General features: G+C 40.0%; 1 protein-coding gene and 3 pseudogenes across 1 annotated transcript; 2 read left to right on the top strand and 2 right to left on the bottom strand.

Moving 5' to 3' along the window:
* Positions 1421–2318, top strand: Vom1r-ps16 (vomeronasal 1 receptor pseudogene 16; annotated as a pseudogene).
* On the top strand, positions 9967–29236 carry Ppp2r1a (protein phosphatase 2 scaffold subunit A alpha). The gene is given in 15 exon segments (NM_057140.1): positions 9967–10045; positions 15605–15695; positions 17285–17385; positions 18372–18604; positions 19306–19453; positions 19560–19715; positions 21325–21439; positions 21545–21615; positions 22034–22168; positions 23577–23750; positions 24054–24114; positions 24685–24839; positions 25687–25829; positions 28553–28644; positions 28783–29236. Coding segments are annotated over 15 exon segments (1770 nt in total). The 5' UTR covers position 9967; the 3' UTR covers positions 28800–29236.
* Vom1r-ps17 (vomeronasal 1 receptor pseudogene 17) lies at positions 33822–34349 on the bottom strand (annotated as a pseudogene).
* Vom1r-ps18 (vomeronasal 1 receptor pseudogene 18) lies at positions 70473–71453 on the bottom strand (annotated as a pseudogene).

The following is a 72089-nucleotide window of genomic DNA, read 5'->3' on the forward strand; positions in this document are numbered from 1 at the left end:
TATGTCCTTTAATACACTTCAAAATTTGTGCTTTATTTAAGCTAATAATTTTGTTAAGGCATTTATGAATACATAACACCCTGCATGAAAACTGGTAATAATTTTTATCTATTTTGTAAATATGTCTTCATGTTGCAGTTTTGAAGACCTGTGGCATTGAACTTAAAAAGTGTGTGTGTGTGTGTGTGTGTGTGTGTGTGTGTGTGTGTGTGTGTGAATACATCCCACCATGTGCATTTTGGGGACTAAACTCAACTCACCAGGCTTGGCAGTATTTTGATCCTCTCAGCCATCTATCGAGTACTATCATTGTAGTTTTTCTGCAATAAATGTCACTGTTTTTCTCTTGCCCTTGTTATCTGCCTTGTTATGGGCATGTGCCTATACTAGTTTGTGTGAAAATTTAACCATCAATAGTTAAACCTGATCCTGAATATTTGTGCAAACTGATACTAACTCATCAGAAGTTTCATGAATTAATGGAATCTTAGCTACAAAGCTCTAAAACAAAATAGTTGCAAAAAAACTCAAGTAGAAAGTTGTAAAGTCAGGACTCAGTTCAGACCTGGGCTGTTATTTTAAAGAATAAGCCCCCACTTTTTGGCATTGAAGTGTGTCTGAGCTATAGCACATGGTCACCTACTGCTGAAAATAGCTATGAATGGTACCAACAAAGAATCAAAAACTTGACTAAAACATGATTTATTGCAGTGTGTGTGTGTGTGTGTGTGTGTGTGTGTGTGTGTGTGTGTGTGTGCAGGTAGCTAGCCCTATGCATAGATTAGTGTGGATATTAATATGAGTGCACAAGCCAGAGGACAGTTCTGGTTCTTATGAACTTTTAGGGGCTTGTTTTGTTGTAATTTAATACTGTGTTTGTTAATTGTGGATATGTGCCACTTCATATCTATGTTTGCGTTAACTTTGAGCATTTGGTTCTCACCTTGAACTTTGTGGAGGGTAGTCTCTTGCTTTGCTCTGGAGCTTCAGCCTAATGTCTTTATCTTTCTTTCCCATTTTGTCTTAAAGATGGTTGGGGTAACAAGTACATTTCATTATATCTAACTTGTATGGATTCTAGAATCCAACTCAGTTTGTCATGTTTGTGTGGCTATTCTGTTTACTACCTGAGGTATCTCCCTGACCCTGCAGTTTTTCTTCGGAGATAGGATCTATCATTGGCCTGAATTTCACTGAAGAAAAGTAACCTGGCTTGCTAGAAAGTCCCATGGATCCACATGTTCCTCCAGTGCTGGAATCAGGATTAGATGTATGTTCCCCATACCTGTGCTTTTTGTTTTTGTTTGTACTTTTTTTGTTGTTGTTTTTGTAAGTAGTTTCTGGGGATTGAATTCAGGTCTTCTTGTTTACAACATGTGATTTGCCAACCAAACATTTGACATAGCCTTTTGTGTTTGTTTTTTATAATTGTAGTGAGGACTTTGAGGACAGCAGATCTGGTCATTTATCAACTGCTTGTAGCCAAGTCTCGTTTTCTAAAGAAATCACTCATACAAAGGCACTGCTTGGATGGAACCTTGTGTTCAAGGATTTTGTATGCATCTTCTCTTTATATTTTCACAACACGGGGAGGGATGTGTCCATCAACATCTCCTGTCTCTTGACTGTCATCCAGCCTGCCATGATCAACCCTTCGGATTCCAGCTGGGCAGAGATAAAAGGAACACTCCTAGATTCTTAGACATGTTTTCTCTTGTGTTGGATCTACAAATGATATTTAGTGTCATTTTTCTTACCTATTATTTGGGTAACTGAACAACAAAATATCACAAATGTCAAAGATTTTGGATACTGCTCTGGTGTTCTTCATGATTAACCATGGGCATACTGCATACACTGATACTTATACTGTCAGGTGCTACCTCTGTGGGGATTATGCTGTGGGCCATTAGCTCCAGGACCATTAGCTACTTACTTTACAAACAAAACAGAGCATGCAAAGCATGCACAGGACCAAGGTGTCCTCCAGATTCTCCCTTGAATCTAGAGTTAAGAAAACCATCTTTCGCCTTTCAGCACATTTGTTTGCTTTGTCACACTCTCCTGTATCGTTCAAGTTCATACGTCTCTTGCTTATAATTACAGCTACTTTCTGGAGAACATATCTACAACTGACTCTAAGTTTCTGAACCACTAGGCTTTTTGTGCTAATGAGTCCAGACTTCTGTGCATTCATTTTCAGCTTTGCCTGGACAAAGAATAGAACACTCCCCCAATCATCTGAGAAACTTGTAAGTCATATGTTTTTTAAACAACTTTGTGTGTTTGATTCATTTATTCACAGCAGTCATACATAGTAGTCACAATGCAACACAGTAGTGGCTCTTATGTGCCTACATAGATGATAATACTATAATATTATTCATGTACATTTATAGAGGAAGAAAACTATTCTTATATCAAGATCAGGATCATTATCAATCAGTAATTCTGGGAAATTGTTTCAAAATATTTAATTAAGGAAAACCTTTTACTTACTTTAATAATCTTTACCTTGTATTATTTCACTCTTTTCATTTAGCTTATAAAGAATTATTTTCATTAATCTAATTGTAATATTTTATCTTACATACATCTGATGAAAAGCCCAAATGAATATAGTAAAGCATTATTGGACTTTATAAATTTTTAATGATTAGGGGTGATGGATGGATCAGGGGTCAAGAGCACTGGCTGTTCTTACAGGAGACCCAGATTCAGTTCTAAGCACCTACATGGTGCTCACAACTGTTTTTACCTACAGTTCCAGATGATCTGTAATCCCTTCTCTTGGCCTCCTCAGACACTGTATATATACGTTGCACACAGATACTTGAAGGCAAAACACTTACATACATAAAATAAAAATAAATATTTTAAAATGTTAATGTAATTAAGTATTAAGTGTTAATATAATTAATGTGTTAAGTGGACAGGTATGCACTTACTGTCCTACTCTGTAGTTTTTCTAAGCTGTACTTACTTTGTTTTCTCAACTATTTTGACTTGTTTAAAACATCCTGGTTTTGTAGTTATGTTTCATACACTTTGTATTTATAAATGAGAAACTGTCTTCCAAACTTAATCATATGTAAAAGTACGAAATGGTCTTTTTCTTTATTTTTCATTCATTAATTATTTACTTTACTTTCTGACTGCAGCCCCTCCCCTCCTCTCCTACCTGTCCCATGCCTATAAATCTCTCTGTTCAGAAAAGATGGAAGAGACTTGGTGAGTCATCATGAGGATGTTTTTTCTCGAGTTTTCTTTTTAAGTTCTGTGGATTCACATCTCAGTGTTATCTTGTTCTTCTGGCTTTGTGAATTTTCAACATATTCCATGCCCTGCCGCATGTTTCTACATGCAAATCCTTTTTCCTCTCAGAGAATTATCTTGAGTCTGGTAGGTTTTATAAAGTCAGATTTTGCTAGTTTTCACTAACCTTGCATTAGTTTTTATTGATTCATGATTACTGTGCATTCTAATATACACAGGACAATAATTCTTTAATATCTCCTCTCTAGCTGCAGTCATCCAAAGGTATAATTTCAAATGAATAAAGTTAATTCTCCCTCCCTTCCTATTTATCTACGTGGATAAGAGGGGCATGAGCTGGGAAGGATGATTCAGAAACAATGGAGAGGTATGAGAATGTATCATGAGTCGTTACTATTCTGTGTAAGCAGGTTGCAAGATTTGATTTTTATATTATGTAGTACGCACTTGCTCATGTGTACCTACATATGTTTGAAAATGAATGTGTGTTCATGTGTGAAGGCCAGAGTTAATTATATGTCTTCCTCACTGACTCTCCAACTTATTTTTTGAAACAAGGTTTCTAACTGAACTTGGAGCTTGCAAATTCACCTAGCCAAGCCCCAAGGATTCTTCCATTTCTGCTTCCCTGATGCTAAAGTTGACACCAGATGCCACCACACTTGGCCTTGTTTATACATGGATTCGGGGAATTTGCAGTGAGGTCCCAAGCATATGCAATGAGACATCTCCCCAGCTCAAGATTTTAGCTTCTTAAAATGACATAAAAGTTAGTATATATTGCAAGGAGCACATTTAATACCATGCAATAATTCCCTTAAGTATTGTGAAGTCTTTAGTACCTCAATAACATAAATTCATAATAGAATGACAGATGTAAAAATGAACAAAGTTTCAGGAAGCAAAGAAGTTGAATGTTTCTCTAAACAGTGATACTACCTTCTTGGTAATCAAGCTTTCAGGAACACATTGAAAGATACAAGAGCCCATTTGTAGTGTAACTGGAGCATGGACATCATCTAAGCATCTCTATATCTTCCAAAGACCCACTACAAATGTATCTTTCAAAATGCATCTGAAATCTTGAATTCTAAGCTCAAGCACTCGCAAAAATAGCAGAGATAGCTCCTGGGATGACTCATGAGACTCTCTCCATAATTCTCATATGGGTAGTCCAGGGTTCTCATACTCCTGAAGGTCACACAGAAGACATCAAGTGTAGTGGGTACTGCGGTGGAACTGCCAGATCCACCCTCCTCCAGAACCAATGTGTACACCTTCCTTTGATTCTAAATCTTTTCGGGGATTTATCTTAAATTAATTCTAATGACAATGGTATAAGTTTCTTCTCTCTAAATCCACTTTCTTAATTCCATCTCAGCAAGGACCATAGGTTTTCCAGTTGAACCTCTACATGCAAACCTCAGCCTTGGTATTTGCTCTGAGGTGTGGCACTCCAAACCAACTCTTGATATCATACCTTATTTCTTACAAGTGTTCTACGTACCTCTTCCTACACCATACCTGCCTATTCCCCTATGCATCTGGGGAATAGAACATTTCAATGGGACATGCATATCTCAGGAGGATACTACATACCTATACACATCTTCTCACCTAGGATAGGGAAACTATACAAATTAATGATTCTATCAAAGTTGAACATGGGTGAATCAATGAGTTTTTATTGGAGTTGCCTAAAGGAGCATGTGTGTGTCTGTGTGTGTGTGTGTGTGTGTGTGTGTGTGTGTGTGTGTGTACAGCAAGGGTATTTTCAAGAGTAGGAATGAATAAAATATACCTGTATCACCAAAAATGCCACCCCAACATAAGTCTCATCTTATTAAAGCTGCAACCATGGATTTTCTGCATGGCTTGTAGGTGCCCACAGCTCACAATGTCTGACCTGAGTTGGTCTATTCAGAGTTAATTTCCCCAGCAATTGTTTAATGTTTCTCTAACCCTGAGGAGGGTCAGTAGTCAATCTTACTAAGTTTGTTCACTCTCTGAGTCTTAGGAGCTTCAAAGAGCAGGGCCTTCAAAGAGCAAATGTTTCAACTCAGAAGAAATTGCTACACATTCTCTGAAATGCACTATGACTCACTGTTCCTAAATTGTACTACACAGTATCCTATGACACTTACATAGTATTTGTATCTGTGTAAGGCAGGACACATGGCACAGCAATAGACCATGGTCTAGGGAATTAATATTATGTGCCCATCAATACATACATGGAACCAATAATATTCTTCCTCCTTTTCCTGCCACCTGCTGAGACATACTATAGCTGTTATCGCTTTTACATGTAAATGAAAATATTCACAGTAGACTTATTAATTCTTTGGTAACAGATGGCACCACTTCCTCCCTCAACACAAACCAAACAAAACCCCAAAAAAACAGAAAAAAATTAGATAGAACATGCCAACCCAAGCCAAAATAGCATGGAATCTATTTTGTTTTTGTCAACTATTCCCAGGAAGTATCAATTGGAAACAGCTTTTTAGCTTGGGGGTGGGACTTTGTGTCACATTTTCTTCTCAGTACTGGGACTTTGAGCCTGTGCAGGCTTTGTGCATGCTGTCTCAGTTTCTATGAGTTCATATGTTCATCAGCCCTGTTGTATCTGGAAGATACCTGTTTCCTTGGAGTTATTCATTACCTGTGGCTCTTACAATCTGTGTTTTCTGGTTCTTTTTCCATATAAATCCTTGAGCTTTGAGGGGAGGAGTTTGACAGAGACATCCCATTTAGAACTGCGTGTTCCATAGTCTCTCACTTTCTGCATATTGTCCAGTTATAGATCTCTGTGTTAACTGCCGTCTACTGAAGGAAGAATTTTTTCTGATGAAGATTAAAAAATGCACTGAGTCCCAGCCAGGTACTGGCAGAGACATATTAAGAACAGCTGTTTAAGAAAAAATGACATACTCACACATTGTGGATATGGGTGGCACAGAAGAAACAAAACAAAACAAACACCTAGGAAGTCATCCATGCAGAGTTCATGCTGAACAGGCAGGATGATCTCTACCTACCCCTCTCCACTTACAGGGCTCTCATGTTAGCCAGGTTGCCTTTTGAATATATACCCAAAGATAACCTTTAACTTCTGATCCTATGTCTGTCTATCCAATTTTGGGATTACTGGTGTTTACACTCAATTTTCCATGGTGCTAAGGTGTCACAGCTAGTTTTTGTGAACTTGACAAAAATCTAGATATATCTGGGAGGGACTCAATCCTTTTCTTCTTCTCTATGCCTCTAAGTTTCCATCTCTATCCTTTCACCATATCAAATACACATATCTGAGACTCTTTTTCATATGGAACTGCTTAGCACTGTCTGGAGAATGATCTATGATAGCTGTGCTTTTGATTTGAATGAGCAAGTTTACTATGAATATAGTAAGGGAAGTAAAAGAATCAATAGTGGGGAATGGGAGAAGCTCCAAAGACTCAATGTGACTGACCTTAGCCAAAATGCCCAGCAGTGGGGATATGGAACCTGAAGAGACCATCTGCAGTAATTGGACTGGGCCCTGAGTTGAGGAATAAGGACACAAACCCACCTACAAAACTCTCAACCCCAAATTGTCCCTATCTAACAGAAATGCAGGGATGAAAATAGAGCAGAGGCTAAAGGAAAGGTCATCCAGTGACTGGTCCAACTTGGGATCTATCCCATGGGCAGGCACCAAATCCTGACACTATTACTGATACCATACTGTGCTTATATACAGGAATCTAACATGGCTGTCTCTGAGAGGCTCTGCCAGTAGCTGACTGATACAGATACAGATACTCATAGCCAAGCATTGGACTGAGGAAGGGGACCCATATGGAAAAGTTATGGGAAGGGTTGAAGGAGCTGAAGGGGTTGGCAACCCCATAGGAAGAATAAATGTTAACTTATCAGGACATCTGGGAAGCTCCCAGAGATTGAGCCACCAACCAGAGCATTCAGGACCGATCCAACCCCCTCCTCCCAACATATGTAGCAGAGGACTGCCTTGTCTGATTTCAGTGGGAAGGGATGAGCCTAATCCTGTAGAGACTTGATGCCCCAGGGTAGGGGGATACCTAGGGGTTGTGGAGGCACCCTCTCAAAGGCAAAGGGGAGTAGGGATGGAAGAAAGAACTCTGTGACAGGTGAACAAAGGGGGTTGACATTCAGGATATAAATAATTTTACAAAAGCAAAACAAAACAGAGACACATTGAGCAAGAACTGGTAGGATGACTAATAACTCTAACCATTGAAACTACTTACTAATAATATGTTTTTTACCTAATTTCCTAATATACAGAACCTGCGATTATGTAACATGCATTTCTATTATATTGTATATAATTGTACTTGGTCCAGATGGTCTGTAGTTCCTTTCTCAAGCAACCCTGACCCAGATGTGGTTTCCTGATTGAAAAACTGGAAGCAAGAGATAAAATCTAGGAGGAATGTCTTCTGGGGTAAAAGAAGCCAACAAGGGCAGTGAAATATAAAAGACAGAATTAGATAATGGAACCAACTCTACTTGAAATTTCCAGGTATAAGCTAAACAATATGTAAACAAAAATGGGAAAAATAAGAATTATTCATTCTTAAAGAGAACCTAGAGCCTTGTGTCTCTGTCTCCCATTACTTTCCTTGCTAGTCCCTGTTGATGCCTAGCTGTGCTGGTCATGGCATAACTGCTTAACATTTAATATTTTTAAAGACCCTAAAATGTAATCATTAATCATATATATGATTATGTCAATGTCACTAAACATTTAGTGTTCTTCAGCATAAGAGATAAAGAATATAAACTTAAAATAATAAAAGTAAATGAAAACCTTATTTTTTGTTGTCATAATTCACATAAATTGATTAGAAATGTCAATGCTAACTCACCTAGCCCTTGAAAAATCCAGTACCAATTACAGCCTTATATTAACTAATTAAACTTACCCTCATCTTGTACTTGTTAAGAAATCCAGTGCTGGAGTTGGGGATTTAGCTCAGAGGTAGAGCACTTGCCTAGCAAGCACAAGGCCCTGGGTTTGGTCCCAGGGGGTTTGGGGGAAGAATGTAAAAGAAATTCAGTGCTTCCTACAATCTAGGGCAGTTCAAAATGAGACTAAAAATCTTTATTATGTCTGAAAGGAGAGGAGACAGGCAAGAGAGCATTTTTTTTCCCATAAAGATCTGTCAAATCAAAAACAAAACAAAACAAAAAAGTGTCTAGGAAGGCACTGTTTGGAGTTCCTCTCCATAGCCTCCCCTGAGCTCCCCAGTTCCTGTATTTACTGTTGATTGATTTCAGATGAAACACATAAAGTACAGTAATAGAAGAAAATGAAGAATGGACAGAGAGATTACAAAGAAAGTACACTCACAAAGAATGAACAATGGTACCACTGTGCCAAACCCATATTGAGGTAGAGTATAAACTGAAGTTTCGAGAACAGACAGACCATTTGGATTAACTCTAATGGGATGGGGCAATGGTATGGCTCTCTTCTGAGGGTTACACCATATAGCTCTGACTGGCCTGGGTATAACTATGTAGAACAAGTTTTTGCTTCCTGAGTTTCAGAATTGAAAGCATGTGCACTTTCACACATGGTTAAGCCTTTTGTTCTTTATCACAAGACCATGTGTTTGCCATTCAGGGCCAGGGATACATGATACTCAAATATGTATCACTGATTACGAATGCCCACTCTCTGTGACAGTGGGTGTTTTTTTCTTTGTTTCCACTCTCTGTGAGGGTGTTTCCTTCTTAATTTTCTCTCTGATTGGAGAGGAAGAGGAAGTAAGGGAGGAATGCAGGTAAGGGGAAGGAGGAAGATGAAGGGAGATCGAAAAAGAAGAAAACAAAAATCAAGAATAAAAGCAGTCACGCTTTAACAACCCTGCTACGTTTTCGTATTTTCATTCTTAAGGAAAAAGGATTGTGATACTTTTATATTAGCCATATAAGAGGTTTGGCGTCCAAGCTCATTATGCGGCAGGGGTCCATCCTCAAATACTTTCGACCTGGCTCATTTCTTACTAGCTACCTAGAAACTCCCCAGCAGGATAAAGTAAGAGGTCGCCTTGGCTGCTCTATTTCTTCAGGGTAAGAGGGGACTTTAACAAAGCCTTTAACACCACCAGCCCTTGAACGCCACCAGCCCCAGGGCCGCGTTCTAGAAACTGAGCAAGGCAAATCTCCCTACTTAGGAGTTCCTTCTTTAGAGACCGATATAACAGCCGCAGAAGCACAACCAGACCAGCCTGTTCTTCATTACGTCACGCACAGTTCCCAAGGCTCGGGTTTGAGTCTTCGAGTCTCCCCAAGAGATCATCATCGCCACCTCCCATTCTCGACTCTCATTGGCAGCTAGACCTGCTTGTTCCCGTGGTTGCCAGCAGCGACGCAGGCGGGCACAATTCTGGTCACTAAGATACTTAACTTCCGCTTCCGCTCGTCCTTCGGAAAAACATCTGATTCATCCGGCCAATGGTGAATGAGAAGTAGGCGGGACTTGGTTGGTTCAGACCAAACAGACGCGAGCTTGTGCGGCAATGGCGGCGGGACAGCCCCTGTAGCGCGGCTCGGGCGCCCCCACGTCCGCTTTGCGTCCTTTCCCCGCACCGCCCCTCCCGAGCCCGGATTCCGCCCGGAGCTCGCTGCTGCCTGATAGAAACGCCAGGGAGTCAAGATGGCAGCTGCCGACGGCGACGATTCGCTCTACCCCATTGCGGTGCTCATAGATGAACTGCGCAATGAGGACGTTCAGGTGCGGGGATCCTTCCGTTAGAGTGTGTGGGGGAGATCGGGGACGGGGATCTTCGCGGAATGTGGGAGCGATGGCTCAGGGTTCTCCGGGAGTGGCGGAAAGCAGCGGCGGCCAATCAGAATTCAGGTCTCATCTTTCTTGATGGCAAGGTTCGATGAGATGGCAGCCTTCATTGGGTGCCCAGCCAAGCGGAGGGCAAGCCTCGAGGGTCCCACCTGAGTGCGCGCGGCAGCCCCGGATCTGGGCCTGGGCGGCCCGAGATTGGGTGGCGGTCTTGCTGCCGCCTTCCAGTCGGTGATTGGCGGCCGACACAGAATGGCTCTCTGTAGGGAATCGGCGGGGGCGCGTGACCTGCTGAGTAGGGGAAGCCCTCAGGGGTCCTGGCGACCTGGGTGGAGTTACCATCGCTTTTAGTGTTTTTGTTTATTTTAACTGGAACGAGTGGGGATTGATAACTGGGACTTCTATCCGTTCTTCACGGACCTCCGCCTTGCATTTTGTGGTATCTCTCCTGAAGGAGGAAGGAGACTGTGAAAGTATGCTCTCCAGAGATTTAACCTAGCCTTATCTGGGATAGGTCACGTGTACACACCCACCTGTTCTCCAACTTTGTCCCAGGCCTGTCTGCCAAGCGAGTTGATAGTTCTGGTTCACGGGAAAAAAATGAGCCAGGACCCCTGAGTTTGCTTTGGTTTTGAAAAAGAGGTCAGACCTCAAGGCCGCATCCTTTCACCTGAGGATGACCTTGTGTGCACATTATTTCATCCCCCCTGGCTTCTGTTTTCTACAAATACCAGCTAATAATAGCCCTGGCTTCCCTGGGTGGCTGAGGAAAAGTAGTAAAATAAAACTGGCTGTTTGTAAAGGCTCTATAAATGTTAGCTATTATTTTGGGGGTGTGGCTATTGTGGCACTACGGCCTTCTACTTTTCCTTTTATATAGAATTGTTCATGCTGCACTTGGTCAATTTCCTGAGCCTGGCCTATCTAAGTTTTATGTATTTATGTCTGACTCTGGTTCCATTATCAGCCAGGCTGGATTTGTACTCCTGGGTCTTGCACTTTTTGCTAATTGATTCAGGCAGTCTGTATTTCTCTTCTATTAAGTGAGAATAATCTGGTTTTGAGCATACTGTATGAATTTATGTGTGTGTGCTCTGTAAACACATGCAAAGGATGAGGGATGTTGTTGGGGTCATAAAGGAGACCAGAACCTGGTATAGTGGTGCATGCTAGCAATCACAGCACTCTGGAGGCAAAAGCAGTGTCAAGGCTAGCCTAGTCTACATAGTGACACTGTATCAACAAAGAAAAAGGCTGGTTGCTATACAAAGGCTAGGTGTGAAACAGGCAAACAGAACTAAATCTGCATATTACCACATGTAAGAAACCAGATCTGTCAATGTTGAAATAGTGAATCAGCAAATGTTTGTTGGACATCAGAGTGTCTCTAGATGTTGACAGCTGGGAGCAAAAGGACAAAACTTGCCTTAAGGGATTTTAGTGAGTAGTGACAGATAAATAGGTATTATGTTGACTATGGAAAATATTAAGAAGAAAATAAGAAATATAGGGTACAATATTAAAGTAAGCATGGGAAAGTCTTGTAGAAATTTGAAATAGTACCTGCTTTTGGAAGGAGCCATTAGGTTCTGGGTAGAGTGTGTATACTAGACAGATGAGTAAGGAATTAAGCCAGTCAAGGGAAGCTCCTTTCAGGATGGAAAGTTTAAAAATTTGGAGAAGATAATTCCAGAAGGAGGGTATGTCTCTCTCTCTCTCTCTCTCTCTCTGTGTGTGTGTGTGTGTGTGTGTGTGTGTGTGTGTGTGTGTGTGTGTGTGTGTATGTATGCAATGGCTATAGTTATAGTTTTTTGCCTCCAAGGATGTTTAGTAATGTCTAGGGGATGGTTTGGTTGTCACAGCTGGAGATTGTTACTGCTTTTAGTAGGTTGAAGTCATGAATGCTGTTAAACATGATTGCAGTATATAAGACATCCTTCATAGGAAACAAAAAAAGTCCCTCTTTTAAAAAAAAAAATTTTTTTTAGTGCTAAGGTTGAAGGAAGCTGTTGGATGAAATGTTCACCCAGAGACAATAAGGAACTTGTTTAGCTAGGTCAGCTGGCCAGTTTTGTCAGAATTCTGTAACAAGTCACTATAAAGTAAATATAAAACAACATAAAGTTTTATTATGTGTTTCCAGAGATCAGAAGTCTGTCAGAGATCTTGCTGGGTGAAGGTGACCTCATGACAGCATAGCCTTGAAATAGGCAATAGGGCTACGCAGCTTTCTGCCACTTTACTCAAACATTCAGAGTGCCATCTTCCTGAAGAAAACAATGCACGTTGTGAACAAAATCAAAACTAGAGTGAGAGAACTGTCCACAAATGGACAGTTTTCCAGCAGCATCCTCACCTGTTAATATTGTTTTTCTAGAAGACCTCAGAGCCTTGTGGGAATAACCAACCCGAGCATACGGGGAACAATCTGTAGATGATACATGCTACTATGACTGGCATGAAGATTATGAATGGGATGGTAGTTTCTCCCTGATACCATCTACTGTCCTTAGGGCTGCTGCTTACTACTCACCAGTTGTCACCCTGGCCCATTATTTCCCACAGTGCAGCTAGGAGAGGAGCACAAGCATGTTAAAAAAAAAAAAAAAATTGAGGCAAGGATGTTGAAAAACTAGTTTACAAGTCATCAAAATATAGCCGTAGTACCATATCCATCTACAGCCAGCTTTTGCAAGTAAGGTTTTGCTGGAGTAAAAACCATGCCAGTAGCTTTACTAAATAAAACTTTGCAGGAATAAAAGCCATGTTAGTTTGTTTGCATAATGGTTCCTTCCCATTGAAACTGTTGTGCTGTGAGCACAACTTGAATGATTCAGAAACTGGCCTGTGATGCTAGGAACATTTACCAACAATTTAAAGAACTCAACAGTGCACTGAGCACCTGCAGGCTAACAACCAGCATCTAAGGATTGTTAGTATTTGGTATTTGCTATTTTTTTTCCTAACCTTTCTATAAATTTCTACACATTTTGTAGTTTTGAGTGAAAATAAGGTTTTTTTTTTTTTTTTTTTTTTTTTTTTTTTTTTTTTGGTGGTGGGGGGTTGTTTATAGTACTTAATGTTGAGATCTTTTTACTACCAAGATGAGAATTGGTGCCTCTTTGGTCCTTCCACTGCTCCAAAAGACAGGATGACATGGAATGAAAACTGTGTTATATACATGTTTGTTTTGAGTTAAGATATTGTTTGTAGCCCTGGCTGACCTGGAACACCTAATGCTCCTGCAATAGCCTCCCAGGCTTGTGCAGCTGTGCTTAGGTAGTTTTCATCGTAGCATTTTGTCAGATTCTCAGCATTGTCTGTGAGCCCATAGACCCCGTAAATCCCCTGATGTAAGAGCCATACTTTTCCAAGACAAAGTTCTCTTGTAGATGTCTTTCTAATTGTCTGGGACCTGAAAAGAAAACTTTAAAGAGAGAGTCCATTTCTCTTCCTACCTCTCCCTCAGCCTTCTCTCTTCTCTTTTTTTCTTCCACTAAGAGGGTTCCCCTGTGGGATAATCTGATCTCATTACATTCTTGACACAGTTATGGAACTAGCTACAATAAAAAAGCACCCTGTGGAGAGAAAGAGAAGACAGGGACATTGTCACAGTCATCTGTCAGTGCTATTCTAGCTAAGTGTCTCTTTTCTGAGCCTCGGTTTTGTGTAAGAGAGAGGCATGGTCACACATACATTGCTAGGGTAGAGACAATCAAGTGAGAACCTGGCATGCAAATACTTAAAGACAGACCAGTTGTCTGTGTTACCAAGACAGTGTTTGTATACAGCTGCTGTATTAAATCACCACAAATAGGGTGGGTTAAAACAGTCAATGCATCCTCTCAATGTAAACACCAAAAATCTGAAGTCAATTGGGTCCTCTGAGGTTCCAAGGGAGGTCTGCCCCACATTTCTCTCTTAACTTCAGGTAGCTGTTGGCAATTCTTTATGTTCTTTGCCTTGTGGATATGCCTCCCCTATCTCTACCTTCATTTTCACATGACCATGTGACTTCTGCAAATAGCCTTCTCCATTTCTGTTCCTATTAAAGATGCTCATAAGTCAACTCTGACTTGAGGATGGTTTTTCATCCTCGCCCTCACTACCAGCAAAGAGTAAGGATTGGTGTGTCCCCCACATGCAGTGGTTGAAAGAACAGACTACTTGTTTTTTCCTCTGTTCTCACATCACAATCAAGAAAGCTCCATGATCCTAAAATGTGTCCCTACTAACAAACAAGCATCTTCCACCAGCCAATGTTCTGTAACATGGAGAATGTGAGATCCCAGAGTTGATCCGTATGAATGTTCTGCAACCTTCAGATTCTAGTTGCAAGCCCTGGGTCTTGTGCTTCTTTACCAAGAATAAAATCAAGGTTTTATTCTTGACCACTGCAGCATGCATTCCCCTAAGGGTATACAACAGAAGTCATTCTGAAATGGTATTTATAGCTTACAATCAGGATACATCATTTATGACTACTATAGGAAAGCAAGGTATGGAGAAGATGGGGCTTTCTATGTGTGGGTTTTGGCAAGAGACATTCTGGCTGTTACTGTATATGTGAGGGGGAAGCTATAAGCCAGAAACAGTAAGCAAAAACATTACGTGGAAACTGAGTATATACCTTTATCGTGTAGGTCCACCCACTGAACTGGGGGAATTAGAACTGTTAATGCTAGTCTCGATTTTTGTTTTTAATGGCATATATTAATTATACATAATAGGGACTTCATTATGAAATTCTTCTGCATCTATGTGGTACATTTTGATCATGATCCTCTCTGTCACTGGTCACTCCTACTGATCCCTTTCTTCACACAGTCTTCCTTCTACTTACAGTCACCTTAATTCATGTTGCATATAGGAGCAGCAGTACGATGTAGGGGTTTGCTGTGATCATGCTATGTACTTCAAGTAGTTCTCAAACTCAAGGTTTTTTCTGTCCCAAACTTCTGAGTGCTCAGAGGACTGACCAGTGTACCACCAGTCAGAGCTGTTTTGTTCTTAAGGCAGTGTTAGATTGTTAGTTCTTGTTGTTACTGTAAACCACCAGTCCTGGATTGTTAGTTTGTTTCTTGAGACAGTTTCTCTTGTAGCTGACGCTGGCCTGTAACTTTGTATGGAATCAAGGATGACCTTGAATTTAGGATCTTTCTGCTCTCTTGCCACCACCTACCTCCAGTGTTCTCTGTAGTAATGGGACAATGGAGCAAAAAGGAAGGGTTAGGGGAACAAAGTTCAGTTTTAGTCTAAATTTGGAAAGACCCAGGAGAAGTTCTGTCTTCCAGTGCTAACATTGCTAATGTTAAATATTTCTTCTAGGAACACAGAATTGCTTAGTTGAATTTTACTATCTATTGTTGATCACTGAGCATCTTTATACACAGCAGCCAGTTTTCCAGGGTTGGTCCTAATGGTTTCAGGGCCATGGAACTCCTTTGTTTGCAAAATCCCTAACTTTCTCTCTCTCTTTGTTTGTTCTTTCATTAGCTTCGTCTCAATAGTATCAAGAAGCTCTCCACCATTGCCTTGGCCCTTGGGGTTGAACGGACCAGAAGTGAGCTCCTGCCCTTTCTTACAGGTAAGCATTGCTGGGGCCTAGATGCAGGGAGGACAGTTGGGTATTTCTTGCTAGTGAGCAAGATTCCTCACTGTAGGTAAATACTTTATAAGTATTTCCTATACATGGAGCAATACTCTACAGGAGCCTAAGTGTAATCCTCTAAGGGAATGATCTGGGATGACAGAGCAATAGAACCTAGCTTGAATCACAGCTTCCATTGTTAGTGTTGACCTTAGATAAATTTAGTAAATTATTTTGTTTATCTAGAATGAAGATAATCTTCTCCACTCTTTGTTGTTGATTTTAGGCATTAAAGAGCAATAATCATTAACTTTTATTACATAGTTGTTACATGCCAACTGTCCACTGGACTCCAGTTTTGTGCTACTGAGTTAGCTTGTAGAGTAGAATGGTGCCTATACTCTTAAACGTCCATCTCCAGTGCCATTCATCTCAGTCTCACAGCAACACCTACAAGCTGATCTGTACGTGAGGAAACTGAGGCATAGAAAGATGCAGTGATTAATTTCCATTGGATTTTTCTGTTTGGACATAACCAAGGGAGATTTTATATTCAGGGTCCATAGTCAGCAGGTTAGTTAATCATGTAGAATTGGGGTATGATTTCACATTTTTCCCCTCCTAATTTCCTGTGGTATGACTTTGGGCAAGATATTTCACATCTACCTGCTTCTGGGGGCTCATGGGTAAGACAAGCATGATTCTGTAACTTAAATGAAGATTAAGGCTCCTGTGGAGGTCGAGTAACAGAACCTCTGGAAGAACAGTCAGTGCTCTTAAACTCTGAGCCATCTTTCCAGCCCCTCAGCTAGTTTCTTGAGGGAAAGTCAACAAACTTAGTTTTCTAGAGACAAAAGCCCCAGACTGGACATGTTCAACAGCTGTGTTGTTGCTGTTCTTGAATCTGGAAGTGTGAAGTCGGGGTATCAATAGCCTTGGTCCTGGTTTCTTCTGAGGCTGCTCTTTTTGGCGCTATTATGGCAAGTCCAAGGTAGAGAATGCTAGAATGCTTTACATTCCACTGGAGGTCAGTGTTTCCTTCAGCAAAGGCAGGGAGGGGGTTGGGGGAAACACACACACACACACACACACACACACACACACACACCTACCTTTGAGTTTGGGCAGTATGCTTTGTTTCCCTGACATTTCATTCATTCACATTCCATTCTGGCTCTGGCAGGAGCTGGAGCACACCAAATCTAGTCTTGGGCACAGGTGATCAAAGGTAGAAAAGAATTTCCTGGTTGAAGACATAACTCCTGAAAGTGAGTTCCTGCATATTTAAAGTTTTACTGAACATCCTGTGTTGCATTTATCTATGTGGTCTTTGTCCCTGTTGAGAGGAACCCAAAATTGAGGTTACAGCAGTTGTGCTACTCAGTTACCATCCCACACCTAGCATGGGCCAGAAAAGGCAGATATGGTGTTTGGACTTATTCTGCTCACCAGGTAGATGATGATTAGGAATGGCAGGTTGGGAGATAGGGGTGCTGACAGTGAGGAAGCTGAGTGGTTTTGCTTATTGGAAGCTTGGGTTACTGGTTCGGCTTGAGTTTTTAATGGGCTTGGTCTTTGACCCACAGATACCATCTATGATGAAGATGAGGTCCTCTTGGCTTTGGCTGAACAGCTGGGAACCTTCACCACTTTGGTGGGAGGACCCGAGTATGTGCACTGTCTGCTGGTGAGTGAAAGCTGCGAAGTTTCTTAATCCTCTTTTCTGCCTTGGGGTTAGAATGGTGGTCCAAGAAGCAGAGGATTTAGGAAGGCTGGATGTGACCTCAGAATGGATTACCTTTGGATGTAACTTTCACTCAAGTCAGTAGTGTCATTTAATCTATAGTCGCCATCCATTCTGCAAACTTAACCACACTAGGACCCTGTGGCATTCCACCCATAGGATTTTGAGTTTGGGTCGGGCCAGGTTCTATTATTTACTGGTATGACTTTAAGAGTACTATAGTAAGTATTCACAATTAGATTTTGTGGTTGTCATGGTTGTGTAAGATATGTTATCTACCAGTTTGGGTTGCAAGGTTCACTTGATGGCTGAACCACCTAGAGTACCAGTAGGTTAAGCCATCTCTCATCAGGGACTCTTAGCTAGTAATCATGCATTGTCAAGATTGTTTGCTTGATTGCACCAGGCTATACCATACCTTGCCGTACTGCACCGTACCATACCATACTATACCAAACCATCTGTGTATCTCTGTTGAGTGACAGCTAGAAACACCAACAGAATCCGATCCTGACAGGACCTGCTAGGTACGGAAGGATAACCAAGTGATCTTTTAGATCTTGGCTGTTAGCAGCTTAGGCAAATTGCATAACCTATATACTTCCAATTCCTGCTCTTTGATTAATGAGGATAGTATCAAAACTGTTTTACAAGACTCACATAGAAGGAGTTTTGATCAAAAAAAGGTGAGCAATACAGTATCTGAAACCTAGGTCATGGGTATTAGAGCCGCATCATTAGTGTTTATTGTATATTGAGAGCCACACACACACATGGGCCTCTTAAGAGATCCTTGTAGGAAGCTTGTTATCACAAGCATGGGGCTGGGGAGATAAGAGGAGTCTCCCTCCAGTCAGGCCATGAGGTAGGGTTCCACAACTGAAACAGTAAGAAAAACACTGGTCTCTAACCTTCTGTTCTCATCACAGCCACCTCTTGAGTCACTGGCCACAGTGGAAGAGACAGTAGTGCGAGACAAGGCGGTAGAATCCTTGCGGGCCATCTCTCATGAGCACTCACCTTCCGATCTAGAGGCTCACTTTGTGCCTCTGGTGAAGCGGCTGGCGGGTGGAGACTGGTTCACCTCCCGTACCTCAGCCTGTGGTCTCTTCTCAGTTTGCTACCCCCGAGTATCCAGTGCCGTGAAGGCAGAACTTCGACAGTGAGTTCTCATTCCCATCACTTTACCTAAACCCTCCTCTAAGCCTAATGTCCTTGATGTCTCCCTACTCCCTCCCTGCTCCTAGCTCTCTTCAAAGAGGCTTGTCCTTCACAGTGATCATTGGACACCATACCTCAGCATCGAATTTTCCTTTTCTTCCTTCATGGAAATTTATTCCTACCATTAGTTATACCTGTGGGCTTGGAGCAGAATACAATACAACAAATAGTATCTAGTGTTATCTCCAGCCTGCCCCAGGTTTAGACCCCTCATTTGATAACTGCCTTGTTGTTCAGACCTAATAAGCCAAAGTTTCTGAGTTGTCACTTCATACAACTGGGTTAAAGCCACATATATATATATATATGCACGTGCTGTATGTCTCCATTAGTTCTTAGGAGGCAATTGCTCCTGAAATGGTAGACGAGTCATTTGCATTTTAAACAGTTGTTAGTACTGTGTTGTACTCTTTGACTGAGACCTCAAGTCAGCTTTGTGGGGACTTGCTACTGCCATTGGTCAATTTATAGAGCTGAGAAGACAAAGAGGTCATGAATTGTACAAAGTCACCATTGTCAGCACCAGAATTTACTGCAGACCCAGCAGTGCTCTGTGCTGTGCTGTTCTGTGCTGTGCTATACTGTGACACCAGCTGGTAGGGCTTTCCAGGATTCCAACTCTGGGCCTCCATCCAATTCCAGGTACTTCCGGAACCTGTGCTCAGATGATACCCCCATGGTGCGGCGGGCCGCTGCCTCCAAGCTGGGGGAGTTTGCCAAGGTACTGGAGCTGGACAATGTCAAGAGTGAGATCATTCCCATGTTCTCTAACCTGGCCTCTGACGAGCAGGTAAGCCAGTCACCAACTCTCACCATGCCCTTGCTAGCTGAGGAAGGAATGCACCCTTAAGGCTCAGTGGGCCTCTGCTTCCCTGCCCCTCCCTGTGTTTTCCCAGGACTCGGTGCGGCTGCTGGCAGTAGAGGCATGCGTGAATATCGCCCAGCTTCTGCCCCAGGAGGACCTGGAGGCCTTAGTGATGCCCACCTTGCGACAGGCTGCTGAGGACAAGTCTTGGCGTGTCCGCTACATGGTGGCAGACAAATTCACAGAGGTAAGTTGGCATAGTTCCACAGATGGGAACACTGAAGCTTTCTGAGGGGAGGAGGGAGCAACATATAGGAGATGACATGCTTTATTTTTTAGGACAGCAGTCCGTCCTGAGTCTTAATGGGCAACCGAATCATCTCCCAGAGCCAGTCCTTGTGGGTGATTTGAATCAAAGTGCTGTAATGAGAATGATTTTGAAGCCAAGTTTCAATTCCATGAAAGCATTTTTCCTGAACTCACAACTTCCCTAAGAAAGACACAGCCCCAGTAATAGTTGTCATCAACCACATGTTAGTCAGATCAGGGACAAGTGCTCTTTGTGCCAAGATCCAAATTTTCTTAGCCAAGAGCATGTTGGTTTGTTGTTGTTTTTCCCCTTGTTAATACTGAGAGTTGAACCCAGTTCTTAACCCATGTTAGGCAAGTGCTCTACTGTTGTTGCAATATTCGCAGGTCCATAGTTATGTCCTTTTGTTTGTTTGTTTGTTTGTTATTAGCACTACCTTTGGTAGAGGTTCTGGAGTCAGTTATGTGTACACATTCCTGGCCTTGAAGGAGCAGGCTAAAAGTCAGCCTCACTAGAAAGTGCTGATGGGAGCTAGAGAGATGGCTTAGCGGTTAAGAGCACTGACTGCTCTTCCAGAGGTCCTGAGTTCATTCTCAGCAATGGTGGCTCACAACCTACTGTAATGCAGTCACATGCCCTCTTCTTAAATAAATCTTTTAAAAAATATTAGTTCTAATGGAGTATGTTATGTCTTGTTCTGTGTGCTTGATGGCATTGCAATTGAGTGGCAGTTAGATAAGAAATATGTCAGAACAAAAAGACAAGCCCGTGCAGAGTATGTAGGAGATAAGAGACAGAGTAAAGCAGGAGCATTCATGGCCTGATGCTGAGATTAAGTGAGCAAAGGGGCAGGAATGATGGACAAGAGCTCCTCATTGTGATGGTTAGTTTTCTGGGGTCTGCTAGAAGACTCATCCCTAAGGATTGTATTCCTGGGTCTAGTAAAGTAGTTTGAGACCTGGCCATGTAGAAGTATGTGTACCTGGGAGGCGTAGTACCAAGTAAAGGCAAGTCAGGCTTCTGATCTGCAAGGGAAGCAGGCTTAATTCTTTGAGTAGTAGAGAGTCATCCTGCTCCCAACTGTTCTTCCAGCAACCTAGTTGAAGCTGTCTGTTCTAGATCCTTTTCCTACATCCTTGTTACTGGCATGTGTTTCCTTCTTCACTGTTTTTAATCATTTTAATCATTTTACTTTTGAAAATTATACCAACCAGTTTAGTAAACTGTTAAGTATGTTTACATATTTTCATGTTAGTGAAAGCAGGAACCACTTAACAGTGTTTAGGGAATGGGAAATTCAACCTCAAAGAACCTGAACAATAAATGTAAAACATACTGTGGAGGATGTCCTGTAACCATCGTTCTATTTCTGAAGATGTCATCAGAGAGGTGACAACTTCACTGATTGGTCATGTCTTTATGCTGGGACTATGTCCCTTGTGCTGTGTCCTAACCTCATTCTAGTGCTTTCTTCTCCATTTTTGCCTCTTTAGCCCTGAGTGGCTGCCACACTCTTCAGTTCTGCTCCTCTTCTCTTTGTGTACAGCTCCAGAAAGCAGTTGGGCCTGAGATCACTAAGACAGATCTGGTGCCTGCCTTCCAGAACCTGATGAAAGACTGTGAGGCCGAGGTGAGGGCCGCAGCCTCCCACAAGGTCAAAGGTTGGTGCTGGCAACCAGAACACAACTAGTTGGGTGGCTTTCTAAGAGGCACAAATGGGCTCAGAGCATCAAGTCTCACCAGCACCTTCCTGTCCCTGCCCACAGAGTTCTGTGAAAATCTCTCAGCTGACTGCCGGGAGAATGTGATCATGACCCAGATCTTGCCCTGCATCAAGGTAATAGAGTAGTGTTTGATGGTAGGATTTGAGACTGCTAGAGATGGGTGAAGACTTTGTTTTAGGTACAGTCTGATCCAAGCCAGGTTTTCAGTCCTTTTGGGATGTAGTAACTGAGCTGTAGACAAAATCTGAGGGTTGCTGCTGACCCTAAGGTCTAAGGGATGTATTTGCTGCTCCAAGACCAGAGTCCCCTTATGAACAGAGTTTTTGGAGAATGAGGCAGTGACCCTGGGTTGGGGTTCACATAACAAACAATCCCTGTTGAGAATAAATCCAGTGCAGCCCTGTGATGCCCCACATATGTGAAAAGCAGAAGACTGTGGTCTTCTTGGGCCATCGGGGCTACTATCTATGTGACCAGTTGCAATTAAAGGGGATTTCTGACCTTTGTTACCTCCTTCATTCTTTTCTGAAGGAACTCGTGTCTGATGCCAACCAACATGTCAAGTCAGCACTGGCTTCAGTCATCATGGGCCTCTCTCCCATTCTGGGCAAAGACAATACCATCGAACACCTCTTGCCCCTGTTCTTGGCTCAGCTGAAGGATGAGGTAAGAGTGGCAGAAAGGTTTGCAGAATCAATCAATTATCCAAGAGTATAAAATTTTGGCATCACACTCCACACTCCCTGCTTTGCTGAGTAGATGACAGGCATTCATGTCTGCTTGTTCATTCATTCTTCTCAGACATTGCTTCAAGTTCCCTTAATTTTGCACTCATCTGTCTCCTGAGTATTTAGGACATGAACAAAGACCAAGACAGTGGTGATCTTTAAGGACTTACAAATGTGCCAGTAGAGAGGAACAGAGAGATAAAGTGTTCCATAATTCCACTCAGAAATTGTAGGTACTGGGAGAGGTGGGCCACGGTTTAAAGCTTTAGGTGACATAGAGACTAGAATACAGTAACATCTAGTCAGTTATGATTATTCCTCTCACATCATTCCAGCTGGCCCTATTGTGACAGATTAGCCTTGCTGGCCTGGCTTTCTTGGTCTGATGCCACAGCTGTAATTTGTCTCCTGGCCCACTGAAGGTCCCATTGAAATAGCTCTAGCTTGTGTCTTCTACATGCTCTGTTGGCCATAGCCAGTCTGGTCACCATACTTGCTTGTGCAAGTGGCTTTAGACTATGGAGAATGAAAGAAGTCACTGGTAAGAGTTTAGAGAATTGGATTTGAACCTGTAGGCAAGTGCTGCAGCTGCAAGAGATCTTTCTGTTAGGAAAGTATAGCCAGTGGTAGGGAGAGAGAAGAGAGATGGCCAGAGGTCCTGGGAAGCCAGACTAGTGTGATGCTGTCCACTGACAGTCTTTAATGGAGCTTGTTGGTAGATTACACAGTGGCTAATTCTGTGATGGTGAATGCAGATTTGTCCCCTTTCCCAGACTGGGTCAAAGATGCTTCATAGGCTGTTTGTACTCAAGAAGTCTTTCTTAAAAATGGTGTGTGAAGTCAGTTGAAAGGTTTTAACATTGATAGCTCTGGATTTAGTTTCTAGCACCACAAGAAAAAAATAAGGCTCTTGGGTCTGCATTTTCAGTTTTCCGGAGAAGTTTCTCTTCATAGCCAATGTGCGGCTGCTCCACATGTCTGTTCCCATAGATGTCCCTGCCCTATGGAATGAGTGTGAATGGATACATTGGAGTTCATAATACCTCTAGTCAGAGATTTGTCACATGCATCTCAAGGTACAGAGTTCCATGTCAGTGGGAAGAAATGAGTGATAGAGAATAAACACAGCATATTCATTCCTTTGTGTTCCAGAAACTGGATACTTCTTTCAGTTTATCCAGTGGTTCCCATTTCCCCTTGCATAGCCTCCGCTACCCTGAGTGAGACTAGGTGGATATTTTGTGTTAAGGGACAATAGCCAGAAAGGAGCTCTTGGCTGTTCCTCTCACCCTTCTTAGGTCGCTGTATATAGTATCTTCTCTCAACCTTCCTGTTTTCTTTCCAAGTGTCCTGAGGTGCGGCTGAACATCATTTCCAACCTGGATTGTGTGAATGAAGTGATTGGCATCCGGCAGCTCTCGCAGTCCTTGCTTCCTGCCATCGTGGAACTCGCTGAAGATGCCAAGTGGCGAGTGCGGCTGGCCATCATTGAATACATGCCTCTGCTGGCTGGACAGCTCGTGAGTGAGGACCCAGGTTTTGCTGTCCCTGAAGTGATAAGAGAGCAGGGTCCAGTCATAACCCCAGTACCGGGCACTGTTGCTGTAACAAGGGACTTGGAGCTGCCCTTTGTAGGCAGTGACAGCTGCCCATGGAGGAAGGACTCTACTCTGGAACTAGGTTCTTAGCAGATAAATGGGGTTCAGTCAGAGCAAGAACACGACTAGCATCTCAAATGGGGTTGAGAATTGCATGATTATTTGGGACCCCACCCTCTTTTCCATCCTTCCTCTCAAGCCCTTACCAATCATTTTTCCCTGCAGGGTGTGGAATTTTTTGATGAGAAACTTAACTCTTTGTGTATGGCCTGGCTAGTGGATCATGGTAAGTTTCCCCACCAACACAGCAGGTTAGGTTAGCCCCAGAGACAGACAGATGAGCTAGGACATTCTCCTGCTGTCAGTGCTTGCATATTGTTGTTAAGAAACCATAGAGGAGTGTAGGTTGGGGTTGTGGGTAGATGCAGAAGACCTGAGTTTGAATCCTTTACTTTGTCTGCTGAACCATACCAAGTCTCTTCCCATCTTTTAGCTTTATACTCATTCCAAAACATGAAGATTTCTTGCCATGGCCTCTCAGCCCTTGTGAAACATGTTTCTTGTTTTTTATTACGTGGTTAAAAAGTTTAAAAAGTTACTGATTTTTATCTACAAGGCAGTTTTAATTAGTATGCATTAAATAGCTTGGCATGTGATCAGTCATTCTGAATAAGGAGCCAAATGGTGCCTGCCTCTGTGGGTAGCCAGAAGGGGTATATGAGAAAGAGAAACTGAGTAAAACACAGCAAGTGCTATTTTCTGGTTTTGCTTAATTTGCTGATTGTGTGTAACTGTTAACGCCTTCCTGGTCAGTCCTTCACATTGAATCACCTCCCTTGCTCTGTCCCCATTGCAGTCTATGCTATCCGTGAGGCTGCCACCAGCAACCTTAAGAAGCTAGTGGAGAAGTTCGGGAAGGAGTGGGCCCATGCCACTATCATCCCCAAGGTCTTAGCCATGTCTGGAGACCCTAACTACCTGCACCGAATGACTACACTCTTCTGCATCAATGTGAGCACCCCAATCGCCTGTAGGTCCTGGGGGATAGGAGTGCTACTGATACGAAGATGGAGGAAGGCCCTTGTCTATCCAGGTGTTTGGCTTGGGAGTAGAAACATGACTTGGTGTTAGGGATGAGTCTCTGAGGGCTGTAGGCCAACACTTGAATCAGCACTATTTGATCAGGCCTCTACAGGGCCAAGATTACCTGGTGAGAGATCCAAAATTGGGAGGGTTTTGTGTGAGAGGAGCAGCTGCATTTTCTGTGCACCTCTGCTGGTTGGAAAGAAGAACACACGTGTTTATGTCACACATCACAGAACCTAACCAGTTAGTACTTTGGTTTTCTCATCTTTTGAGATTTATGTCAGTGCTCAAGAGGCTGTGAAGAATAATGTAATAATCGAGGGCATAAAACAGTTCTGATTCTGTGTCAGAATATACTTACTACTTATTTTTAGTAGCATTTTACTTCCTTGTTAATACTGTTTAGTGACATGTAAATCCTACCCATGCTAGAAGCTAAAGGATGGATTAGAAACAATTTTAAGTAAAGATTTTTCTCATTTCCTCACCTACAATTTTGAGACTCCTACATGAAGGAGGCGTTTCAGGGGTTAGGAATCCATGCCTTTCAAATGGTGAGGATGATAGCAGTTCAGATATAAAGTCTGAAAGATCCCTAGTGAAGACTATGTTAGGAATTGAACTTTAACAAGGTTAACTCCCAGAATGATGCTTCTAGACCCAGGTCCTTCCATGCAGCTCCTGGGTCCAGGTAGCCTATTCAGAAGAAGATGCATGTGGACTTAACAGTGAGCCTTTCATAATCATACTTCTGCCATTCACTGGTCTTCAGGTGTTGTCTGAGGTCTGTGGGCAGGATATTACCACGAAGCACATGCTGCCCACAGTTCTTCGTATGGCTGGGGACCCAGTCGCCAATGTCCGCTTCAATGTGGCCAAGTCACTACAGAAGATAGGACCCATTCTTGATAACAGGTAAGGTCTGGGGGTTGTTCTAAACATCTTAGATTTTGAAGATGGAGCCCGGGGTATGATTTCTTCAGATTTTGTAACCCTTACTGGTTCTTTCCTCTCCGCAAAGTCTGTCTTCTCTGTTTTAGAATAAGAATCCATTTCCCTAGAGTAGAGTGAAAAAAAGAAGATGGTGATAGATAAGAAAGAAATTACTAGAAAATGAAATTAGCCAATTTTTATATAGTGTTTTTTATCTATGTAGAGAAAGCTGTACGTATGTTGAAAATTCATAACAAAATATACATGTAATGTAATATACTTAACAATTATAATGAAACTATTAAACACTGCCCCAGAAAGTTTTGGGAAACATGTACAGTCTTCAGGCCCTGAACGTATATTTAATATGAGACCATTATATATCAGCAGAGCTTTAGTAGGAACTAGCCTGGGAATGCAGAGTGCTTGGCTATCCCATGCATTCTAAAGAACAGAGCTGTGCAGCTCAAGTTTCCCTGACACATAATTAAGAAACAGCATGGTGGGGTTGGGGATTTAACTCAGTGGTAGAGCGCTTGCCTAATAAGCACAAGGCCCTGAGTTCACTCCTTGGCTCCAGAACAGAAAAGGAAAAAAAAAAAAGGAAAGAAACAGCATGGTGCTGGGACAGGATATTCATGTCTCTCTTGAACATTTTCTAGAGCACACAAAGCACTCTGCTGTATGGAACTGTAGGTACCATTGTAGTTTGATGGACAAGTGTTTGTCTTCTAAAAATGACTGGATCAGTTGGATGCCCACATAAACCCAAACAGAATTTCTGTCTCTGCATAAAGAAATTAAGTTTTTGAGCTAGAACCAGGATGAATAAATTGAAACACATAGAAAAATGTAGAAGAATGTCTTCGTGTCTTGGGTTGGGCATAGACCTGCTAAGATGTGAAAGGAAGATTGATATGATGGCTTTCATGTAAATGGAAAGCTGTAGGAGAAGGCTAACCTCAGCAGTATGGAGATGTTTCTGTGTAAAGAACTCCTCTAGTATCGTATATATAGGTAGATAAAGAATTTCCTGATGCACATGGGAAGAAGACATAGAAGAAAGTACAGCATGTGACATTCAGTGGGGAGTATGGGAAGCTGAGAAATGCAAGTAGGGGAAAGAGAGGGGAGGGAGGTAGTCAAAATAGTGTATGTGAAAATATGAGAATGAGGTAACCTGCACTCTTGTTAATTTAAAAGTAGTCTCTTCACGTATTTGTGAGCATGTGGTAAGGTGCATCTGACTAGGTGCTCAGTAGTATAAGCTGATAGGACAGCACAGGTTATAGCTAAAATACTCTGCTGAGCATCATGCTAGTGGGAACTTTGGTAAAGTTCATTAGCCTGAACTGCTAATGGCTTAGAAGGCTGAACAGTTTAACTGGAAGGATGCAGTTAGCTAGATGTAGACTCTTGAGCCAGTCCTTAGACAGACGAGTACTCAGTATTGCTCCTTCCTTCACCCCCTGAAAATGTGATTGCCTTATGTATAATAGTCATAACAGAATCCGCCAAATCTGGTAGAGTACGTTGTGGCTTATTTGGAGGATAGAACACTCAGTAATAGATGAGATGCCTGTTTTAAACACTAGCATTGATATTTTTGATGATGTCTTGGTACCATATTGAGGGAGAAGCTAGGCCCAGGAAAATGAGCCTTTTAGTAGTTTAAATGAGTTTAAAGTAGTTAATATGGGGCTGGAGAGATAATGGTTCAGTGTTCAAGAGTACTAGCTACTCTTGAGAGGACCTGGACTCACCTCACAGCATGTGTACTTAAGATCACACGTGCCATTAATTCTAGTTTCAGGGCAACTATAACTGGCCTCTGAAGACATACACATGGTGCCCATGAGTTCAGATGTGTGTGCATACATATACACAGTGGGGGATGGAGGGAGAGAAGGAGCGGGAAGGGGGAGAGAGAAAGAAAAAAATGAATGAATGAATGAGAATATTCAGGGGGGGGAAGTACATAGCTTGCGATTACATACAGTTTTTTTATATATGTATATAGACCTGCTTCCCAGAAACTAAAACCAAGCAAGCAAACAACAAAAGCCAAACAGCTCTAGAAATGGTAGAAATGAGGGCAGTGGTTATATGGAAGATAGAGGAGCTGTCTGCCAACATTTGATGTCTATGTGTCTCATCGTTGCTCTATAGCCCTTCTCTCTGAGATCTGCCTCTGTTACTTAGAAGATAGGCAGATTCCTCCTTGTCTGCTTACATAAAGAGTATATGCCACTTCTAGGCCCCGTAAAACCAAGAAGCCTTTGATCTAATTGCCATACCCATTTATTGGCCCTGTCTTCTCGTTTGTCCGAGCAAGAATCTAAAAGTGGTGTATCTTTGCATTCATACTTGGCATACAATACCTCAGTAAACATAGATTCAGTCGCTAAAGTAATCTGTTTGCTTAGCTTCGGAACGTGTGGGCTCTGCTTTCCTGAAGTGCTTGTATCCTGTGCTGGCCCAAGAGCTTTCCTTATTTAACTGTTGGATTCCAAGCCTAGGGATCAGATTTTTCATGTGTATGCTTGTGTGTGTCCTTGTTCTATCCTCTGCCTTATGATGTGGTGTGTTTCTGCCTTGATACTTAGCTACACGGGGACCCTCTTCCTACCTGTGGACACACACATACACCCGAGGCAAGACTAACTTAGCTCACTATTCCTCTCACTTTTCCTCTCACTTTACAGCACCCTGCAAAGTGAAGTCAAGCCTATCCTAGAGAAGCTGACCCAGGACCAGGATGTGGATGTCAAGTACTTTGCCCAGGAGGCTCTGACTGGTAAGAGCCTGAGAGTATAGAGCCTCTGACAGAAGGGTGGATTACACAGAGTTAGGGCTCCTGGGAATGGGGCAGTACTTAGGAGTGTGGTTGCAGAATGTGGTGTGGTTCTGAGGCCTATTGTTCTTGTTTCCCCAGTTCTCTCTCTTGCCTGATGCTGGAAGAAGAAGCATTGCCGGCCTCTGGTGTCCACCCTCCAACCCCCACAGTTACCTCCCTTAGGGAGGTGGTGGGAGCAAATGACTGTCGCTCCCGTGCATGGTCTGACCCCAGGCCCCTCCCTCAGCACGGTTTGGTTTCTCCTCTCTGTAGCCTGGGAAGACTTCTCTGTCCACCTCCTGCGGGGCTGGGGCAGTACAAGTTGGGGCAGGACAGCAGCCTGAAAAGAAGGTCTGGTTGTTCCTGCCCATATTGGGAGAGATGGGAGCATCCTAGGTCACTGGCTTTTGCTGCTGTAATGGGGACCCCCCTCCCCCATCTACTTACAAGCACCCTTTCCTAACCCCAACCATGTTTTTTTGTGTGTGTCAATTGTGCCATTTTTATTTTATTCCTTTCCCTACTCTTTACACAGAATAAAAATGTAGAAATACTTGGTCCTCTAGTCTAAGTAATCAGAATGGAGGAAAGACCACTGCCTGTGGATTGTTCTCTGTTTTCTCTGAGGAGACCTTCTTGTAGTTATTACTCCTATCCCAAGGGTGAAGACTTGGGTCCAGCAAGAGTGCAGCAGGAGACATAGTGTCCAGAGACTGCTTAGGGCAGAGTTTCAGGTTTTCCAGCACCAGCAGAGCAGAGTTCTCAGGTTTGTGCAGCATAAACTGGGATAGCACCTGTGAGTGTGAAACTCCCTATTTGCTGTACAGTCACTTTGACTAGTGGATCCGTGTGTACCTTTGCAGGCCAAACTTGCCTAAAAGATTTTGTGAGGCCCCTGTGAAGAGTCTCAGGACACAGCTCACCAGTGCTTTATAGAAGTCTGTATGGAGACAGAACCATTTATCTTCAATATCTTCCCTGCCTTTATTTTTAATATTGATTTTTACAAGTTTTTTTTCCCCCAATAACATTTCTGTGTAGCCATGTGTATGCAGGTAGCCCCAAAGGCCAACATAGGGTATCCGTTACCATGGAGCTGGAATAGCACTTGTGAGCTTTCTAATGTGGAAGTTGGGAACCAAACTCTAGCCCTCTGAAAGAGCAACAACCACTCTTTTTTTTTTTTTTTTTTTTTTTTTTTAATTAAAGGGTTATTTTATTTCTTGGAAATTGAATTGCAGCAATTTTCATATTTTCCTGAGTAGATTTTCTTTTTATGAATAACTCTCCGTTCAATCAATTATTTGTATAATTAGTGGTATCTTAACTCTGTTGCTGTGGTCATTGGAGAGTTTAGACATTTTGTTAACACCAGGAAGAATAACATTTAAGGTAGACTCTTAAGGACATTTATTTCACATTAGGCTGTAATACATAATCGTACATAACAGTATATATTATGTATGTATATACTGTACATAGTATAATAATATATAATATATCTTATATAATAGTATATACTGACCTCAGTCACCTTGATTTTTTTTTTCATCTTTATTAACTTGGGTATTTCTTATTTACATTTCAATTGTTATTCCCTTTCCCGGTTGGCCCGGCAACAACCACTTTTAACCACTGAGTCTTCTTTCCAGCTCCTGCTCGCCCTTTAATATGGAAGTGCTAGTTTTCAGCTGACTACATAACTTCTTTAGTTCGTGGCATTTTCTACTGGAACATCTGGTAGTGTTACTAAATTCTGACCAAAATGATACAGAGAGAAATAGTATACACAATGTAGCACAAGAGAGCCTTGATCCTCCTCCTTTGCTTTGGAATATATTCCAGATGGCTGGAGTAGGGGCAGCCATCTCAGGCCAGGAAAGTCTTAATGTAACCCAGGCAGGGCAGAAGAATAAGACAGCCTTAGCCACTCATATTGAACAGCCAGCCTTTACTGGACTCTGAAACTATTCAGTGACTGGAGTCCTCTTGAAGGTCATCCCAATTCTTACCAAAGGTTTGGTACCAAGGACCAGTCTCAGCTAGGAAAGGGGTTCTGAGAGAAGGAGTGTTTGACAGCAGTGAAACAAATGACTTGAAGTCAAATCGTGGGTCCAAGCTGGTGGCCTGTGTTCTGCTAAGATAGCTTTCTAGACTTCTCTGTTCTGCTCTGCTCTAGTCAGCTTCTTCTTGCTGTTCTAAAACTCTGGTTGAGACAGCTAGCTTTTTGCTTGAGACAACTCTTTTCTAGTAAAAATTCTAAAAGCTCTCTGGATAGCCCATGGGTTTTCCTGTCCAAAGTTAGATCTTCAACCAAGTCAGAAATCCTGTTAGAGGAATTCTAAAAGTAATTCTTGAGTTTTCCGATCAAAATCAGAACCCCACCCCCAAATATCTAAAAGAGTTTTGTTCTTCAAACATCCTTCTCTGAATAGCTGCTGGAAAGAAAATATTCTAAGAGAGTTGTGTCAGCCTTCTAATTTTTGGGTCGAAATTTTGTTAGAAAATATTCTAAAAGGGGTATAAAAAGTTCTAAAAAGATCTGTGTTCTCCATAGATTTTCCAACCAAAATCAGAAATCCTGTTTAAAAATTTTCTTGAAGAGATGTTTTTGCTCTCCAAAGATCTCCAGACAGCTCAGCTCTTGCTAGGAAATAAAAAAATTCTAAGAAACTATTACTTTCTGCTAGCTTATCATGTAGACCAAAAACCCATTTTTTAAATTTACATATAAATTCAGTTATTTATTCCACATTCTTTCTTGACCATCCCACAGCATTTCATGACCTTAGTCCCTTGACTCTTAGGAAAAAGATCGACTATATTTTTTTTCCTATTTTTTTAACATTGCAAAAAAAAATTCAGAGATCTGCCTGTCTTTGCAAATTTAGCTGGGTGGCACCTTGTCCTGAGATTATCTTTTCGACTGTGCCGGGACCTAAATTTAAATTAGCTTTGTCCCATGCTGACCCTGAACTCAGCAATCTGCCTGTATTTGTAAGTATAAGCAACAAGGAAAAACTTAGCTGGGTAGGATCTTGCCTTTTGATTACCACTCCCTAAATCTTTATTTCTTTCATTTGGTGTCCTTCTGGACAAGCTGGCTCATAGTGCAGGTGCCTCTGTTCCTTTATATCTGAGAAGCCCCTTATACAATTTATATTTCCTTATAATTTTGCATAGTTGAAAAATTATATATTTTATAACTTGTGTTTCCTGAGTTCTTTTCCATAGCTTTATGAACTATCCTGAACGTCCCAGTGTTTACCATTTTGCTGAGACATTAGCTACACCTTTGCCTCTCAGACTCAGGCTGTCTCTGATTATCACAGAGTCGTTAACATTAATAGGACATTGCTTGGAGGAACATGCAAATATGTACATTATTATACAAACGAACCTCATGCCCACAGCAGCCATTGAGACTTTTGGAGGTCCACACCTGCTGGCCTTGCCCTAGGGGCAGGAACCATGTCATTCTGTTCCTACCAAGGCTGTGTTGGACTCTGCATGTAGAAGGCCAAAAGGCACTGAAAAAGGAACAGGGGACTTTGAGATACATTGCCTACCAAGGACAGTGTCATGGAAAGTAACATGAGATAAGTGTCTCAGCTGAAACACTGACAGGAACAGTATGTCATTGCGTGACTCATTTTCATCAGTTCTGCCCTCATGTTCCTTTTAGGGATCTATTGTAAAGCAGACCAATTATATCCTCGAACAGTGTAGCATGCACCAGAATGGGTGAGAACTGGGCATCCAGTCTGGTATTAATCCAGTCCTTACCCTTCTACAGACTATTCTAGAGAACTTGGGATCGTCTCAATAGTTAGCACTTCTGCAGGCTTGTTAGATGTGCAGGAGTGCTAGCTCTAGTCCATTCCTTAGTCTCCGAGTCCTAACTCTTACAGCATCTCCAGGGACCTCTTAGGTAACATGAGGCTCTGCCTTAAGAACCCTCATCCAGTTTTCCTTTTTTGGTATTGTCTTTAATGGCAGGGGACATGAGGCTCAAAGATGAAGTGTCCACTTGGGTAGACACATAGACATGGCTACGGGATTGGGTGGTGTTACCATGGTGATCAAACCTGAATTTATGTGGGACTGAAACTCAGGATGGGCCGGACGAGGAGGTCACCTTGGCCAAGAAATGAAGATTATGAAATGCTTAGTAGAGGATTGCAGGTTTAGGCCTAATACTCAGAGGTGGCAGAATCAGCAGCCTCCATGTCCTTATGAGATACCCATCAGTGAAGGTACTGTTAGATATAGGTGAAACTTCACTTGTTCAGAAAGTCAGGCCTTCTGTGGGAGTTGAACTTTGTTCTGTGGCACCTTCATCCTGGATCTGGTTCAGAGAACAGATAGAATGTAGAGCTCAACCATCCCACCTTGTCCTGTAGGCCTGTCCTCACATCTGCATAGGTTATCCTTTGGTCAATTTCATAGCACCATTCATAGTACACACCCACAGATTTTATCTTCTTTCTGGATCTGGCCAGTATCTTTTTCTATTCAACCTTTCAACAGCTTTGACTCAAACCTAGATGTAGGGTTCAGAAGTAGCACTAAGTTCAAAGTATTTTCAGCTCCCACAAAACATCTGCCTCTGATATATGAGCTTCAGGTGGCACTGGGGAGAATTTCCATTGCTCCGTTGGATGAAGACCACAAGGTGGGACATGCTCACATACAAGGACAGTATTCTGCCTCCCTTTATCAAGATGGAAGAAGACATCAGGTTCCTCTGTCCCAAATCGCAGCAGGACAGAAAACTACCTCCAGGCCTTGCATGTCCTCCAGTAGGGCAGGGTGTATACCTTGGCAGAATGTACCACTCTGGTGTGACTCCTCAGTCAGATAAGGTCCAGGTCAATTTATGTCTGGAAGTTTAGCTGGGGGATGAGGGATTTTTCTCCCTTGTTAACTTCTCCCCACTCTACTCCAGTGTCTCTTCCACTTTCTCATGAGGCACCCTATGGTTCTATCACAGACATAAGCACATTAATTTGAGATCCTTTTGCTCTGTGTTGAAGCTTCAAGCCATGTACCATCTCCATCTAGTCTTTGCCAGTAGGGTACGCAGGTGGATCTGAATTCAGTCAAGGCTACATAGTAAGACCCTGTCTCAAAAAAATTGTCATCCCCTCTGTTCTGAGTGGGTCTGCTTGGGAAGTGTAATACATCTCACCTGCATCTTTCAGGCCTGTCATATTTCTATTGCCCTGTTTTCTAATGTTCATAACAAAATATTTATAATGAAGTAGAGGACCTAGATCAAGTATAGGTAAAACTATGTACCTGTGGTATTTTTCTTTAACCTGTGTCTTTCAGGTAGTAGTGGATTGATGTGGATGGCATGAAAAATCCTCAGAAAGCAGATGCTTCCAAAAGAGTCACCCTTGCCCTGTCTGTGGAGATAGAAAAGCAGTTTGTAAACAAAGTCACGGAAATAAAACTTGAATTCAAAGGCTGCCAATGTCTGGGGTACCCATTTACATAAGAGTGTGAAAAAGTTAACTAATTAAATTCATCAATGTCAGATCTGTGGGCTTCAGCCTACACACTATACAGTAAAAAGATGATAAAAGGAGAAAGGAATTTCCAAGAACTTCAAGTAGTTTGTAAAAAAAAACCATTCCCACAATCACCTCATTGGCCACCATCTTGGCATTTTTCTACACTCTGAACATGAGATTGAATGGGAGAGCTAAAGCATTATTTCAAGCACCAATTACCTGAAGCACAGTGTTTTCTGGCCACAAATATTCTCAGTTGGTATATTTCTGTTTATTCTTTTACTAAGAAGTTTCTGGAAATTGCAATGTAAGTTTGGGTAGCACTTATGCACACATCCTCTATAGATGAATCATACTTTTTCATTCTTCATGATGTTTATACCTTAATTATAAGGATGAGAAAAACTATAAAAGTAATGAGAGATTAAGTATAAAGTTCAGCTTTTTTAAGACAGCCATGCATTTGAAACTGGTTGAGATTTACAACAAGAACAGTCACCAGCCTCCCTGACAAAGTGGGTTCTTCAAATGAGGTAGTTTGATAATGCAGGTTTGTCTGTAGGCATTTCTATTGACTCCTAAAGTAGTGGCACATAACAAGTTATGCTTTAGCTTTTGTTTTCTTATAAAGTTTTATTATGCAATCCATTTATGTCTGAATATTGAATTATTGCTTTGGAATTTTAAAATGTTTTGTATATAAGTGCTTTGTGAAATATGTGTGTACTTGGTGCTTGTAGAGGTGAGAATGTGCTGATTCTCTGGAACTGGAGTAATACATATTTGTGAGCCATCACATGTGCTGGGAACCAAACCTGGGTCCTCTGCATCAACTGCGACTGTCTTTTTTTTTTTTTAATTTTTTATTAGATATATTTCTTTACTTATATTTCAAATGTTATTCCCCTTCCCAGTTTCCTGTTCATAAGCCCCCATTTCCTCTCCTACTCCCCCCATATGAGTATTCCCCCGATAAATTCCCCTTACTGCCCCCCTCATGTTCCCCTGCACTGGGGATCCAACCTTGGCAGGACCAAGGGCTTCTCCTTCCACTGGTGCCCCAACAAGGCTATTCTCTGCTACATAGGTAGTTGGAGCATATGGGTCAGTCCATGTATAGTCTTTTGGCAGTGGTTTAGTCCCTGGAAGCTCTGGTTGGTTGGCATTGTTGTTCTTAGGAGGTTGCAAGCTCCTTCAACTCTTGCAATACGTCCTCTAATTCCCCCCAAGGGGGTCCTGTTCTCAGTTTGGTGGTTTGCTGCTAACATATTGGACATGCTCTGGATGTGTCTCTCAGGAGAGATCTATATCTGGTTCCTCTCAGCGTGCGTTTTTTCAGCTTCATCAATCATACCTAGTTTTGGTGGATATATATATATATATAAATATATATATATATATATATATATATATATATATATATATATATATATATATGGGCCACATGTGGGGCAGGCTCTGAATGGCCATTCCTTGAGTCACTCCTCTAAACTTTGCTTCCATATCCCCTCCTATGGATATTTTTTCCCCTTTTAAGAAGGAGTGGGAGCATCTGCATTTTGGTCATCCTTCTTGAGCTTTCTATGGTCTGTGGATTGCACCTTGGGTAATTCGAGCTTTTTGGCTAATATCCACTTTTTTTTTTAATCAGGTCCATATAAATTGTCCTTTTATTAATTCTGAATATGCACTTATGCACTTTGCTTCAACTCTCTGCCTTCTTTTTTTTTTTTTTTTTATTAACTTGAGTATTTCTTATATACATTTCGAGTGCTATTCCCTTTCCCGGTTTCCGGGCAAACATCCCCCTCCCCCTCCCCTTCGTTATGGGTATTCCCCTCCCAACCCTCCCCCCATTGCCGCCCTCCCCCCCCACAGTCTAGTTCACTGGGGGTTCAGTCTTAGCAGGACCCAGGGCTTCCCCTTCCACTGGTGCTCTTACTAGGATATTCATTGCTACCTATGGGGTCAGAGTCCAGGGTCAGTCCATGTATAGTATTTAGGTAGTGGCTTAGTCCCTGGAAGCTCGGGTTGCTTGGCATTGTTGTACTTTTGGGGTCTCGAGCCCCTTCAAGCTCTTCCAGTTCTTTCTCTGATTCCTTCAACGGGGGACCTATTCTCAGTTCAGTGGTTTGCTGCTGGCATTCGCCTCTGTATTTGCTGTATTCTGGCTGTGTCTCTCAGGAGCGATCTACATCCGGCTCCTGTCGGTCTGCACTTCTTTGCTTCATCCATCTTGTCTACTTGGGTGGCTGTATATGTATGGGCCACATGTGGGGCAGGCTCTGAATGGGTGTTCCTTCACTCTCTGTTTTAATCTTTGCCTCTCCCTTCCCTGCCAAGGGTATTCTTTTTCCTCATTTAAAGAAGGAGTGAAGCATTCACATTTTGATCATCCGTCTTGAGTTTCGTTTGTTCTAGGGATCTAGGGTAATTCAAGCATTTGGGCTAATAGCCACTTATCAATGAGTGCATACCATGTATGTCTTTCTGTGATTGGGTTAGCTCACACAGGATGATATTTTCCAGTTCCACCCATTTGCCTACGAATTTCATAAAGTCGTTGTTTTTCATAGCTGAGTAATATTCCATTGTGTAGATGTACCACATTTTCTGTATCCATTCCTCTGTTGAAGGGCATCTGGGTTCTTTCCATTTTCTGGCTATTATAAATAAGGCTGCGATGAACATAGTGGAGCACGTGTCTCTTTTATATGTTGAGGCATCTTTTGGGTATATGCCCAAGAGAGGTATAGATGGATCCTCAGGCAGTTCAATGTCCAATTTTCTGAGGAACCTCCAGACTGATTTCCAGAATGGTTTTACCAGTCTGCAATCCCACCAACAATGGAGGAGTGTTCCTCTTTCTCCACATCCTCGCCAGCATCTGCTGTCACCTGAGTTTTTGATCTTAGCTATTCTCACTGGTGTGAGGTGAAATCTCAGGGTTGTTTTGATTTGCATTTCCCTTATGACTAAAGATGTTGAAAATTTCTTTAGGTGTTTCTCAGCCATTCGGCATTCCTCAGCTGTGAATTCTTTGTTTAGCTCTGAACCCCATTTTTTAATAGGGTTATTTGTCTCCCTGCGGTCTAACTTCTTGAGTTCTTTGTATATTTTGGATATAAGGCCTCTATCTGTTGTAGGATTGGTAAAGATCTTTCCCAATCTGTTGGTTGCCGTTTTGTCCTAACCACAGTGTCCTTTGCCTTACAGAAGCTTTGCAGTTTTATGAGATCCCATTTGTCGATTCTTGATCTTAGAGCATAAGCCATTGGTGTTTTGTTCAGGAAATTATTTCCAGTGCCCATGTGTTCCAGATTCTTCCCTAGTTTTTCTTCTATTAGTTTGAGTGTGTCCGGTTTGATGTGGAGGTCCTTGATCCACTTGGACTTAAGCTTTGTACAGGGTGATAAGGATGGATCGATCTGCATTCTTCTACATGTTGTCCTCCAGTTGAACCAGCACCATTTGCTGAAAATGCTATCTTTTTTCCATTGGATGGTTTTGGCTCCTTTGTCAAAAATCAAGTGACCATAGGTGTGTGGGTTCATTTCTGGGTCTTCAATTCTATTCCATTGGTCTTTCTGTCTGTCTCTGTACCAATACCATGCAGTTTTTATCACTATTTCTCTGTAATACTGCTTGAGTTCAGGGATAGTGATTCCCCCTGAAGTCCTTTTATTGTTGAGGATAGCTTTAGCTATCCTGGGTTTTTTGTTATTCCAGATGAATTTGCAAATTGTTCTGTCTAACTCTTTGAAGAATTGGATTGGTATTTTGATGGGGATTGCATTGAATCTGTAGATTGCTTTTGGTAAAATGGCCATTTTTACTATATTAATCCTGCCAATCCATGAGCATGGGAGATCTTTCCATCTTCTGAGGTCTTCTTCAATTTCTTTCCTCAGTGTCTTGAAGTTCTTATTGTACAGATCTTTTACTTGCTTGGTTAAAGTCACACCGAGGTACTTTATATTATTTGGGTCTATTATGAAGGGTGTCGTTTCCCTAATTTCTTTCTCGGCTTGTTTCTCTTTTGTATAGAGGAAGGCAACTGATTTATTTGAGTTAACTTTATACCCAGCCACTTTGCTGAAGTTGTTTATCAGCTTTAGTAGTTCTCTGGTGGAACTTTTGGGATCACTTAAATATACTGATCTGATGTCATGTTGCTGATGTTACAATACAAGGAAAGAGACATTACCTGGCAGGAACATATCACAGACCTATATTTATTTGCTTGTGTTTAGAATTGTAATTGATTTAGAGTCCTCTCAATGGAGACTGTGAGCAACTGCGTACATAGCGTTGTTCATATTGTAACTCTCTTCAGTTATGACCACTTCAAATATATTCCCTGGCAACAATTCTAAGTAGCAGTAGAGTTACAGTTTTCAAGGATTTTACAATCAGAATGTTTTAGTGAGCAATTGAAATGCCAATTCCACAAGATTTGAATAAAACATTTTTCTGGGTACTTTATAGGGGTTTAGCGTCCTGCATAACACTTGTGAAATCAGAAACCTCCCCATGATGTGGTGAAAAAGTGAGTGTATCATAGAATAAACATAACATGTTATATTCTCTAAATTTTAGGCTAACACTTTTTAAGCTCATAACTCAAACTTTTCTCAGTAGATAATTTCTATATCCATTTTTATTAGAAATAATGTGAACATAAGATCTGCATAGATTATAATAACATTTGCTGATGATTTCAGAATATACACCTGAATATCACTTTGCACATTATATAACAATTCCGCTACAAATGATACTACCTCTACAAAAGCTATGCAGACTTTATTCTTGTCCAACTTGTTTCTCAAGGCTGACACAAACTGATCACTTCTGTGGTCATCTGTGATGAACAGTCCCAGATCTACTTGAAATGAAGCATTAAAGAAGCAGTACCACACAATAGAGGTGTTTTTTGGAACTACCTGGTACAGAGATGGATTCAGCCATCCGTCACTCAGAACATGGTCAAAAGGCCCAAAAGTAAGCTGAAAGGAATAAAGTATTTAAAGCAGCAGAACTAGAATTATCTTTAAAAAACAGCTTAAGTCATAAACAACAGATTGAAATGATAGAGATAAAACTCTGCTCAGTAGTTCTTAATGTTACTCCTCACTTCTTGAGCATTTCCAGAAAAGTAATGAAAGGTCTCAAGATTTTAAACTACCTTGTAAATAGTTCAATCTCTTTATCATATTTCAAAATAAAAATATGGATGTGTGTTTAAAAAAGTATCTATGCAGTAAAGAAGTTGTAGAAGTTTAGGACCATGTTAGAGTAAGTAATCCAAGAAAAAACATTGAGAATTAATAGCACTCGGTGTATAAGGAGCCTGTAACGTGGAATCTGTGTTTATGGAGCAGTTAGGAGTAACTGCAAATGCAAGTTGAAACATTTTCTGTTGATGTACGTAAATGCCCAAGGCAGGTACAGAGACATCAGAATTCAGGAGTGGTCATTGTAGATGTCCAAGTGAAGTTCAAAGAATAAAGTCCCTCAAGTGGGATGTCATATTATAATGCACAATAAAAAGCAGCTAGAGCCACCCAATTGGACAAGATGGATGAAGCAAAGAAGTGCAGACCGACAGGAGCCGGATGTAGATCGCTCCTGAGAGACACAGCCAGAATACAGCAAATACAGAGGCGATTGCCAGCAGCAAACCACTGAACTGAAAATAGGACCCCCGTTGAAGGAATCAGAGAAAGAACTGGAAGAGCTTGAAGGGGCTCGAGACCCCAAAAGTACAACAATGTCAAGCAACCAGAGCTTCCAGGGACTAAGCCACTACCTAAATACTATACATGGACTGACCCTGGACTCTGACCCCATAGGTAGCAATGAATATCCTAGTAAGAGCACCAGTGGAAGGGGAAGCCCTGGGTCCTGCTAAGACTGAACCCCCAGTGAACTAGACTATGGGGGGAGGGCGGCAATGGGGGGAGGGTTGGGAGGGGGACACCCATAAGGAAGGGGAGGGGGGAGGGGGATGTTTGCCTGGAAACCGGGAAAGGGAATAACACTTGAAATGTATATAAGAAATACTCAAGTTAATAAAAAAAAATAATAATAAAAAAAGCAGCTAGAGATATTACTATATTAGCTATAAAGTTAGATTACAGAGTGGTCCTAAGATAAACAGGATTATTGATAGTGGAACCAAATTGAGATCCTACATAGAAGCCCATACCTTTACAAATCTCTATTTTTTGACAAACAATAATGAATATTGTAGAAAACACAGCATCAAAAAAATGGTGGTTGAGGGGTTGAGGATTTAGCTCAGTGGTAAAGCGCTTGCCTAGCAAGCACAAGGCCCTGGGTTCGGTCCCCAGCTCCGAAAAAAAAAAGAAAAAAGAAAAAAAAAATGGTGGTTGAGCTCTGCTCCCAAAACCCATGGGAGATAGACCTCACCGCACGGTCAGGTGGGCACTCCTGAGGCTGCAGAGTGGAAGAGACCACCAACACTGCCCAACCCCTGCTCACATCCCTGGCCCAAGAGGAAACTGTATACGGCCTCTGGGTTCCCGTAGAGGAGGGCCCAGGAGCAGCAGGTCCGCTGCATCTGAGACACCAACAGAACCTGAAGGGACCTACTAGATAAACAGTTCTCTGCACCCAAATCCCGTGGGAGGGAGAGCTAAACCTTCAGAGAGGCAGACAAGCCTGGGAAACCAGAAGAGACTGCACTCTGCACACATCTCTGATGCCAGAGGAAAACACCAAATGCCATCTGGAACCCTGGTGCACGGAAGCTCCCGGAAAGGGCGGCGCAGATCTTCCTGGTTGCTGCCACTACGGAGAGCTCATAAGCAACACCCCACGAGCAAACTTGAGCCTCGGAACCACAGGTAAGACCAACTTTTCTGCTGCAAGTGACCTGCCTGGTGAACTCAAGACACAGGCCCACAGGAACAGCTGAAGACCTGTAGATAGGAAAAACTACATGCCCGAAAGCAGAACACTCTGTCCCCATAACTGGCTGAAAGAAAACAGGAAAACAGGTCTACAGCACTCCTGACACACAGGCTTATAGGACAGTCTAGCCACTGTCAAAAATAGCAGAACAAAGTAACACGAGACATAATCTGATGGCGAAAGGCAAGCGCAGGAACCCAAGCAACAGAAACCAAGACTACATGGCACCATCGGAGCCCAATTCTCCCACCAAAGCAAACACAGAATATCCAAACACAAAAGCAAGATCTAGTTTCAAAATCATATTTGATCATGATGCTGGAGGACTTCAAGAAAGACATGAAGAACTCCCTTAGAGAAACACAGGAAAACATTAGTAAACAAGTAGAAGCCTACAGAGAGGAATCGCAAAAATCCCTGAAAGAATTCCAGGAAAACATAAATAAACAAGTAGAAGCCCATAAAGAGGAGTCACAAAAATCCCTGAAAGAATTCCAGGAAAACACAATCAAACCGTTGAAGGAATTAAAAAATGGAAATAGAAGCAATCAAGAAAGAAAACATGGAAACAACCCTGGATATAGAAAACCAAAAGAAGAGACAAGGAGCTGTAGATACGAGCTTCACCAACAGAATACAAGAGATGGAAGAGAGAATCTCAGGAGCAGAAGATTCCATAGAAATCATTGATTCAACTGTCAAAGATAATGTAAAGCGGAAAAGGCTACTGGTCCAAAACATACAGGAAATCCAGGACTCAATGAGATGGTCAAAACCTAAGGATAATAGGTATAGAAGAGAGTGAAGACTCGCAGCTAAAAGGACCAGTAAATATCTTCAACAAAATCATAGAAGAAAACTGCCCTAACCTAAAAAAAGAGATACCCATAGGCATACAAGAAGCCTACAGAACTCCAAAAAGATTGGACCAGAAAAGAAATACCTCCCACCACATAATAGTCAAAACACCAAAGGCACAAAATGAAATAAAAGCAGTTAGGGAAAAAGGTCAAGTAACATTTTAAGGCAGACTTATCAGAATCACACCAGACTTTTCGCCAGAAACTATGAAAGCCAGGAGATCCTGGACAGATGTCATACAGACCCTAAGAGAACACAAGTGCCAGGCCAGGTTACTGTATCCTGCAAAACTCTCAATTAACATCGATGGACAAACCAAGATATTCCATGACAAAACCAAATTTACACAATATCTTTCTACAAATCCAGCACTACAAAGGATAATAAATGGTAAAGCCCAACATAAGGAGGCAAGCTATACCCTAGAAGAAGCAAGAAACTAATCGTCTTGGTAACAAAACAAAGAGAAGAAAAGCACACAAACATAACCTCATATCAAAATATGAATATAACAGGAAGCAATATTAACTATTCCTTAATATCTCTCAACATCAATGGCCTCAAAGCCCCAATAAAAAGACATAGATTAACAAACTGGATACGCAACGAGGACCCTGCATTCTGCTGCCTACAGGAAACACACCTCAGAGACAAAGACAGACACTACCTCAGAGTGAAAGTCTGGAAAACAACTTTCTAAGCAAATGGTTGGAGGAGCAAGCTGGAGTAGCCATTCTAATATCAAATAAAATCAATTTTCAACTAAAATTCATCAGAAAAGATAAGGAAGGACACTTCATATTCATCAAAGGAAAAATCCACCAAGATGAACTCTCAATCCTAAATATCTATGCCCCAAATACAAGGGCACCTACATACGTAAAAGAAACCTTACTAAAGCTCAAAACACACATTGCACCTCACACAATAATAGTGGGAGATTTGAACACCCCACTCTCATCAATGGACAGATCATGGAAACAGAAATTAAACAGAGACGTAGACAGACTAAGAGAAGTCATGAGCCAAATGGACTTAAGAGATATTTATAGAACATTCTACCCTAAAGCAAAAGGATATACCTTCTTCTCAGCTCCTCATGGTACTTTCTCCAAAATTGACCATATAATTGGTCAAAAAACGGGCCTCAACAGGTACAGAAAGACAGAAATAATCCAATGCGTGCTACCGGACCACCACGGCCTAAAACTGGTCTTCAATAACAATAAGGGAAGAATGCCCACATATACGTGGAAATTGAACAATGCTCTACTCAATGATAACCTGGTCAAGGAAGATATAAAGAAAGAAATTACGGGGCTGGAGAGATGGCTCCGTGGTTAAGAGCACTGACTGCTCTTCCAGAGGTCCTGAGTTCAATTCCCAGCAACCACATGGTGGCTCACAACCATCTATAAAGAGATCCAATGCCCTCTTCTGGTGTATCTGAAGACAGCTACAGTGTACTTATATATATAATAAAATGAATAAATCTTTAAAAAAAAGAGTGTTTACTCTTAAAAAAAAAAGAAAGAATTAAATACTTTTCAGAATTTAATGAAAATGAAGGTACAACATACCCAAACTTATGGGACACAATGAAAGCTGTGCTAAAAGGAAAACTCATAGCGCTGAGTGCCTGCAGAAAGAAACAGGAAAGAGCATATGTCAGCAGCTTGACAGCACACCTAAAAGCTCTAGAACAAAAAGAAGCAAATACACCCAAGAGGAGTAGAAGGCAGGAAATAATCAAACTCAGAGCTGAAATCAACCAAGTAGAAACAAAAAGGACCATAGAAAGAATCAACAGAACCAAAAGTTGGTTCTTTGAGAAAATCAACAAGATAGATAAACCCTTAGCCAGAGTAACGAGAGGACACAGAGAGTGTGTCCAAATTAACAAAATCAGAAATGAAAAGGGAGACAGAACTACAGATTCAGAGGAAATTCAAAAAATCATCAGATCTTACTATAAAAGCCTACATTCAACAAAACTTGAAAATCTGCTGGAAATGGACAATTTCCTAGAAAGATACCAGGTACTGAAGTTAAATCAGGAACAGATAAACCAGTTAAACAACCCCATAACTCCTAAGGAAATAGAAGCAGTCAATAAACATCTCCCAATCAAAAAGACCCCAGGTCCAGACGGGCTTAGTGCAGAATTCTATCAGACCTTCATAGAAGACATCATACCAATATTATCCAAACTATTCCACAAAATTGAAACAGATGGAGCACTACCGAACTCTTTCTATGAAGCCACAATTACTCTTATACCTAAACCACACAAAGACCCAACAAAGAAAGAGAACTTCAGACCAATTTCCCTTATGAATATCGATGCAAAAATACTCAATAAAATTCTGGCAAACCGAATCCAAGAGCACATCAAAACAATCATCCACCATGATCAAGTAGGCTTCATCCCAGGCATGCAGGGATGGTTTAATATACGGAAAACCATCAATGTGATCCATTATATAAACAAACTGAAAGAACAAAACCACATGATCATTTCACTAGATGCTGAGAAAGCATTTGACAAAATTCAACACCCCTTCATGATAAAAGCCCTGGAAAGAATAGGAATTCAAGGCCCATACCTAATCATAGTAAAAGCCATATAGAGCAAACCAGTTGCTAACATTAAACTAAATGGAGAGAAACTTGAAGCAATCCCATTAAATCAGGGTCTAGACAAGGCCCTACTTATTCAATATAGTTCTTGAAGTCCTAGCCAGAGCAATCAGACAACAAAAGGAGGTCAAAGGGATACAGATCGGAAAAGAAGAAGTCAAAATATCACTATTTTGCAGATGATATGATAGTATATATAAGTGATCCCAAAAGTTCTACCAGAGAACTACTAAAGCTGATAAACAACTTCAGCAATGTGGCTGGGTATAAAATTAACTCAAATAAATCAGTAGCCTTCCTCTACACAAAAGAGAAACAAGCCGAGAAAGAAATTAGGGAAATGACACCCTTCATAGTAGACCCAAATAATATAAAGTACCTCGGTGTGACTTTAACCAAGCAAGTAAAAGATTTGTACAATAAGAACTTCAGGACTCTGAAGAAAGAAATTGAAGAAGACCTCAGAAGATGGAAAGATCTCCCATGCTTATGGATTGGCAGGATTAATATAGTAAAAATGGCCATTTTACCAAAAGCGATCTACAGATTCAATGCAATCCCCATCAAAATACCAATCCAATTCTTCAAAGAGTTAGAACAATTTGCAAATTCATCTGGAATAACAAAAAACCCAGGATGGCTAAAACTATCCTCAACAATAAAAGGACTTCAGGGGGAATCACTATCCCTGAACTCAAGCAGTATTACAGAGCAATAGTGATAAAAACTGCATGGTATTGGTACAGAGACAGACAGATACAACAATGGAACAGAACTGAAGACCCAGAAATGAACCCGCACACCTATGGGCACTTGATTTTTGACAAAGGAGCCAAAACCATCCAATGGAAAAAAGATAGCATTTTCAGCAAATGGTGCTGGTTCAACTGGAGGTCAACATGTAGAAGAATGCAGATCGATCCATGCTTATCACCCTGTACAAAGCTTAAGTCCAAGTGGATCAAGGACCTCCACATCAAACCGGACACACTCAAACTAATAGAAGAAAAACTAGGGAAGCATCTGGAACACATGGGCACTGGAAAAAATTTCCTGAACAAAACACCAATGGCTTATGCTCTAAGATCAAGAATCCACAAATGGGATCTCATAAAACTGCAAAGCTTATGTAAGGCAAAGGACACTGTGGTTAGGAGAAATCGGCAACCAACAGATTGGGAAAAGATCTTTACCAATCCTACAACAGATAGAGGCCTTATATCCAAAATATATAAAGAAATCAAGAAGTTAGACCACAGGGAGACAGATATCCCTATTAAAAAATGGGGTTCAGAGCTAAACAAAGAATTCACAGCTGAGGAATGCCGAATGGCTGAGAAACACCTAAAGAAATGTTCAACATCTTTAGTCATAAGGGAAATGCAAATCAAAACAACCCTTAGATTTCACCTCACACCAGTGAGAATGGCTAAGATCAAAAATTTAGGTGACAGAAAATGCTGGTGCGGATGCAGGGAAAGAGGAACACTCCTCCATTGTTGGTGGGATTGCAGACTGGTACAACCATTCTGGAAATCAGTCTGGAGGTTCCTCAGAAAATTGGACATTGAACTGCCTGAGGATCCAGCTATACCTCTCTTGGGCATATACCCAAAAGATGCCCCAACATATAAAAAAGTCACGTGCTCCACTCTGTTCATTGCAGCCTTATTTATAATAGCCAGAAGCTGGAAAGAACCCAGATGTCCTTCAACAGAGGAATGGATACAGAAAATGTGGTACATCTACACAATGGAATATTACTCAGCTATCCAAAACAATGACTTTATGAAATTCACAGGCAAATGGTTGAAACTGGAAAATATCATCCTGAGTGAGGTAACCCAATCACAGAAAAACACACATGGTATGCACTCACTGATAAGTGGCTATTAGCCCAAATGCTTGAATTACCCTGGATGCCTAGTACAAATGAAGCTTTCGACGGATGATCAAAATGTGAATGCTTCACTCCTTCTTTAAAAGGGGGAACAAGAATACCCTTGGCAGGGAATAGAGAGGCAAAGATTAAAACAGACGCAGAAGGAACACCCATTCAGAGCCTGCCCCACATGTGGCCCATACATATACAGCCACTCAATTAGACAAGATGGATGAAGCAAAGAAGTGCAAGCCGACAGGAGCCGGATGTAGATCTCTCCTGAGAGACACAGCCAGAATACAGCAAATACAGAGGCGAATGCCAGCAGCAAACCACTGAACTGAGAATAGGACCCCCGTTGAAGGAATCAGAGAAAGAACTGGAAGAGCTTGAAGGGGCTCGAGACCCCATGTGTACAACAATGCCAAGCAACCAGAGCTTCCAGGGACTAAGCCACTACCTAAAGACTATACATGCCTGACCCTGGACTCTGACCTCATAGGTAGCAATGAATATCCTAGTAAGATCACCAGTGTAAGGGGAAGCCCTGGGTCCTGCTAAGACTGAACCCCCAGTGAACTAGATTGTTGGGGGGAGGGCGGTAATGGGAGGAGGATGGGGAGGGGAACACTCATATAAAGGGGAGTGGGAGGGATAAGGGGATGTTGCCCAGAAACCGGGAAAGGGAATAACACTCGAAATGTATATAAGAAATACTCAAGTTAATAATAATAATAAAAAAACTGTAAGCTCAAATAAACCTTTCCTTCTACAAGTCGCAAAAAAAAAAAAAAAATGGTGGTTGAGCTGAAGAGCACCAAGTACCAAAATAAAAGTTTGGCCTTATCTACATTGTTTTTGTATTTATTGACTTTAAAAAATGTATACAACTATTTTGATTATATGCATCCTCCCCTCTCTTTCTCGCCAAAACCAAACATGAAACATCAAATGAATAACAACAAAACCCTGAAGACAAAAATTATAATCTAAACCAAAACGTAAAAAGAAAACAAGAACTTTAAGCTCATTTTATGTTGGTCAACTGATCCAGAGAATGGGATATGCCCTGAAGTATGGCTCTTGTCATTGCAACAGAGAAAACCGATTTTCCTTCTCCTGTCAATAATCAACTGCAAATAGCTTCTTACTCATGGACAGGTCTGTCTACCAGCATTCTTTTCTCCTTGCTGGAATTTTGTCAAGGTTGAACTTGTTCAGCTATCATTCTTGTTTTACTCTTCATTAGATTCTTATCTCTCACCTTGTATAAAACTCAGGAGCAGTGTATAAAGAACTTAAACATGAGTTATAGCACCCTACATGGGAAAGAAAAGAAAGTAAAGAATATAGTTGAATGTATAGGCACAAGAAGAAACTTTTGAAGAACTCCAGCAGCAGACTCATTAAAACTGAAAAATTGGCAAATAGTATTAAATGAAACTAGAAAGCTTCTCTGAAACCATCAATTGAGTCACGAGACAACCTGTAGAATGGGGAGGAAAAACTCTTTACCATCTATTCATCTAACAGAGTTAGTGCATAGAATAAGCAATAAACAACAACATAAAAAATACTGAAGAAGACAAACAACCCAGTGAAAAGTAGTATATCAAACTAGAAAGAGAATTCTCAAAAGATGAAACACGTGTTCAAAATCCTTAGCCAACAAGAAATGAAACAAAACTACTTTCATATTTAATATTTTATCTGATTCCAGTCAGAATGCATAACACTAATAAAAGATGATAGATGCTGATGCAGATGTGAAGGAAAAGAAACAGTCTTTGCTAATGGGAGTGGAAATTTGTACAGCTAGTATATAAGTTAGAGTGAAGGTTGTTCAAAAGCCTGCAAATAAAACTACTACATAACCAAGCTAAACTACTCCTCATGTATCTATACAAAGTACTCCTTATACTACTCTAGATATACCTGCTTATCCAGATTACCATCACTCTATTGACAAGAATCAAGATTTAGAAACAGCATAGATATCTATGAGCTTATCAATGGATAAATAAAATGTTGAAAAACTATATAAGGGGGGAGGATGGGGAGGGGAACACCCACAAAGAAGGGGGGAGGGGTTAGGGGGATGTTGGCCCAGAAACCGGGAAAGGGAATAACACTCGAAATGTAAATAAGAAATACTGAAGTTAATAAAAAAATTAATAAAAAAGGAAAATATATATATATAAGGGAATATTATTCAGATGTTAAGAAAATTAAAGTCATAAAATCTACTGTAGAGCTATTAAGAATTATTCATTGAAGTAACTTAGATTAAGAAACACAAAATTGTGTGTGTGTGTTCCTCATTAGTACATTTAACTTTGATTCTTTATGTGTTTTCATTGGAATACTCATAGATGTCAACTAATTATTACAGTAGCCTTGGAGTGAATCTTAAGATAGGGGAGATAGAATGTTGTGATGCCAAGATTAAAGGGAAATAATGGAACTACAATTTTTAAATATGGTGGGCTATGAGATGGGAGACAGAGAGGGAGAAAGAAACTCCGAAACGAAGAGTAAAACTCAAGAAAATAAAACTGAGTACTAATTTTCTTTTCTTTACCTTTTTATTGGATAATTTTTAATTTACATTTTAAATTTTAACCCCTTTCATAGTTTCTGGTCCATAAATACTCTATCCCATCCCCCTTCTGCCTACTGGTATGAGGGTGTTCCCTAATTCAACCATCCAACCCTTCCTGCCTACCGACCTTCCTGCCACCCTGCATCAACATTCGCCAACTCAGTGGGATCCAGCCTTGGCAGGACAAAGGACTTCTTCTCCCATTGGTGCCCAACAAGGCCATCCTCTGCTACATATGAAGCTGGAGCTATGGGTCTGTCCATGTGTACTCTTTAGGTAGTGGCTTAGTCCTTGGAAGTTCTAGATGGTTGGTATTGTTGTTCTTATGGGGTTGTGGACCCTTTCAGTTCTTTCAACCCTTCCTCTAACTCCTCCAGTGCGGACCTCATTCTCAGTTGAACGGTTGGCTGCTAGCATTCACCTCTGTATTTGTCAGGCACTGGCAGAACCTCTCAGGAGACAGCTATATCAGCTCCTGTCAGCATGCACTTCTTGGCATCAGCAATATTGTATGGTTTGGTAGCTATATGTATATGGCCTGGGTCCCCAGTGGGGCAGGCTCTGAATAGACATTCCTTCAGACCCTGCTCCAAACTTTGTCTCCATATCTTCTCCTATGAATATTTTTGCTCCCTCTGTTAAGAAAAACTGAAGAATCCATACTTTGTTCCTCTTCTAATTGAACTTCATGTGGTCTGTGAATCATTGGGTAATCCAAGGTTTGAGGTTAATATTCACTTATCAGTGAGTGCATACCATGTGTGTTTTTCTTAGGATTTGGTTACCTAACTCAGAATAATATTTTCTAGTTCCATACATTTGCCTATGAATTTCATGAAGTCATTGTTTATGATAGCTGAGTACCATATCCATTCTTCTGTTGAAGGACATCTGGGTTCTTTCCAGTATCTGGCTGTTATAAATAGGGCTGATATGAACATAGTGGAACATGTGTCCATTCTATATGTTGGAGCATCATTTGGGTATATGCCCAGGAGTGGTATAGCTGAGTCCTAAGATAGTGCTACGTGCAATTTTCTGAAAAATATTCAGACTGATTTCCAGAGTAGTTGTACCAGTTCACAATTCCACCAATGGAGTACTGTTCCTCTTTCTCCACATCCTTGCCAGCATCTGTTGTCACAAGAGTTTTTGATATTAGCCATTTTGACTGATGTGAGATGGAATCTCAGGGTTGTTTTGATTTGTATTTCCCTGATGACTAAGATGTTGCACATTTATTTAGGTACTTCTGAGCCATTCGATATTCCTCATCTGGGAATTATTTATTTAGCTCTGTATGTCATTTTTATATAGGGATATTTGACTCTCTGGAGTCTAACTTCTTCAGTTCTTTGTATATTTTCAATATTAGTCCTCTATCAGATGTAGGATTGGTAAAGATCTTTTCCTAATCTGTTGGTTGCCATTTTATCTTAATGAGAGTGTCCTTTGCCTTACAGAAGCTTGGCAATTTTATAAGGTTCCATTTGTCAATTCTTGATCTTAGAGCATAAGCCATTGGTGTTCTGCTCAGGAAATTTTGCCAGTGCCCATGTGATTGAGGCTCTTCCCCATTTTCTCTTTTAATAGTTTGAATGTGTCTGGATTTATGTGGAGGTCCTTGATTCACATGGACTTAAACTTTGTACAGGGTGACAAGAATGGATCGATTTGCATTCTTCTACATGCTGACCTCCAGTTGAACCAGCACCATTTGTTGGAAATGCTCTTTTCTCTGGTGTATAGTTTTAGTACCTTTGTCACAGATCAAGGGACCATATGTGTGTTGGTTCATTTCTGGTTCTTCACATCAATTCCATTGATCTACCTGGCTGTCTCTGTACCAATAATATGCAGGTTTTAACACTATTGCTCTTTAATACAACTTGTGGTAAGTGCTTGGTGACTCCCTCATAATTTCTTTTATTGTTGGGGATAGTTTACGCTTCCTGGGTTTCTTTGTTATTCCAAGTGAATTTGCAGATTGCTCTTTCTAACTCTATGAAGTTGGACTTTTGATGGGGATTTTGATGGGGATTGCATTGAATCCATAGATTGCTTTTCACAAGGTGGCCATTTTTACTATATTAATCCTGCCAATCCATTAGTCTGGGAGATCTTTCTAGCTTCTGAGATCTTCAATTTCCTTCTTCAGAGGCTTGAAGTTCTTGTCATATAGATCTTTTCCTTGCTTGGTTAGAGTCACATCGAGGTATTTTATATTATTTGTGACTACTGTGAAGGGTATCGTTTACCTAATTTCTTTCTTGGTCTGTTTATGATTTGAGTAGAGGAAGGCTACTGATTTGTTGAGTAAATTTTCTTTCCAGCCACTTTACTGAATTTGTTTATCAAGTGTGGATCTTTTGGGGTCACTTAAGTATACTATCATATCATCTGCAAATAGTGATATTTTGACTTCTTCCTTTTGAAGTTGTATCCCTTTGACCTCCTTTTGTTTTCTCATTGCTTTGGCTAGGACTTTGTGTACTATATTGAGTAAGTAGGGAGAAAGTGGGCAGCATTGCCTATTTCCTAATTTTAATGGTATTGCTTCAAGTTTCTCTCCATTTAGTTTGAGGTTGGCTACTGGTTTGATGTATTTTGCTTTTACTATGTTTAGGTTGGGTCTTGAATCCCTGATCATTACAAGACTTTTGACGTGAAGGGGTGGTGAATTTTGGCAAATGATTCTCAGCATCTAATGAGATGATCATGTAGTCTTTTTCTTTGCGTTTTTTATATGGTGAATTACTTTGTTGGATTTCTGTATTTTGAACCATCCCTCCATCTTTGGGATGAAGCTTACTTGATCATGGTAGATAATCGTTTTGATGTGTTCTTTGATTCAGTTTGAGAGAATGTTATTGAGTATTTTTACACCGATATTCATAAGGGAAATTGGTCTGAAATTCTGTTTCTTTGTTGGGACTTTGTATGATTTAAGTATAAGCATAATTGTGGCATCCCAGAAGGAATTTGGTAGTATTCCTTCTGTTTCTGTTTTGTGGAATATATTGAAGGGTATTGCTATTGGGTCGTCTATGAAGGTCTGAGAATTCTCTACTAAACCCATCTGGTCCGGGGCAAATTTTGGTTGACAGACTTTTAATAACTGCCTCTGTTTCTTTAGGAGTGATGATACTGTTTACATAGTTCATCTGATCCTGATTTAACTTTGATACCTGGTATCTGTCTAAGAATTGGCCATTCCATTGACATTTTCCTGCTTTGTTGAATATAGGCTTTTGAGGTAGGATCTGACATTTCTTGAATTTTCAGAGATTCTTTTGTTATGTCTCCCTTTACATTTGTGATTTTGTTAATTTGGATACTCTCTCTGTGCCCTCTGATCAGTATAGTTAAAGGCTTATCTATGTTGTTGATTTTCTCAAAGAACCAGCTCCTGGTTTTGTTGATTTTTTGTATAGTTCTTTTTGTTTCTATTTGTTTGATTTCAGCCCTGAGTTCAATTATTTCCTACCTCTTGTATGTATTTACTTCCTTTTGTTCTAGAGATTTTAGGTGTGCTCTTAAGATGCTAGTGTATGCTCACTCCAGTTTCTTGCTGCAGGCACTCAGAGCTATGAGTTTTCCTCTTAGCACAGCTTTCATTGTGTCCCATAAGTTTGGGTATGTTGTGCCTTCATTTTCATTAAATTCTAAAGTCTTTAATTTTTTCTTTATCTTTTCCTTGACCAAGTTATTGATTCGATCATTGTTCAACATGCATGTATCTGTGGACTTTCTGTCATTTTTTGTTGTTATTGAAGACCAGCCTTAGTCCATGGTGATCTAATAGGATGCAAGGGATTATTTCAAACATCTGCTTTTGACAGATAATATGGTTAATTTTCGAGAAGATATCATGAAGTGCTGAGAAGAAGGCATAATCTTTTGTTATAGGATGAATTGTTCTACAGATATCTGTTAAAACTTTTTGGTTCATAACTTTTGTTAGTTTCTCTGTGTTTCTGTTTACTTTCTGTTTCCATGATCTGTCCATTGATGAGATTAGGGTGTTGAAGTCTCTCACTATTACTATGTGAGGAACAATGTGTGCTTCAGTAAGTTTTCTTTTATGAATATAGGTGCCCTTGCATTTGGAGCATAGATATTGAGGACTGAGAGTTCATCTTGGTGGATTTTTTCTTTGATGTATATGAAGTGTCCTTCCTTATCTTTTTTAGTAACGTTTTATTGAAAGTCGATATTATTTTAAATTAGAATGGCTACTCCAGCTTGTTTCTTAGGACCATTTGCTTGGAAAATTGTTTTCCAGCTTTTTAGTATGAGGTAGTATCTTTCTTTGTCACTGAGGTGTGTCCCTGTATGCAGCAAAATGCTGGGTCCTCTTTATGTATCCACTTTGTTAATGTATATCTTTTTATTGGGTAATTGAGTCAACTGATGTTAAGAGACATTAAGGAATAGTGATTGTTGTTTCCTGTTATTTTTGTTGTTAGGGGGGAATTATGTTTATGTGGCTCTCTTCCTTTGGATTGTTGCAAGAAGATTACTTTCTTGCTTTTTCTAGGGTGTAGTTTCCCTCCTTGTGTTGATGTTTTCCATTTATTATCTTTTGTTAGGCTAGAAGTGAGGAAAGATACTGTTTAAATTTGGTATTGTCATGAAATATCTTGGTTTCTCCATTTATGTTAATTGAGAGTTTTGCTGAATATATTAGCTCAGGCTGTCATTTGTGCTCTCTTAGGGTCTGTATGACATCTGCCCAAGATTTCATAGTCTGTTGAGAAGTTTGGTGTAATTCTGACAGGTCTACCTCCATATGTTACTTGACCTTTTTCCCTTACTGCTTTTAATATTCTTTCTTTGTTTTGTGAATTTGGTGTTTTGACTATTATCTGACAGGAGAACTTTTTTTTTTGGTCTAATCTATTTGGTGTTCTGTAGGCTTCTTGTATGTTTATGAATATCTCTTTCTTTAGGTTAGGGAAATTTTCTTCTATAATTCTGTTGAAGATATTTACTGGCCCTTTATGTTGGGAATCTTTCCTCTTTCCTAACCTATTTTTCTTATATTTCATCTTCTCATTTTGTCCTGGATTTCCTCGATGTTTTAGGTTAGGAGCTTTTTGTGTCTTCACATTTTCTTTGATGCTTTTTTCATTGTTTCCTATGGTATCTTCTGCCCCTGAGATTCTCTTTTCTTTATCTTGTATGCTGTTGGTAATGCCTGTGTCTATGACTCCTGATCTCTTTTCTAGGTTCTCTATCTTCAGGACTGTCTCCCTTTGTGATTTCCTTATTTTTTTCTAATTCCATTTTTAGATCCTGGATGGTTTTGTTTAATTCTTTCACCTGTTTGGTTGTGTTTTCTTGTAATTCTTTCAGGGATTTTTGTGTTTCCTCTGTAAAGGCTTCTACTTATTTATTTGTGTTTTCCTGTATTAATTTAAGGAAGTTATTTATGTCCTTCCTGAAGTCCTCTATTATCATCATGAGATGTGATTTTAAATCCAAATCTTGCTTTTCTGGTGTGCTGGAATATCCAGTATTTGCCTTGGTGGGAGACTGGACTCTGATGATGCCAAGTAGTCTTGTTTTCTGTTGCTTAGGTTCCTGTGCTTGCCTCTCACAATCTGCTTGTCTCTGTTGTTAGCTAGTCTTGGCTTTCTCAGACAGTGGCTTGACCCTTTTGTAAGCCTGTGTGTCAACACTCCTGGAGACTGGCTTTCTCCCAGTGGGATCTGAGTACAGAGAGCTGTGGTACTGGGTCAGCTCCAGTTGCAGGCAGAAATAAGAAGGTTCCTGTCTCAGAGTGCTCCGGGGTTCTTGTGTCCTTAGGTCTCCAAGCAGGTCCCTCAGAACAGATGTGGTCTTACCTCTCCTCTTAGGTGTGTCAGAGCTCCTGGCAACTGGCCTTCAGCTCTGTGCATAGGCAGAGACCAGAAGAATCCTGTCCCTGACTCCTCCTAGATTCCTCTGTTCAGAGGGCTCTAGGCAAGTTCCCCTTGGCCAGGAATCTGAGCAATAGTGGTGGTCTCCCTTGATCTCTTTGGATTATCCACACTTCTGATAATCCAGCTCTCTCCCTCATGTGATTTGGTTTCAGAGATCTGTGAGATCTAGTCAAATCTAGGCACAGACAGAAACTGGAAGAGTCCTTTCCCACACTGGTCCTGGGTTTGTGTGTCCTGAGGGCTCCAGACAGGTCCCTTGGAGCAGAACTGGTTGTCTTATTTCTGCTTCCAGGTGTGTCAGTGCTCCTGGAGACTGGCTTTCAGCCTCCTTTCCTTTTTCATAAATATGTCCATTATTGAATCAACATAAATAGCTGTTCTCTTACCAGTAAGTTTTTCATAAATAAATCAATAAAATCACTTAAAATTTTTACTTGATTTCTAAACATGTTTTACATGTAAGCAGAAGGGAATTTCAAATATTACTTAACCTAGCTTATTTTGAATGCTTTTCCAAGAGACGCTAAATTAGGTAAGTAAATATAAGCCCATTGCATTTATTGTGTACAGGTGATAAAATATGGTGTCATGATCGACATAGGATAAAATCTATACAGAAGAGGACACTGGAATTGTTTCCTCAAATGTAACAAACTTCTGTATGCACCATTTTCGTTTAAAATTTCAACTTTGTGCCCTTCTCCAGTCTTTCTGTTGGAACACACTGCTAGCTAGTCTGTTCCCACGAAGAAGGTATATGCTGAGACATTGAGACATACCAGAGGTTCTGCTGCACTCAGCATTTGTTAAGAATCCCCTACCGCCGAAGTCCCACAGCTGTGGCTGGGGCCCAGTGGACTCAGGAACCCTTCAAATCTCCAAATCCACCAACCACTGAATACCAATCCCCTTCTGCATGGTCCTTTCTGCTGGGACAGACTGCTAGCTGGTCTACATCCCAGAAGACACTCTATGATGAGGCTTACCAGAGGATCTGCTGCACACAGGACATTTGACATTATGTCCTGAAGCATACCAGAGGAAACACTGAACTCAAAGCATTTGGTGCAACATCCGGAGGCATCCCAGGAGATCTGCTGCACCCAGTGCATCTGATACCACAAATGGAAACATTCCAGGCGATCACAACTTAAGGCATTCACCCAGGACATCACAGCTTAAAGGCATCCCAGGAGTTCCTCTGTACACAAGGCAACTGAACAATTGACACCACAGTCTGATGACCTCCCAGGCCCTCTGTGGCATTCAGGGCAACTGACCCAAAAGACTGAAAGCCTCCCTTGAGTGTGGCCGCACACAAGGAAACAGAAACCACAGTCCATATTCCAACACCCTCAGAGAATAGCTTCACACAGGACAACAGTGGACTGCTCCTCTGAAGACCCAACGATCTGAAGGTCTCCCAGGAGATATACTGCAGCCAGGGCAACAAATCTGCAGCTTCTCTGCCCCTCTGAATATTCTCCAGTTGGAAAACTCCACAGGAGGTCTGCTACAGCTAAGGTCACAGGCCTACCAGGAGGCCTGTTCCGACCCAGGGGCAAAAGATGCAGACTCCAGACAGAGTCACCCAGACCAGCAAACATTAGGGATAACCATATGGCGAGAGGCAAGCATAAGATCATAAGAAATAGAAGTCAATATATGTGGGCATCATGAGAAACCAATTCTCCCAATACAGCAAGCTCTGAATATACCAACAAACCTGATAATCAGGAAGCTGACCTAAAATCCTATCTCATGAAGATAATAGAGTCATAAATAACTCACTGAAAGAAATACAAGAAAACACAGATAAATAGGTGAAAGACTTGCATAAAGAGATCAAAGTCCTAAAAGTGGATGTAGAAACAACAAAGAAAACACAAGTGGAGGCAAACCAGGAAATGGAAAACCTAGGGAAGAAGACAGGAATTACAGATGTAAGAATCACCAACAGAATCCAAGAGAGAGAAGAGGGAATCTCAGGTGTAGAAGATAGCCTAGAGGAGATTGACACAATGTCAAAGAAAAATCAAAACATTAAAAACTCCTAACCCAAAACATCCAAGAAACTCAGGACACAATGAAAAGACAACATCTAAGAATAATTATAATAGAGGAGAAAGAAGATTCCCAGCTCAAAGGACCTGAAAACATCTTCAACAGATTCACAGAAGAAAACTTCCCCAGTCTAAAGAAAGAGATAGCCATAAAGATACCAGATGCCTACAAAACAAACAAATTGGACAAGAAAAGAAAATCATCTTGCCACATAAGACTCAAAACACTAAATGCACAGAACAAAGAAAGAATACTAAAAGCAGCAAGGGAAAAGGGTCAAGTAATATACAAAAGCAGACCAATCAGAATAATACAAGACTTCTCAACAGAGACTGTGAAAGTCAGAAGAGCCTGGTCAGAGGTCATGCAGACTCTTAGAAAACACAAATGCCAGCCCAGGCTACTATATCTAGCTAAACTCTCAATCAACATAGATAGAGAAACAAAAATGTTCCAGGAAAAATTCAAACACTATCTATCTACTAATCCAGCCATACAGAGGATCCTAGAAGGAAAATTCCAATAAAAGAGAGAAACTATGCCAAAAAAGACAAGATTTTAAGTGTGTCACAACAAAGCTAAAAGGAGAAAACCACAATCACATAAAGCTATGTACAAAAACAAATATAACAGGAACCAAGGGTCATTTATCTATATTTATTTAATTTATATATGTGAGAACATTGCTGCTGTCTTCAGACACGCTAGAAGAGTTCATCAGTTCCCATTACAGATGGTTGTGAGCCACCATGTGGTTGCTGCAAATTGAACTAAGGACCTCTAGGAGAGCGGCTGGTGCTCTTATCTGCTTTGACCTCCTTTTGTTGTCTGATTGCTCTGGCTAGGACTTCAAGTACTATATTGAAAAAGCAGGGAGAGAGTGGGCAACCTTGTCTAGTCCCCTATTTTAGTGGAATTACTTCAAATTTCTCTCCATTTAGTTTGATGTTAGTTTCGGGTTTGCTGTATATTGTTTTTACTATGTTTAGGTATGGGCCTTGAATTCCTGATAATTTCAAGACTTTAAACACGAAGGGGTATTGAATTTTGTCAAATGCTTTCTCATCTAATGAGATGATCATGTATCTCTTTTTCTTTGTGTTTTTTTTATAGAGTGGTTTATGTTGATGGATTTCCATATATTAAACTATCCTTGCATCCCAGGGATGAACCCTATGTGATCATGATGGATGATCATTTTGATATGTTCTTTTATTCATTTTGAGAGAGGTTTATTGAGTATTTTTGCACTGATATCCATAAGGGAAATAGTTCTGAAGTTCTCTATCTTTGTGGGGTCTTTCTGTGGTTTAGTTATAAGCTTATTGTGGCTTCATAGAAGGAACCAGGTAGTGTTTCTTTGGTTTGTATATTGTTGAATATCTTGTATAGTATTAGTATTAGGTCTTCTATGAAGGTGTGATAGAATTCTGCACTAACCCCATCTGGTTCTTGGCTTTTTTTTGGTTGGGAGAATTTTAAAAACTGCTTTTATTTCTGTAGGAGTTATGGGACTGTTTAGATGGTTTATCTGATCCTAAATTTAACTTTGATACCTGGTACCTGTCTAGGAAATTGTCCATTTCATCCAGAGTTCCAGTTTTGTTGAACATAGGCTTTTATAGTAGGATCTGATGTTTTGGTTTTTTTTTTTTAATTGCCTCAGATTCTGTTCTTATGTATCCCTTTTCATTTCCGATTTCTAAAATTTGGATATTCTCTTTGTACCCTCTGTTTAGTCTGCCTAAGGGTTTATCTATCTCGTTGATTTTCTCAAAGAATGAACTTCTGGTTTTGTTAATTCTCTATATACTTCCGTTTGTTCCTTCTTGCTTGATTACAGCACTGAGTTTGATTATTTCCTGCTGTCTACTCCTCTTAGGTTTATTTGCTTCTTTTTGTTCTAGAGCTTTTAGGTGTGCTGTCAAGATGCTAGTGTATGAACTTTCCAGTTTCTCTTTGAAGGCACTCAAAGCTATGAAATATGAGATTTCCTCTTAGCACTGCTTACATCGCATACCATAAATTTTGGTATGTTGTGCCTTCGTTTTCATTAAGTTCTAAAAAGTATTTAATTTCTTTCTTTATTTCTTCCTTGACCAAGTTGTCTTTGAGTAGAGCATTGCTAAGCTTCTGTGGCAGGGGCCGGGGGGGTGGGGGAGCTTTCTGTTGGTTTTGTTGTTATTGAAGACCAGTTTTGATCTGATTGAATTTCAGTCATCTTTTGTATTTTGAGGCTTGTTTTGTGACCTATTATATGGTCAGTTTTGGAGAATGTACTATGAAGTGCTGAGAAGAAGGTATATCCTTTTGTTTTAGGATGAAATGTTCCATAGATATCTGTTAAATCCTTTTGTTTCATAACTTCTGTTAGTTTCTCTTTCTCCCCGTTTAGTTCCTGTTTCCATGAACTGTCCATTGCTGAGAGTGGGGTATTGAATATTGTGTGAGGTGCAATGTGTGCTTTGAGCTTTAGTAAGGTTTCTTTTATGAGTGTAGATGCCATTGCATTTGAAGCATAGACATTGGGAGTTCAGAGTTCATCTTGGTGGATTTTTCCTTTGATGAATATGAAGTGTCCTTCTGTATCTTTTTTGATAACTTTTGATTGAAAGTCAATATTATTTGATATTAGAGTGGCTACTCCAGCTTGTTTCTTCAGAACATTTGCTTTGAAAATTGTTTTTTAGCCTTTCACTCTGCAGTGTTTTCTGTCTTTGTCACTGAGGTATGTTTCCTGTTTGCAGGAAAATGCTGTGTCCTCTTTACATATCCAGTCTGTTAGTCTATGTCTTTTTATTCGGGAATTGTGTCTATTGATGTTAAGAGATATTAAGGAATAGTGATTATTGTTTCCTGTTAATTTTGTTGTTAGAGGTAGAATTATGTTTGTGTGGCTATCTTCTTTTGTTGCAAGAAGATTACTTTCTTGCTTTTTCTAGGCTGTAGTTTCTTTTCTTGTTTTGGAGTTTTTCATCTATTATCATTTGTAGGGCTTGATTTGGGGAAAGATATTGTCTAAACTTGGTTTTGTCCAGGAATATCTTGTTTTGTCCTATCTTAATTGAGAGTTTTGCTGAATATAGTAGTCTTGGCTGGCATTCATGTTCTCTTTGACTCTGTATGACAACTGTCTTGGATCTTCTAGCTTTCACAGTCTCTGTTGGAAATTCTGGTGTAATTCTGATAGGTCTGCCTTTATATGTTACTTGACCTTTTTTTCCTTACTGCTTTTAATATTCTTTCTTTGTGTGTGTGTATATTTGACTATTATGTGACAAGAAGAATTTCTTTTCGGTCCAATCTGTTTGGAGTTCTGTAGACTCCTTTTATGATCATGGCAATCTCTTTTTTTTATGTTAGGGAAGTTTTCTTCTATAATTTTGCTGAAGATATCTACTTGGTCCTTTAATTTTGGAATCATTGCTCTCTTCTTAGCTTTGGTCTTCTCATTGTAGCCTGGATTTCCTGAATGATTGGGGTTAGTAGTTTTTGGATATTTGCATTTTCTTTGACAGTTGTGGCAATGTTTTCTATGGAATCTTCTGCCCCTGATTTTCTCTCTTCTATGTCTTATATTTTGTTGGTGATGCTTGTGTCTATGACTCCTTATCTTTTTCTTAGGTTTCCTATTCCAGGGTTGTCCCCTTTTGTGATTTTTTTAATTGTTTTTATTTCCATTTTTAGATCCTGGATGGTTTTGTTCAATTCTTTCACCTGTTTGGTTGTCTTTTCCTGTTATTCTTGAAGGGATTTTTGGGTTTCCTCTGTAACAGCTACTACTTGTTTACCTGTGTTGTCCTGAATTTCCTTAAGGGAGTTATTTATGTCCTTCTTAAAGTCCTCTATCATCATCATGAGATGCGATTTTAAATCCAAATCTTGCTTTTCTGGTGTGTTGGCATATCCAGTATTTGCTTTGGTGGGATAACTGGGCTCTGATGATGCTAAGTAGTCTTGGTTTCTGTTGATTAGTTTCCCATGCTTGCCTATCACCATCTGTTTGTTTCTGTTCTTAGCTGGTCTTGCTCTCTCTGACAGTGGCTTGACCCTCCTGTAAGCCTGTGTATCAGCACTACTGGACACTGACTTTCTCTCAGTGGGATCTGGGAACAGAGAGCTGTGTCACGGGGTCAGCTCCAGGGCAGGAGAAACTAGGAGGATCCTGTCCCAGACTACTCTTGCGTTCTGTGTCCTTAGGGCTCCAGATGGGTCCCTCAGAGCAGAAATGCTGGTCTTATCTCTCCTCTCAGGTGTGTCAGAGCTCCTAAAGACTGGCATTCAGCTCTTGATGCAGGCAGAGACTGGAAGGATCCTGGCCCTTTCTGCTCCTATGTTCTTCTGTCCAGAGGGCTCTAGGCGGTTTCCTCTTGGACCAGGAATGTAAGCAGAAGTGCTGGTCTTTCCTGAGTTTTCAGAATTGTCTATACTTCTGAGATTCCAGCTCTCTCCCTTGTGTGATTTTGGTACAGATGGCTGTGGGACTGAGTCAGCTCTGGGTGCAGGCATAAACCAGAAACTAAGTGATTCTATGAAGCCACAATTACTCCAATACCTAAACTACACAATGTCCCTACTTCCATCCAAACTTGCTTACAAATATTGATGCAAAAATACTCAACAAAAATTTTAAAAACTGAATCCAAGAACACAACAAATCATCACTCACCACAATCAAGTCGGCTTCATTCCAGAGATACAAGGTTGGTTCAATATACAAATCCATTACTATAACCCACCATATAAACAACCTCAAAGAAAAAAATCACATGATCATCTCCTTAGGTGCAGAAAAAGCATTTGACAAAAATACAACACATTTTCACGTTAAAAGTATTGGAGATATCAGGAATTCAAGCCCCATACATGAACATATCATTTCCATGAGCATGGGAGATCTCTGCATTTTCTGAGATCTTTGATTTCTATCTTGAAAGACTTGAAGTTCTTATCATAAAGATATTTCACTTGTTTAGTTATTATAGAAGTTTACTACAAACCAATAGCCAATATGAAATTAACTGGAGAGATACTTGAAGCAATCTCACTAAAATCAGGTACAAGACGAGGATGCCCATTCTCCCCATATCCATTCAATATAGTACTCAAAGTTCTAGCTATAACAATAGGACAACAAAAAGAGATCAAGGGGATACAAATTGGTGAAGAAGAAATAAAGATGTCACTATTTTCAGTTGACATGATAGTATACAGAAGTAGCCCCAAAAATTCAACCAGAGAACTTTTTCAGCTGATAACCAATTTTAACAAAGTGGTCAGATATAAAATTAACTCAAATTATTAGCCTTCCTTTCTACAAATGATGAATATGTTGAGAAAGAAATTAGGGAAACAGCTTCCTTTACAATAGCCACAGAAAATATAAAATATCTTGGGGTGACTCTAACAAACAAATGAAATATTTTTATGATAAGAATTTCAAATCTTTCAAGAAAGAAATCAAAGAAGATCTCAGAAAATGGAGAGATCTTCCATGCTCATGGATTGGCAGAATTAACATAGTAAAAATGACCATCCTACCAAAGGCAATCTACAGATTCAATGCAGTCTCCATCAAAATCCAAACACAGTTCTTCAAAGACATGGGAAGAGCAATTTTTAAATTCATCTGGAAAGTAAGAAAAAACCAGAATAGTGAAAACAATTGTTAACAATAAAAGAATGGCCGAGGGAATCACCATCCCTGACTTCAAGCTCTACTACAGAGCAACGATGATTAAACACTGCCTGGTATTGTTAGAGAGACAGACAGGCTGATCAATGGAATAAAATTGCAGACACAGAAATAAAATCACACACTTATGCACACTTCATCTTTGACAAAGAAGCCAAAAATATACAACAGAAAAAGAGAGCATCTTCTATAAATGGTGATGGTCTAACTGGCTGTCTGTATGCAGAAAAATAAAAAATTGACCTATATTCTTCACTTTGCACATATCTCAAGTCCAAGTGGATCAACATAACATAAAACCAGATACACTCAATCTAATAGAAGAGTACATGGGAAAGAGTCTTGAACTCTTGGCACAGGGGAAATTTTATAAACAGAACTCCAATGGCTCATGGTACAAGATCACGAATTCATAAATGGGACTTCATGAAATTGGAATGATTCTACAAGGCAATGCACATAGTCAATATCACCAACCGACAGATTGGGAAAAAATATCTTCACTAACCCCACTAACCAAATCTATTCCTCCTCTGTCACCTATTAATCGCCAATATCTCCTCAGCTGGGGATGGGACTTTGTGACCACCTCCCAGATCCATGCTAAGATCTTCACTTTGAACTTGAAATATGAAATTAACATTATCTTCTCTTTATTTATTTTTTGAGACTATAGGCTGTTCTACACAAATATAGAAATGTATCTCCATATAGATGTAAATACTTTTAAGCATATTAATCTATTTTGACTGATTATTAATGTAGAAGAGGAATAATGTAATATGGGAAGTTAAGTACTGAGGGAGAAAAGTTGATACTATCTGTTAGTATGGGGATTATATTACCAATACCTTTTTTTCAAAAAGATGTTGTCAAGGTAACTTGTATATGGTATATATCGACCTTTGGTGCTTTTTACTCTAAGGTGTTACAGAATTCTTTTGAAATAAAGATTTGACTCCACGTGATGACTTATTACATCATGTTATCACATTCAATATAGAAATTGAAACTATGAAAAGCAGAATGATAGGGACAATTGTTATGCGGGTCAGTACAAAGATAGAGTGATGTCATTAAAGTGACATAATGACAGATGAGATTGGAAAATATCAATGACAATACTATAAAGGTATATTAAAACAGGGACTAAGAGCTGGCATGATGGCTCAGTGGTTAAAATTATGTGTCCGTCTTACAGAGGTCTTGTGTCTGGTTCCTGACACCCACATTCATTGACCCACAATTGTCAGTAATTAATTGTGAGGCAGCAAATGTTCTTTCCAAGCTTCATTAGTCACTGCACATAAATTGTGCACAAAAAGAGAAACACACAACATATATATAACCAGAATTATAAAAGTATCTTAAATCATCACCATACTTAATTGCAAGACACAAACAGAGCTAGAAAAACAAAAGTGCATGATAATGGAACAAAAATTTACATGTAAGCTAATGGAATAATATATAGACCCTGTTGTAAAATTATACATGTATAGACAACTAATGTTGAGTAAGTCCATAAAAGCATACATTGGAGAAATGATAGATGCCTAAAAAGTGATTCTTGGAAAAATGGCTATCCACAAGTAAAAGAATTACTTCTGTTCATCCTGTACACAAGGAAAGTCCTAGTATATCAAATGACTGGATGGAACAACCAATACTCTAAAACTAATAGAGAATAAAATTAGCTAATAATATCAAGGTACAGGCATTACAAATGTGTAAGATATATGCTCAAGACAGAGGTAACAATTGACAGATGATGTTTTAAAACATCAAAATATTTTTATGTTGAAGGCTAGATTCAACATACAGGTACCCGAGGAAAGCAGCATGATATGAGTTTGGAGATTGGAGCCAAAAGCTGATTTATTTTGGCTATTTAACTCTCTCTCTCTCTCTCTCTCTCTCTCTCTCTCTCTCTCTCTCTCTAAATATATATATATATATATATATATATATATATATATATATATATATATATATATATACTGGGGCTAAAGCTCATGGCTTCTGGCTAGTAAGTCCTGCCAATAGCAGCATGGGGTTAAGACTGGTACAGAGAGAGGCTGGTAGATCAGTGGAATAGAACTGAAGACCCAGAAATGAACCCACCCACCTATGGTCATTTGATCTTTGACAAAGGAGCTAAAACCATCCAGTGGAGAAAAGGTAGCATTTCAAAATATTGGTGCTGGTTCAACTGCAGTTCAGCATGTAGAAGAGTGCAAATTGATACATTCTTGTCACCCTGTACAAAGCTCAAGTCTATGTGGATCAAGTACCTCCATATAAAACCATATACCCTCACACTAATTGAAGAAAAAGTGGGCAAGTGCATGCAGACAGGAGTATGATATAGCTCTCTCCTGAGAGGCTCTGCCAGTGCATGACAAATACAGAGGCAGATGCTCACAGCCAACCATTGAACTGAGAATGGGGTCCCCATTGTAGGAGTTAGAGAAAGGACTGAAGAAGCTGAATAGTTTTGCAAGCCCATAAGAACAACACTACCAACTAAATAGAACTCCCAGGGAAAAACGACTATACAAAGAGTACACATGGACAGACCTATGGATCCAGCTGCATATGTAGCAGAGGATGTATTTGTTGGGCACAAATGGGAGGAGAAGCCCTTGGTCCTTCCAAGGCTGGACCTCCCAGTGTAGGAGAATGTCAGGGCGGGTGGGTGGTTCTGTGGGGGAAAAGGGATAACATTTAAAATGTAAATAAAAAAGTATCCAATAAAGAAAAAAACGTAGTTACTTGAGCTCTTTTCTCTTTTGCTAGGATGGTGTGGGAGTCTCTCTGGACAGACAAGAGGCTCTGAGCTTGTGAGCATTCCTTATCAAGACTGAAAAGGCAAAAAAAGAAAGTCAAACACATTCATACACACACACACACACACACACACACACACACACACACACATTGTATGAAGCAGAAAATGGCTACATTGAACTTTTAGCTTTGCTTTCAACATTTTATACTATTTTAGACAAAAAATTTTCTATGTAAGAAAAAAATTACCTCATAGATAAAATATTGCACAAAATGGTAGTTATATAGGATTTCTGACAGAAATCATTTAGTAAGCAAGTGAGTTTCTTGGAGATGACCCTTTTGTATGGCTGCTATGAGCACACTCTGGAGAAACACAGCCCCAGAGACTTTGTCCCAGTATTGCTTCTTACTGCTGATATGACATTCTTGCCCCTCTTATATAGCCTAACGATTACTGTGCATCAGCCCACCATACTGTGCAAAATTTCATGAGTTAATGCTGTCTAGATGAATTAACGTCTTTATAGAATTCCTGATTTGATTAAAAAATGTTTAGGAAGAAAGTTAAAAATAGTTTTAGTTGTTTTGCTGGAAAGTTGTAATGTAGTTAGAATCAAAAATAGAATGTGACTCTTCCTCCTAGAATAGGAAATACAGAATGGATAATAAACAAGACAATGAGCTTTCATAAATTACACTAAGAAAAGCAATAGACTTCAGGCAGATTTGTGATCAAGGAAAAATATGTCTTCTAGGTCAGGTACAAGGATGAAGCCACACTATGTTAAAGCAAGTTCATGTGAAACTGTTGTTTTGAACTTATAATGAATGAGCTTATAGAATAGAAGTTTGAACTTATAGTGACATCACTGTATAACTCACCTTTGTGTAACAGTTTCCTGTGAGGTAATTCTTTCTTACATCCAGAACATTTTGTCTTAAAAAGTCATCAAACGCTGAAAACAATAATAATGATTTGGTGTAGCCCTTTTCTGGTTCACCCAGTTTGCTTGAGTCTGTCTATGTGTTGTGTCTGACTTTTTTCTTCCTTCTTTCCTTCCTTCCTTCTTTCTTCCTTCTTTCCTTCCTTCCTTCTTTTCATTCTTTCTTTCCTTCTTTCTTTCTTTCTTTCTTCCTTCCTTCCTTTCTTTCTTTCTTTCTTTCTTTCTCTCTCTCTCTCTTTCTTTCTTTCTTTCTTTCTTTCTTTCTTTCTTTCTTTCTTTCTTTTCCTTCCTATTTGCCTCAGGAAGAGTTAGCAGATTCTTAGCTTCTCACCTGGACTTCAAGAGCCTTCCCCACCCCACCCGCTGCCTGCATTGAATCAAAGAGAAAAAAGCCCAAGTAACTAAGCTGTTTTTTCTTAATCCCCTGCTCTTAACAGCAGGAGTTAAATTACAAGAAGGCACCAGCTTTGGGCCCCACAGAAAGACTTATATTGCCAAATGTCAGGAGCTTTGAACCTGAATTGCTGACACCATACCTCTTCACTACCTCCCTTGGCTACCTGGATGCTGCTTGTCATTGGCAAATGTTGCTAGTAACTTGAAAGTAGTGTTTCATTGTATAAGCTCTTTATAAGGTCAAAACAACAGTTTTGCATGGCCTTGATGTATCTTAGTGTACACCACTGGTGGTCTTTTTCTTGAACCTGACTTAGAATGATTGTTGAGAGACAAAAAATAGAAATATGAGTTGAAATATCCATCTTCAGGGAAATATACAGAATTAGAATATTGAACTCTTACAGGTGGATGATTACACTTGGTCTGCACAAGAGTGGCCAACAGCTAAGAAGTAAAGGAAAAGTAACTGAGAGTAATTACTTTTTACTGCTAAGTATTTTCCACTGAAAGAATCAGAAAAACTGTGCTCAGTGCCTTCAATTGTATGCACATTGGTAACTTCATTGAACTCCAGAGGACACCTTCAATCCAAATGTCATATAGATGGCCCTGAATAAATCATATGGATCACATAATAAAACCAAAAGTCCCAAATCTGGAAAAAGTAAACTTAGGGTGAGAAATCTTTATAGAGGAAGAAGAGGAATGAATAACGACAATGTCATACATACATGCATGAATTTGTCAGACAAACAACTTAATGATAAAGGAATAAATAAATGAATAAAGTGGTTTTCAAATTGTGAAACAATTCATCTATCAAGGAGGCAGCCTATGAATAGTAGAAAGCCTTCAATAGTTACAAATCTGAAATAGAAGTAATATCAAGAAAATCTAAGGAAACTGTGCATCAATGATTAACAGGTATTTTTAGACTAGGATATTGAGTCAATGAACATTGATGAGTATGTATCTCTAGAATAGGATATGAAGACTCTTAGATGTATTACCCAAAATGGTAAAACTAGGTCATGTGGTGAATGATGTACTTAGGTTTTTCAGGCACCTCCACATTAATTTCAATAGTTGATGTACTGGTTTCTATTTTGATTAGTAGTGAATAAATGTTTTCTTTGTATACACCTATGTCAGGCTTTGTCCTCTTTTGTTTCTTTAACCTTCCCCATTTAGAATGTGGTGAAACAATACTCTAAAGTATATATACATTGTATTTCTCTGATATCTAAGGATGTTGAAGGTGGGCATGTTAGAACATGTGCACGTATAAACTCACGTGGTAGTTATAGCATGTACTAAACATGTGTAAGCACAAGCCAAACAAAATTGCATCATGAAGAGGATAATTAGGCACACAATCCCATCCCTAGTTGTGGTGTTAAACTGGCAGTTAGTGGAATAAAGGTATTTGGTTATTTAGTAACTATACTGTAAGCTCTTCATAAACAGATACTAGAGGTGAGTAGTCATACATATTGAACACACAAGGGTATTGCTACAAATATATACATGGCACATTCATACATGTTTCAAATATGTTACAATCCATTATTGAAGTGTACATTATTACTCTCTAAATGTACATCTCTTATGAATTCTAAGTATCTGTTCTGAATGATAGAAATTTCATCATGCTGGATATTGAAGAAAAAAAAAGAAATGTATTTCTCAGGTTAGCATGTCAAGAGTCTCATAGCAGCATCGACTCAGATTAAATAGTTTCCTTGTGGCTTACAATATATTCAGAAGACCTCACAGGACTAGAGAGGAATCAAAGGGACCCTCATATGAATTGCTGTAGGGGAGAAATAGCACATAGAATGAATTGAGCCAAGATCTCCTGATAAGGTGATTGCTCTAAGACCTATAATCATTCTCCTAAATTTAGCACCACAAAGATTCTACAACCCCTGAATCATCCTGTTGGTGAACAAGCTCCAAATACACGAAATGTCTGGTTAATATATCAAGTATTTGCCAACCACCAACACACTTACCTTGAGAGAAGAGTTCTTAGACTGGGGCCCTGTTATTAATATGAGTGAATTCTGCCACTAGTATAAGGAAATGCATATAACTTTAAAAGTACATGGAATTCTAATCAAATATAAAACACTTGATGCTTATTTTCTTCACAAATACAAGGAAAAATATCTAGGCAATCTGTGCTGTGCCATGGCACAAGAAGCTACAGTTTACATAATTACAGAAGGTCATGAGAAAGCATCTGTTTGACTGATAGCACTGCACCTTCATTTCTGAGTCAAATGCAGAAGAGTGTCTAGTTTAGGAAATACCATTAGTCACTGTGTGGTTGACTCACAAACAAAGGTTTAAAATCTATTTATCAGTAATTTAAATTAGATCAAATATAAAAAACTGGTATGATATCATAACATGTGTTTTTGAAAAATAAACTCATTAAAATTAAAAAAGTTGGATTACATTTTTTCTTTTTTTCTGATAACATTGAATTACATTTTAAGCACTAAAATGTCTTATTATGAAAATAAAATTTAAAATCAGAAGTGAACAGAAAAAGGAAAGTAGATCAAGAGACACAGAAAGACATAAGTTGTTAATGTTTATTAGTTCATGATATAACACCAATGACAGCAGTTTAGGACAACTATTGCTTAATTGAATTCACTGGTTGTTTCAGAAACACATTAAATATAAACCCAACATAATTGATATAATTTTATTTTATAATTTATTCACAAAATATGCCATTAAAACATTAAGCAATACTTTAGATGTTAAAATATTATATCACTCTAAGAATTAGTAATTTTAGAAATCATAATATGTTCATTCAGTTAGAAATTATCTTTTTAAATGAATATAAGTTGTACAAAATATTTGGAAATATTGTTTGATTGATAATGAAAATTATCTGAATAAATGTATGCTCATAGGTACATGCATATAACCTCAAATTCATACATACATATACATATATACTAACAGTTAACTGTATACTTTGAATAAACCATTCATATCTGTATTAAATAGTGTCCTGTCCTGCAGGATGGTCAACGAGGGTTCAGAGGGTACCTGGAAGAAAATGAGGGACCAGAGACACAAAGAAGGACACCAAGACAAGAGTCTGAACAAGGTGACAAATTTATTTTTTCCCAAGGCTGAATTTATACCATAGCAGGGGTAACAGAGGGAGGGGGGAAATGGGAAATATATACATAGGCCAGGGACACTGCTCCTGTGGTCAGGCAATCAGCTGACATCAAAAGGATATCAGAAAGGTCACAAGTTTGTCATATCATTAGGCACCCTGACCACCACAAGTTTGTCATATCATTAGGCAACCTGATGACCAGATGTTGGTTTCTCAGAAAAGTCACAAGTTTGTCATATCACTAGGCATCCTGATCACCAGATTTGTATTAGTCTTCTGCAGCTGGTTGGTGATTTTCCATGAACCCAGTCATACTTAACTTTAACTATAATATTAACATCAATAATGGAGGGTTTTAAGGGCATCATTCCTAATAAAATAGATAAAATATCAGAGTATGATAATATATAAAATAAAATTGTGTAAAACATATCAGTTTACATATGTATTTTAATATAATTTTTATACAAAGAAAGCAGGAATGACCAGATGTAACAGAGTCATGGATAATGATCATGAAGGAACTTGTAGTTGGGAAATGCCAGGCAACTAATATAGACATACTTGTAAAGAACTTACTGGGATTAATAAAAAAGAAGTTAAGCTCATACTATATATTCAGGAGCATGTAAAAAAACCACATAGGGCTCATCAAAAGAAGAGTGGTTTTTGACTCTGGACTCAAGGAAGTATGCTAAGGAGATGTGGTCCAGCTTATACCTGTGCAAGATGGAGGCACTGGCCCAGACAATGAACCCCACAAAATGGAAAGCAGAAACTAACAGCAATGTTGTATACATCACTGGTTTTATTAAGGAAAATTGCATGACAACATCCTGTATCTTTGCTTGCTGTGTTGTACTTGTTGTATTATGCTCTCACATATACAAGATTTAGACTACTGACAAACATGCACAGGATGCAGCTGAGGTACATACAAGACCAAATATATTTGTATACTCTTCATTGAACTTCTACCCATCTAGAGTCTCAAAAGCTGATGGTGATAGCCTGCAAGACAATTGAGAAAGTAGTAGTGTCTGTGCACTCACCTTTGCCCACTCTGTGAATATAGCAAAGTCATTTGCATCCAGAATCATTGAAAAAATATTTGCAACAAAAAAATGCCACTATTTGAGGGCAGTCCTTTGCAAAGTAGACTTAAGATTTTGGCTAGAGCATTCAGTTTGTGTACCTTAACCAGTACTCCTGAGGTCAATATTATAATACTGGAAGAGATAGGAAATACCCCAAATCCAATGACAGTCTGTGATATGAAGATAACTCGTACTACAAGGTTACTGGCTGTAATTAGGTAGCAGGTCCTGCTGTCAGCCTAAGGTTCCTGCATGGGAATATAAAGCCAAGACTGCATTTATTGTGTTATTCAGAATATGTCTCACTATAAGTAATCAGCTGATTTTACTTTTTCTGTGTGATTATGCTAGTTCAGTAATTTGTATTCATACATCATACACAAAGCTCAGCTATGAATATTTTACAGCATGTGGGGCAGCAATTAATGGGCTGAAATGGTTATAAAAATTATAAAATAAAATTAAAAAAGATATAATATAAAATTAAAAGAAGGATTGAATGATGGTTACAGAATCTTTGCAAATTTACACTCTATTTGACTGAAATGGAATCTTTTAAAATTTTTTTTATTCACTTGAGTATTTCTTATTTACATTTCGAATGCTATTCCCTTTCCCGGTTTCCAGGCAAACATCCCCCTAATCCCTCCCCCTCCCCTTCTTTATGGGTGTTCCCCTCCCCACCCTTCCCCCATTGCCGCCCTCCCCCCAACAATCACTTTCACTGGGGTTCAGTCTTAGCAGGACCAAGGGCTTCCCCTTCCACTGGTGATCTTACTAGGATATTCATTGCTACCTATGAGGTCAGAGTCCAGGGTCAGTCCATGTATAGTCTTTAGATAGTGGCTTAATCCCTGGAAGCTCTGGTTGCCTGGCATTGTTGTTCATAA

Source organism: Rattus norvegicus, chromosome 1, assembly GCF_021556685.1.
Source record: "Rattus norvegicus strain SHRSP/BbbUtx chromosome 1, alternate assembly SHRSP_T2T, whole genome shotgun sequence".
NCBI classification, from domain to species: domain Eukaryota; kingdom Metazoa; phylum Chordata; class Mammalia; order Rodentia; family Muridae; genus Rattus; species Rattus norvegicus.